The 71,072-nt window shown below is 45.1% G+C and overlaps 3 protein-coding genes across 5 annotated transcripts in view; 1 reads left to right on the top strand and 2 right to left on the bottom strand.

Annotated features, from left to right (window-relative positions):
- The window catches only part of LOC118091167 (tyrosine 3-monooxygenase-like), a 19,004-nt gene extending 8,611 nt beyond the window's left edge, over positions 1–10,393 (bottom strand). Inside the window, exons 1-7 of the mRNA XM_035127836.3 lie at positions 10,262–10,393; positions 9,065–9,239; positions 8,109–8,197; positions 6,746–6,813; positions 6,337–6,387; positions 2,568–2,713; positions 232–367 (exon numbers count right to left, since the gene is read on the bottom strand). Of these exons, the coding sequence (XP_034983727.1) occupies positions 232–367; positions 2,568–2,713; positions 6,337–6,387; positions 6,746–6,813; positions 8,109–8,197; positions 9,065–9,239; positions 10,262–10,393 (797 nt within the window). The remainder of the gene's footprint in view (positions 1–231; positions 368–2,567; positions 2,714–6,336; positions 6,388–6,745; positions 6,814–8,108; positions 8,198–9,064; positions 9,240–10,261) is intronic.
- A 5,146-nt stretch (positions 10,394–15,539) lies between these two features.
- On the bottom strand, positions 15,540–58,086 carry PAH (phenylalanine hydroxylase). Of its 3 annotated transcripts, none has more exons than XM_088676757.1 (13): positions 57,884–58,086; positions 44,375–44,482; positions 37,571–37,754; positions 31,562–31,650; positions 29,828–29,895; positions 24,719–24,915; positions 23,899–24,034; positions 23,441–23,510; positions 22,307–22,363; positions 21,599–21,694; positions 19,276–19,409; positions 18,353–18,468; positions 15,540–17,180 (listed from the first exon to the last, which is right to left on the bottom strand). In XM_088676757.1, exons 1-13 carry the CDS (start codon positions 57,926–57,928, stop codon positions 17,137–17,139), a joined length of 1,344 nt encoding a protein of 447 aa, XP_088532883.1. In that variant the 5' UTR covers positions 57,929–58,086; the 3' UTR covers positions 15,540–17,136. The 3 variants fall into 3 exon arrangements, with proteins under 3 accessions (XP_088532883.1, XP_060135886.1, XP_034983879.1); XM_060279903.2 differs by lacking the exon at positions 57,884–58,086 and adding an exon at positions 51,368–51,412; XM_035127988.3 differs by lacking the exon at positions 57,884–58,086 and adding an exon at positions 47,671–47,952.
- A 5,581-nt stretch (positions 58,087–63,667) lies between these two features.
- ASCL1 (achaete-scute family bHLH transcription factor 1) lies at positions 63,668–67,832 on the top strand. Its single transcript, XM_035127835.3, has 2 exons — positions 63,668–64,689; positions 66,505–67,832. Exon 1 carries the CDS (start codon positions 63,928–63,930, stop codon positions 64,648–64,650), a length of 723 nt encoding a protein of 240 aa, XP_034983726.3. The 5' UTR covers positions 63,668–63,927; the 3' UTR covers positions 64,651–64,689; positions 66,505–67,832.
- The last annotated feature ends 3,240 nt before the right edge of the window (positions 67,833–71,072 follow it).

Here is a 71,072-nt window from a genome sequence, read left to right as displayed (position 1 = left end):
TATGCTCATGCCAAATGGAGTGAGAATCTTGAAGACTTCCTATAACCTTTTCCTGCTCCCATTAGCTCTCTGAGAAATAGAGTCCTCACGTCCCCGTCCCCCCCAATCCTAGCAGAACAGAAATATTGTGCCGCAGTATATGGAAGCACTGGACCAGCTTATACAGAGCCACTGCTGGCCTCCCTGGCCGCGACCTGAGAATGATTACATGATCGCCCGACTCCTACTCACGGTTCTGGGGAATGCATTGGCGAAGACGAGTGCCTTATGTATTGGGTTGTCTGAAAGACACGGAATGCCAGGCTAGCAAGGAAATCCCGAGCCGACAGAAGCCCTGCAGCTGGTCTCAGCTTGAAGCCACTTCTTTCTGCAAGGAAAATTAAAGGAGGAGTAAAATTCGGAATAGGGTTGTGGTGGAAATAAGCATTTATTTATTTATTGCATCCAAATTACTTAGGGCAACCTGCCATGCACTACTCGGTTTTCATGAATGCCATCATGCCATGGAAACATGTCTTTACCTTTCTCTGCCAGGGCTCTCCACTCTAGCTCCACTCTAGCTCATGTGTTCTTCTCACTAAATGATTCTGTAACCTTCTCGGGTTAATAATTCATTGCAAGCAACTTGCAAAATTGTGTAATATAAAATTGTAATTACAACAACACTGTTGTGTTACACTGTTGAAACAACACTGTTACAACAACATACACACGACACACAGTCGCGTTCTTAAACATGGATATCTCAAGACTTGATGGGGTGGGGTAGAGGAAGGGAGAAGGATTTAGTAAGAAGAGTAACTTGTAAAAACTTTTACTTGTGATTTATGCCTCTCCAATAAAAGTTGGGCTGCAATAAAGAATAAGGGAGGTGGGCAAAGGGCTCACTTGGACTGAATGCTTAACATCTCCTGGAAACCCAAAGAGAGTTGAAAGGAAATTCATGACCAGTTGCCCTAGAGGAACTTACAGGAACAAATTTCTACTCATAGCCTCCAAATACAGCTAAATAAAATTGTTTTCCCTTTTTGGCTATAGGTTTTGGTTCCTTGGAATAAAATCATGTCTAGTATCTGGATAGATGCATTCCAGGAACACAATATTCTCTCTCTCTCTCTCTCTCTCTCTCTCTCTCTCTCTCTCTCTCTCTCTCTCTCTCTCTCTCTTATGACTTGGAAAGCCATTCTTCAGTTTTGTACCAAGGTAGTACAAAACCAGTTGCCGTATTGTCTATCGCGGCCCCGTGACCACCCTGCTCCCTAAGGTATAAATAACTAGACACCACACAGCATATTGGTTTGGGATCAAATAAGGCCACAACTTTATTGGGTACACATGTGAGGTTTGGCCATAGACATTGTGGTAAGCAACTGCACATGTCACCCACGTTCATCCGCTGGGAGTGTTTCTAAGGGTGAAGCTGGGGGCGTCCCCCAAGCGGTCCCTGTTGAAGGAGTGGTATGGCCCTAGCCTCCATCTGGACATTGGGCAGGATCCATTTAACAGGATACCCTTACCCGTGGAGGGGCAAGCGGAGGCTACAACCTCCCCTCCAACCAAGATTATGCTTAAAGGTAAAGATAAAGGGACCCCTGACCATTAGGTCCAGTCGTGACCAACTCTGGGGTTGCAGCGCTCATATCGCTTTATTGGCCGAGGGAGCCGGCGTACAGCTTCCGGGTCATGTGGCCAGCATGACAAAGCTGCTTCTGGCGAGCCACAGCAGCGCACGGAAACACCGTTTACCTTCCCGCCAGAGTGGTACCTATTTATCTACTTGCACTTTGACGTACTTTCGAACTGCTAGGTTGGCAGGAGCTGGGACTGAGCAATGGGAGCTCACCCCATCGCGGGGATTTGAACCTCTGACCTTCTGATCGGCAAGCCCTAGGCTCTGTGGTTTAACCCACAGCGCCACCCAATGCCCATCTTCCATACAAAGTTGTTATGATTGCGATGAGGTAGGCAAAAACCCAAATAGCGGTGCCAATTAGCCAAGTGGGGGAAATTCCTGCCTGACCCCTGAAAGATTAGGTGACCCACATTGTCCATAGCGAGGTCGAACCATCCATGAAAAGCCGTAATCTGAGGGATGGAGTGTGGGAGAACTGGCACAGCAAGAGAAAGGCCAAAAGGCCATGCTGGCCAGGCATTTAAACTTCCCCTGGGCGCAACACCAAGGGCTGCAATTGGTCAGTTGGTCCTGTGCCCAAGGGAACACTCCTGCCGCCATTGGCCCATTTGGCAGCAGGAATACGATCTGGCCGGTGATAGGTCAGTTTGCTAGGAAGGCCTGGGGCCCACCCACAAAGCCACCCGCCTGAAAAGGGGGCAAATGGACTTTTAGGGTGATGCATGGAAACCAGTTGCCATATTTTAGGAGGTGGAGGATGTGATAGGTGAACTCATCCTACCTCAGTTTTGGATTTGGCTCTGAAATGGGCTTGAGCCAATTCTGAACTATTGCTGGGTGTGCCCCATTACAAACCTCCCATTTCCGGACTTCACTTCTGCCACTCATAAGAACACCCTTACTTGGCAGCAGTCCTTGTGCCTTACTGCCTTACCTGTTAGAAATGCAGAGACATCTTGCAGCTGAGGGATATGGTCTGCTTGATACCCGCAGTATTTTTCCAGCTGATGAAAGGCCTCCAGATATTGGTGGCAGGCATGACTGGGATAAAGACTGCTTAGCTTTTGGTAGACTTCTCTCCTGAAAACAATAGCAGGGTTAGCTTACAATGGACCTCTTTGCAAACAGCATATTTTAAACGATACACCACACACATAAGACACGCTGTTCTCATAACAGCGACCGGGCTGCAGGGCATGTTGACATCATGTGCACATGTTGCGGGGCATGCACAAACGGTGTGGTGACATTGTGTGGTCCTGGGCCCCCTCAGCTCCAGAGGCAATGCTCCAGTGTGCCTGCCCCTTGAATGCAGGAATCTCAACTAAAGCATCCATGACAGATGGCCATCCAACCTCTGCTTAAAAAACTCCAAGGAAGGAGAGTCCACCACCTCCTGAGGGAGTCCATTCTTACTGTGAAAAAGTTCTTACTGATGTTTAGTTGGAGTCTCCTTTCTTGTACAGTGGTACCTCGGGTTACAAACGCTTCAGGTTACAAACTCCACTAACCCAGAAATAGTACCTCGGGCTAAGAACTTTGCTTCAGGATGAGAACAGAAATTGTGCTCCGGCGGCAGCAGGAGGCCCCATTAGCTAAAGTGGCGCTTCAAGTTAAGAACAGTTTCAGGTTAAGAACGGACCTCTGGAACAAATTAAGTTCTTAACCAGAGGTACCACTGTAATTTGAAGCCATTGGTTTGGGTCTTACCCTCCAGAGCAGGAGAAAACAAGATTACTCCATCTTCCTTGTGACAGCCCTTAAGATATTTGAAGATGGCTATCAAATCTCCTTTCATTCCTCTTTTCCAGGGTAAACATACCCAGCTCCCTCAACCATTCCTCATAAGGCTTGGTTTCCAGACCCTTGATCATCCTGATTGCCCTTCCTGGATCCATGGGGGCACCAAATGGACATGTACTGGACACCTGCCACTGGTATTTCACTGTGGTGAACACCAATATGTACATGGAAAATGATTTGCCATGTAAAGCAGATATGAGGAACCTGTTGCACTCCAGATATTGTTGGACTCCAACTCTAGCAGCCCCAGCGAGCAGGGCCAGCAGTCAGGGATGATTAAAGTAACTTTCTTTAAAGGGAAGAAACATGTTTAGTTGTTGGAAAGAGAACATGTAATTATCATGCAATGGCATGGAGCCTTATGGAAGTAGGTTTTTATTCAGCTCTGGGGCTCTCACACATTTGTAAACATTGTTTTATGAAAATTGAGATCATTCTTGGAAATGCTGACTAAGCCAATAACCTTTCCTGTTTGAGTATTGTATTTCTCTCTCTCTCTCTCTCTCTCTCTCTCTCTCTCTCTCTCCTGCTCGAGTGTTGCTATGAAGGGTGAAATTCAGCATCACATAATGTTTGTCTCTATTTTCAATAAATATCAAGACTAGGGTGCAGTTTACGTTAAAGAATGAGAAACAAAAGACATCTGCTTCCAATGGTGGCTATTGTTGGTACTGGTTTTTTTTAAAAAAAACCCAAAACGCTTTATGAGCATTAGACCATTTCCACAATCAGTCAGGAAAAGTTCAGGAGAGCAAGAAACCAGACTTGTGCTTCCCACGCAGCATGGTTGAATATATTTGGTCCATTATTCTGTCCTATTCCTTCTTATCCAAAGCAGGGGTGAATAATCTGTTTCAATTCAAGAGGTGCATTCGCTTGTGGGCAACCATACCAGTGGTGAGGAGAGCCAGAGGCAAAAATGGGGAAATGCCGTGCAGGGTGTAGGGTAACACAACATCATCTAATCCTCCCTGTGAGGAAATCAGAATGATTTCTGATTTTGACACATCATCAATGGTCCCTGGAGGCATCCTGTCATGGCTAGTGGTCATGAATTTCTCTAAACCAGGCATCCCCAAACTGTGGCCCGCCAGATGTTTTGGACTACAATTCCCATCTTCCCCAACTACTGGTCCTGTTAGCTAGGGATCATGGGAGTTGTAGGCCAAAAAACTGGAGGGCCCGCAGTTTGGGGATGCCTGTTAAACCTCTTTCAAAGCCATCCATGTTGGTGGCCTCATGCAAGTATTCCTGAGAGTAGTGCAGTTACATACTGCAGTAATTAGACTCCAGACTAACTGTGGTGCCTTCCTGGTGTTTTGGTGTCCTCCAGATCCTTAGACTACAGCTCTCAACAGCTCCAGCTAGCATGGCAATGGTTAGGGATGATGGGCATTGTAGTTCAAAACATCTGGAAGGCATTATATTGTCTGCAACCAGCTCTAGACTGAGGGCTCATCCTTTTGTGCTGTGTCTTTAGGCACAGGTCTGGGATTTCTGGGTGTGACCCAGGTTTTTTTCTCTGTTGCTGCTGCTGCTTTCCACAGGGGAAACTGTGTTTTACTGCCGAATCAAAGCAAACAGCAATCGGGTTTTCATTTGCTCTGATTCAGCAATAAAAAATGAGCTTTCCCAGGGAAGGCAGCAGGACAAAACAAAAACAAAAAACCCAAAAAAAGTGGACCTGGAAATTCCAGACCTGTGCAGAAAAGCAAGTGTGGATGCCTCAGCCCTGCTGCTCATTCTGTTATGCCAGGCTTCTGCCCTAAAGACCTGCTCTGATGTCTCCATTGTATGAAAGTGGTCCCTTTGAAGTGTGTAGCTAGAACAGAGACCTATTGAATTGTTTGGAAAAAAATATCAGCCACTTTGCTGAGCTACTGAGCCGGCCAAAGAGTGTGATGTCCTGGAATCTGGAATAATAATTTGTGGTTTGTTGGAATATGGGGTGAGGGTCAGTATACCCATCTCTTCTTCAAACTGTACCCAGGCACAGACTGTAAACTTGTTTTGCATTTTGGCCACCAGCCACCTAACTGCGTCAACAGTCTACAGCTGCTTAATGCACTTTGTAAATCCCACTGGTTGGTTTTACGCTAGATGTGTACATTGCACAACCAACGTCTTTTTTATTTGTCACCTAATACAGTAATACGAAATGTCTCTAGATGACTTACAGGGGTGCCAATTTGAATAAAATATTGTGGTTGGGCCCAGGTAAGCCCCACCCCACATAATCAATCAGATGTTGCATTGCGCACACACCATTTTAATGGGAATGCCCATCAACTTTGTGGAAGCCTGGCCCCCTCTAATATTTTATTGTGGGGGCTGAAGCCCCCACAGCCCCTAGGAGTTGGCTCTTTTGATGACTTACTACAATACCACCCTCCACCGAGAAATGGCAATAAGCAGGATCATCAGTGTTCTCAAAGCCACCAACATGAGTCTGACCAAACTGCGGGAGGCAGTGGAAGACAAGAGTGCCCGGTGTGTTCTGGTCCATGGGGGTCACAAAGAGTCGGACACGACTAAATGACTAAACAACAACAACAACAACAGGATCATCATATTACCTCAAAACCTTGGAATAAGAGGCATGTCCTAACCTGGGACCCAAAGGATGTTCCTGTCAGTATCGAGCAGGCAGCCTCACTGGGATAGGCATTCTATAAAAAGGGGCCACCACTCAAAAGGCCCTCTCCCTTGTATGAATCTCTCTTTGAGAGGGGCCTCCACTTCCGATGTTGGAATCAGATGTGCAGTGTTGATATGGTTCCAGGTACCACTATTATTTTCCATGCTGGAGAATGGAAAGGTGGGAAGGAGCCATTTTACATTCTCACCTTCCTCCACATGTTATACAGTTTTTGTGGGCCATTGTGACACCAGGCACTTACCATGTAGCTGTTTCCTGGGCTGTGTACTCAACTCTTGGCAATGGGTCACCCCTGTAAAAGAGCACATGTGATTAGAAGTCCCTTACATGCTACAGGTATAGGAGATACTAAGGATCTTCTAGAAAGTGTCCCTGAGGCCTATTGTGTGTTGATCAGGGACAGAGCTACCAACTTGAATACAATAGTTTAATATATGTTATTATTAATAATAATAAAATAAGCCAAAATATTCCTAAAAATAACTACAGACGTTCACTATCTTTTAAAAGTTCTCCTTTTTCTTCCTGTTTTCCAACAGAGGAGGCCACAGATGTCTGCAGAAAACTATACTACAACTGCATGAATGTGTGAGCGGTGAAGAAAAATGAAAGAATGGTTATTGCTTTTGTTTGTTTTATTGTGCACTTACTGTCTGAAATTGAAGGCCAGGTCAGCAATAAAAGCCCTTCGCTTCCTGTATTCAGCATCGCTGAATCCCTAAAAAGGGATAAGAGACAACACTTCACTGCAGTAAGCAGAATAGCCAAAATATATAATATAACAAGATCCAAATTCTTAGCGTATGAATGTAGTTCTGATAATGAGAGCCTGTCTAAATTCAATTTACTTGGCCTAGGAGGGCAAGGATCTAGCAAGACTCTGACAAACCCCAGCTACAAAGGTTGCAGTCAAACACACCACCCAGGGAATAAGCTCCAGTGAACACTGTGGAACTTCCCTCCAACTAAACATTATAGGATAGCACTGAAAGACTGCTAAGGCACCTACAATATTTTTTCACATGTTTTGATGGACATTGCTAATTGTATTTTTGTTAGCTTGCTAATGCAGATATAAAAATGTTTCTGAAATGTGTTTGATATTTTATTTATGTTTAGGACTCTGTTCATGTTGTATCTATGCTGACCATATATTTACAGTTCTGGCAAGTGCTTTGGAACACAAAGCATATAATTAAATTGGAGGAGGAGGAGGAGGAAGTGAATGTTGAAATGCAAACCTGTAGTGCAAAAATTCTGATTTAAAATTTAGGGTGGTGGCTCTCGAGCATCCTTGCAAAATGGAGTTTAATGGAGACGTGGTGAATAATCATCACAGTTCCTGGTCATATGACAAGCTGAAAATGCCCAGAGGATTGAGCAAGCGAAGTAGTTTCAATTTCAAGTTTTTGCTATATTCCTATTCCTGATTAATTAACACATGCAGACAGCATCTTCAATGTGCAGGGTGCTTTATAGAGTTGTCCTTCCTCTCAAAGTAGCTCAGGGTAATGTATAATGTATCGGGGGGGGGGAATCAATGATTAAATCAGTGATTTAAAATGATTGTATATATACATATACCTAAGTCCTTCTGTTTCCATAATACAATATCACATCTACAGTAACCATTAAGTACCCATTCCCTTTTATTCCCCAAAGCCTAAGTGTATATTCAACTGGTGCTCATATGTCAACACTGAGGGGGGGGCAATGTCAATCCATAGAATTGTAGAGTTGGAAGGGACCCCAAGAGTTATCTAGACCAACCCTCTTCAATGCAGGAATCACAGCAAAAGAAATCCCGGCAGGTCCAAGTGGAGCAAATTCCACAAATGCAATTACTTTGCTGGAAGGAACTTACAGTCTACATTTCAGCAATGGTTGAGATAATAAAGAAAGGCTTCGCAGAAGAGGACAAATGAAGTTAGCAACTGTCTTCAGTTAGATCTGCAAATCATAGCGTTTATTAACTGGGCAGCACTCAGTTACCACCAGGTCTAAATAACTCACCGGATGGTCATGATCCAGATCAGGGTCAAATTTGGTGATCAGATGATGGCAGTTGTCAAGGTCTCGTATTTTCTTTGGGAACCACAGTGCTGCAGCCGAGGGTATAAACCACAGATTGTGAGTACATGATACCTCCATCATGTGGGGGTTGAACAAGAGCTGGAGTCGCTGCAGCTCATATAATTTAGATGGAACACACCAGATACACCTGTGGAACACCCCAGATTTGCTGGCCAGGGGTGATCACTCCTGGAGGGGTGAAGGATTCCCATACCCAAGACTTCTGCAATCATAAAACAGTATTTTTGGTATTACAGCTTAGTAAATATTGCACTACTGATTTTAAAAATGTTTATATGGAAAAGTGCCTGTTGTCTTTGTCCATGGAGTTTTCTTGGCAGGGATACTGGGGTGGCTTGCCAGTTCCTTCTCCAGGTAGATCACGTTTAGTCAAAACTCTCCACTATGACCTGTCCATCTTGGGTGGCCCTGCATGGCATAGCTCATAGCTTCTCTGAGTTATTCAAGCCCCTTCGCCACGACAAGGCATTGATCCATGAAGGGGTCTGGAGGAGACTCTTGAGAGTCCCATGGACTGCAAGAAGATAAAACCTATCCATTCTGATGGAAATCAGCCCTGAGTGCTCACTGGAAGGACAGATCCTGAAGCTAAGGCTCCAATACTTTGGCCACCTCATGAGAAGAGAAGACTCCCTGGAAAAGACCCTGATGTTGGGAAAGATGGAGGGAACAAGGAGAAGGGGGCGACAGAGGACGAGATGGTTGGACAGTGTTCTCGAAGCTACCAACATGAGTTTGACCAACTTGTGGGAGGCAGTGGAAGACAGGAGTGCCTGGCATGCTCTGATCCATGGGGGTCACGAAGAGTCGGACACGACTAAACGACTAAACAACAACAATGGAAAAGTGAGGCAGAAGCCCAACAGATTGCTTACCTCTCTCTTCTTGGTTGGCTTTCACATCCTCTGCCACCTTCTTTAAGGAATTAGTGAGGCTGCTGACCTCACAGTTAGGAACTTCACATCTCACGAAAAATTCAAGGTCATCTGCAGTGTTTCTAGATACTTTAGCTGGTCTGCTTTCAAGGTGATAGATTTTAGTATCAAACACCTGTAAAAGGCAGTCCTACATAAGCATGTATTTTGTGTGTGTGTGTCCAATTGCAATGCACAGGGTTGTTCACAAAAGGAACAAGCAAATCAACAAAAGTTGCAAGCAGGTAAAAGTAATAAACTACGAATTCGACTTCCCCTCCTTCCCAGCTCAATTGACTGCCGTGAGCAATCTGGAACCAAACCTCTTGTTTAACCGGAAACTGGGCTACACAATCTTATACATCTCTACTTGGGAAGTTAAGTCACATTGTATTTGAATCAGATGGGTGCACATGGGGATTGCAGCTCTAACAAAAGCACCATTAAAAGTATGGCCACTAGCCCTAATGGCCATGTTCAGAGGCAGTAAGCCTCAGAGTACCAGTTGCAGGGACCCACCAGTGGGGCGAGGGCTGTAGCTCTCGGCTCCTGTTAGTGGGCTTCCTATAGGAACCTGGCTGGCCACTGTGTGGGTACTGGAAAAGATGGGTCCTCCTTGGCCTGATCCAGCAGGAATCTTCTTCTGATAATGAGGCTCATATGTAAATATTCCTCTACCACAATCATTGGTAAGGGTGTGTTGTTAATTATCTCCACATCTCTTCATCACCCTGCTCCAAATTAACATTTGATGCACAGTTTTGGGCAAAAATGCTGGGAGTTTACTCATAAAAAAATTAATTATGTTGGTAATGATCATTGAAAACTATTATGCTGCCCCCTACAGACATTTATTATTTTTCCATTGCTAAGATCTTAAAAACATTTTCATTGCTTTCTTTTTTTAAAAAAAAAGGAAATCACTATCAAAATAAGCCTCACAAACCTGTATATAAAGCACTTTTTTAAAAGAAAGGGGGGAATCAGAGTCTTGTAGGATGAAAAGAGGCAAGGGTTCAAATCCCCACTCAGCTATAATGGCCACCTCCTGACTTTGAGCCAATCTCAGCTTAACAGGGCAGGCTAAAAATGGGGACGAATAAAACTCTCAAGCTCCTTGGAGGAAAGGTGGCATATCAATGTGATAAAGAGATGTACCTCGAACACTTTGGCCGCCCTAGAAATGCCAGCTTTTCTCCCGTTGCGGAGGGCGAAGGTTAGGGTCAGCGTGGCTATTTTCCCAGCCTCTCTTTCCCCCGCAGAAGGTTCTTTCTTGGTCGACGGCTCCATCCTCGAGGGCAACTCCTCGTCTAGGTTCGTGCGGGTCTGCCGGAGAATATGTCCTGCGTCAGCCTTTCAGTCGAGGCAAAGCAGTTGGCTCTTCCTGAGAGGAGGCGGAGAGCACCCACCTGCGAGATGCGCCCTGCGCCTTTCAGGAATGGCAGCGGCAGCGCCTTTACGCACCTGGTTCAGCTGTTCGTGGGGAGAGGGAAATCTGCCCACGACGGCTGGGGACTTGTCCTCCAGCGCTTGGGACGTGGGCTCGGGTAACCCAGAGGGGCGAGAGATGGCGGAGTCTCTGCTCACGCGTGGCCAGTCAGTCCCACCAGGAGAATTGTAGGGGGGACCAACTTGGGAAGGTACTCCAAGCAGTGCCTTAATAATAATTATCATTCAAAGCAGGGCGAGTTCCCCCCTCGACTGGATATTTTGACCTTGCCGATGGGTGAACTTTATGCTCGCTTTAATGTTGACGGGTGTTAAATTGCTAAAATGTCTGCTAAATTGTGCATTGTTGGGGGTTCTGTTTAGTTATTGGTTCTAGATTTGTATTAGGTCTCCTTGTTGTACAACTGTTTGGGGGTTTTTTCGGTTTTAAAAAACGCCCAGAGCACAGATATATTTCCTGGGAAATGGGGGATATAAATAAATGGATTATTGACTAGTATGTATGTGTTATTAGGTATAGATTACCTATTCAGAACATAAGGACGACCAGTCGAATTATTCTTTTTTTAAAAACGACAAAGAGCCAGAAGTACCGTAGCTTGGTTATAGACTCTGGCTAGGATTTGGGTTCAAATCACAACTCATCTATGAAGCTCATTGGGTGGCCACTGGCCAGTTTGTGTCTCTCCTCCTAGTCTACTTCATAGGGCTGTTGTGAGGATTAAATGAGGAAGGAGAACCACGTGCGTCTCTTGGAGCTCCTTGAGGAAAGGTTGGCTATAGATGTAACTATATGGATTTAGGTAGTGTTTTATTGCAGTGTGTTCCGCTGATTTTATGTCATGCTTTATGTTCAAGGGACTGATAAACTGAATAGAAATTAATTAATTAATTGGTCGTTTCATGTATAAAGCAGGCGTCTGAAAACAACGGAGTCCGTTTAGCTATGATAAACTTCTGCACCTTCAAATACCTGGGCTGTCTGGCGTGGTCCACACACGCACCCTACCCTTGGTATGGATCTGTGCAATTGTGTGTTGCCTTGTGAGGAAGAAAGTCCTGCTTGGATGCCAGCTGTGTATTTGTGAAATGTTTTGCGCTGCATTGGTCGCTCACCTTGACATAGGAGAGAAGGTAAGCCGCCTTGAGCCCCTGTCAGGGAAAAAGGCGGGGTATAAATAAATATAATCAGTTCGCATCCGTCTCGGGAGACGAAGAAGAAAGATTCCCCGGCCATTGAAAAATAAAGATCTGCTCTCCAAGGTACCTCCAGGAAGGCAGAGAGTGCTTCACCTAGCGCCAAGTGCCCCCAAACAAACACCATACGTATTTAGGGAAACTGTAAATGACTTCTTCTTCTGCTGCTGCTGCTGCTGCTGCTATCGGACTTTTTAATCCTGATTTTTGGAAAATCAGTGGTTGGAACGATAAAGCTGGCTGTAAGAGAAGGAGGCTGATAGCTAAAGATGGGAGGGTTAAAAAAAATAAAAACCCGTCCTTTATTTTAAATATTCTCACTTGAAAGCCAACCACAAAGGTATCTGAAGAAGTGTGCATGCACACGAAAGCTCATACCAATGACAAACTTAGTTGGTCTCTAAGGTGCTACTGGAAGGATTTTTGTTTGTTTGTTTCCACAAAGGAAAGGTTTGCAGTGTAAAAACGGACTGAGATATATTACCTCCGTTTAACTCAATGCGTTTGGATAGAGAGCGGGGCAGCTTGTTTTGTTCTGTTTAAAAGCTGTTCATTCTGCCCTCCCAATTTCGTTCTTTCTTAACTTTGTGAAGAGATGGGCAATGCAATCTCGTGTGTGTGTGTGTGTGTGTGTGTGTGTGTGTGTGTATGTGAGAGAGAGAGAGAGAGAGAGAGAGAGAGAGAGAGAGAGAGAGAGAGAGAGAGAGAGAGAGAATCATAGAGTTGGAAGGGATGCCGAGGGTCGCCTAGCCCAACCCCCTGAAATGCAAGCATAGATATAGATAGCAATAAATGTGGATGCTTCTTCCTTAGACAATTCTTGTCCGAGGTCCTGAAACTGGCTCCTAAAAACCCAGTACAGATTCATGCCAAGCTGGTATATTCCAGCTACCCCGATGTGAGGTGATGCTAGTTTTCCTCTCATGACCGGTTGTTAACCTCCGATATCAACCAGGATGGAGTCATTCTAAAAAATATTTTTTTAAAAAATCTATTTATCTTATTTTAAAACTATATAGGCACCTACAATTAAGCTAGGGATGGGCAAATATATCACCTGCGGGATATACCGTAAATGCCTCTAACTGGGGCTGACTCAAGACAGAATGAAAGTATTGGGTTTTTTTGGTTTTTTTTAATCTGTCCTACTACTAAAAAGACAAAGAAAGAAAGGTAAATGGCGTGGGGGGGGCGTGTTAGAGGGCTGGGCTAGGATCTGAGTGACCAGGGTTCGAATTCCCACGCAGCCATGAAGCGCATAGGACGGTGATAGTCTTCAGCCTAACCTACCTTACGGCGTTGTTGTGAGGGTAAAATGGAGAGGGGGAGAAACGTGAATGCCGCATTGAGCTTCTTCGAGGAAAGGGGGGGTATAAATGTAGTGCATATATAAGAGTTAGCGGCGAGACTCCTTTAGCTGAAATGTAAGAGGGGTTTTTTAAAAAATGTTAGTTCAGCCCTACTGCTTTGATGGTGATAAAATCAGCCACTTTTAATTTAGAACTCAGGCACGATGTAGCTGGTCATTTTTAGCATAAAAGCTATGGAAAGAATCGGTGATATTTTGTTGTTGATGTTGTTTTAAAAAAGTAAGCTGAGTGTATTTTGAAAGCTAGATAGTGGGGGGAGAGACGGAGACAAAGCGAGATGCTGTTTTTAGAAGACGTCAGTTCTAAATTAAACAAGCAAACAAAAACCCCGATGGTATATTTTTATTTCTTGCAGTGGTGTGTATTATTTTATTCCTATCAAGATCTGATTCGGTGATCCTTGAGTCTGACAGTGAGGTTTTATAAGAATAAAATACAATAAAGACAGCTATCACTTTCTTCTTCTCAGTCTCATCTTCAGAGTGGGCCACTAAAATGCCTAATAGTAATTGTGGAATACAGCCATCATGGATAATGTTAGATGTTATAGCATGTGCGCCTCCGATATTTTTTTTAACGAAAGCTCATAAGGCTTAGACGTGGGGTGGGGTTAATGACATTTTTACTGTTGATTTTATTGCTTGTTGACTTTTACTTGGATATTGTCTATCTTTTTTATTATGGTGTGAACTGCTTTGGTATTCCTTTTGTAAGCGAAAAGTGATATAAAAATCGTTTAAACTAAATGGATGAAATAAGAGGCATCCAGGAAAAGCCCAGCATTGGGAAGGTGATCTCCGCAATGAAATCGGTACGCATGTCATCGATCAAAAGACCGAGGAAGGATCTTCTATCACAGAATCTTAAATTCCATGCCTGTCCTAGCGGAACTCCAGACCCTGCGGTTTGGGGGAAAGTGGCCATTTCCACCAGAGACGAGAGTTGGTCCAGGAAATCAAGTAAACTGTAGTCCGGAGGTGCGAATTATCGCGTCTCCCAAACCATCTAATGAACTAAGCGTTTCTTTGAATCCGAGGTCCTCCCAGACTTCTACTGTACTTTAATTTTGCTGCAATAGCATTGCCCACCGAGATATAATATAGCTGATCTTTTCGGATATCCCCAAGCTTTCGCTCAAATCAAGACTTCCTCAATGTCTTTTTTGTCTTCCGCACTACAGCTTTGCACACCAGGGGCGCGGATCAGCCCAAGTTCAGCACCACCATGTTCCAGGAATTTCCGTGGATCTTAGTAAGTGGGCTGCAGCTCAACAGGACCCTGTCTACTTAGAGGTCAGCCCCATTGAGTTCAGTAGGGCTTACTCCCAGGCAGGCACCCATAGGCTGCTCTCCTTCTCTTTAAAGCCTTTGATTTAGATTGGATCCTGCCCAGTGAAATCTGTTCCATTTCCACGCGCGCGCGCACACACCCCTTGGCTTTTAGTCCCCTCGATAGCTACGATTACTCACTGCAAATGTATTATGCAAATAGGGGAAAATATTTTCCAGCAGCATCCAGACTTCAAAGCGTTGCCTTCCCCTCAGTTGTGGAATCGTCATAATACTCCCCTATGCTCAGTTTTTAGCTCCCAAGAGGCCGTTTAAAAGAACTACAGTACTGGAAACTGGTTTTAGGCGCAGAGGCTCTTCCTCTGCCCTCCTGAACGTTGGTGGCTGTTCAGGACAGACCTGCTCTCCCCACTAGGCTCAGATCTCTTTGGCTTCCACTGTGATTTCCTGTCTAGGGAGAATCCAAGGGAAGCAGCTGCCCCAGGGAGTGATATGTGCAGGGTTATACAGAATCATAGAATTGTAGACCTGGAAGGGACCACGAAGGTCATCTAGTCCAACCCCCTGTAAGATAAGATAAGATATCTTTATTGTCATTGTCCCCTTGAGGGAACAGCGAAATTACTTGGTTGCTACAACCACTCAGATAAAGCATTCTGCATAATCCAAAATTACAAAACCTAATTAAAAACAGTAAATATAATACAAAATAAGCCATGAGACTAACACAGGAATCTTGGATGCAGGGGTGCAGCCAGGATTTATGTTGGGGGGCAGGCTTCATGTTGGGGGGGGGCAGAACCTCAGTTGTTGTTGTTGTTTAGTCGTGTCCGACTCTTCGTGACCCCATGGACCATAGCACGCCAGGCACTCCTGTCTTCCAGTTAAGTATTTTTCTTGATTTACTTGATTTATGGCATCTGCGCTATGCCCAGGCTTTGATGCTTCTTCATCTCCAACAACTCATTCATGGAGAGAAACTATTTGCACCGCTCCTCTGGGAGGATCCTGGCATTCAATGAAATGCTGGCATGTGGGGTGGGGGTGGGGTGGGAGTGTTAATGTAGGAAGGTCCGAGACAGCACTAACAGGAACTTAACAGGAAGAGCAAACCATCTCTAATGCTTCATGGGTTTTTAAAAATTGTAATTTATTGATTGTTCAAAACCATATAATCAGCTTTAGCATATCATTGCAAACAGCTTTAAACGACGATATAAACAAACAAACAAGAACGCAAAGTAATTTAAAAAAGTAAAAGCTGAGAGAAATAAAAGTTGCAGGTGAGGCTATAGCTGTGTATTACCTAGCAATTTATTGATTGTCATTTCGAAGAAGAAAAATAAACTGTATGAAGCTGCAAACAGGTTAAGGACCCAAGAAGAACCTGCTGGATCAGGACAGGAGCCCATTTAGTCCAGCATTCTGCTCTCACTGTGGTTGAGCAGATGCCCTTAGAAAGCCCACAGACAGGGCATGAGCACAACAGTGCTCTGCCCACATGCCATTCCCAGTCACTGGCCTTCACAGGCATCCTGGCTCTGAAAGTGGATGGCGGAAAATAAATTAGGAGAACACCCCCTGCCATGCTTTGTGTGTGAACTCCTGGATGGAGGTGGGCGGCACCTTAAACAACAAAACAAAGGACTTTGGGCAGGATATGTCTGGGCCTTCACTGCCAAAAGATCCACTTGCATTCCCAGCTGTGTTTCTTCCCAAGACTTTAATGTATAAATCAGATCGGTTCACAGGGAAGGCACAAGTTATAAGATGCAGTAGGTACATAAGAGGTATAGCATGACTAAGTGCATGCTAAGATGGCTGATCCAACAAGCAACATGCCCTCTGCAACTTCCTTTTGAAGAGCAGAGTGGATTCAGCTCTGAGTGTGGCAAGTGGCCAGAGTCCTGGGAATAGGGAAGCAAACAGGCTTTCCTTCCAATTGGTTGGGTCTGCAAAGTTTGTCCGTGCCACCTCAACATCTGATCTACTCTCAGTTGCCTCCCCAGGTGCAGGGGGATCCTCACTCCTAGGAGGAGGCACCTGGGGGTGGCCCCACAGCAGAAGATACCACTCTTGGAGGCAGCAATCCTTCTGAAAACCAGTCACTGGAGACCACAGGAGGGGAGAGTGCTCTTTTCCTTGAATTCTAGTTCCAGGCTTCCCAAAGGCATCTGGTTGGTTACTGTGAGAACAGGATGCTCTTATATTCTTATGTACTAGGGGTGTCCAATAGCACAGGGTGGAAGATTCTTCTGTTAACCCACTCGGCCCCTGGAGCCAGCTCTCCATTCCCTAGGCCACTGGCCCCCTTCCCAGGCTCAGACACTTCTTAGGGTCCCAGTTTCACCTCCCCCATCCTGCTAGGATCCTCTCCTAGGTTGTCCCACTCTATCTCGGAGCTCTTCCCATTTCTCTTCAGGAGCCAACCCCTCCCCCCCCCATGAAACCTCCCATGAGATTCATGGATGTGGATTTTTGTGGGGGAACTTGCTGAGACCTTTTGCACGTGCCATATGATATAAATCTAGATTACAGACATCTAAACTGTCACCTGCCTTTATTATAACTGTGATGACAAGCACATTAAATATGTATCACATTTCTACATGCTATTAATTATTGGCAGACTTTCTTCATTTGTTTTTTAAAAGTTTGATATTTGTTTCACTGTCCAGTCCCGTCCCCCGTGGCTCTTGGAGCCATCAAAAGGCATCTGAGAGCATCTTCACTTGATCTTCTGGAGAGCGTTGCAAAGAAGTCCCAACTCATCTGCAAAGAAATTAAGGAAGTCAGTCTTCTGTTTTGCTCTTTCTTTTACTACAGCTTTATATCCAACCCTTCATCCGTAGAGCACAATAGCACAATGTGTACATGGAATCATTCCCATTTTATCACCTCAATGGCACTAGGTAGACTCAGTGACACAGGTGGCTGTGCATAGATTTGAATCCTGGTCTCCTCAGTCCAAATCCTGCACTCTGCAGAAGCCAGCCTCTGATGAACAGAAGGAGCCAAGAGGGCACAAACTGAATCCACTGGCACCCAAGAAGTCTTAAAACAATGAATGTTGTTGATAATGTGATATAGGATGAAGAAGAACATTGCATTTACAAGGAGGGAGAACGCCATCATCAGGCATGACCGCAGCCTACTATTTGCTGCATTTATGTCCTGCCCTTCCTCCCCAATGAGCCCTATCTGGAATCTAGCAGAAGTCTAGCCCTCATTTCACTGTTGAAAATCCATTTGTAAGCCCATTCAACTCGGATGATTACAGAAATTTGGCACTGAATGAAATTTGTAGTGGTACGGATTTGTGGCCATATCCCAGCATACAGATATATGGCAAGGTTTGAACCAGGGAGTGGCGTTGCAGGCAACCAGATTCTGGCGAAATATTAGTTGAAACTCCCCAAGACACTTTTTGGACTGTGGAACAGATTTCCCTAGGAGTTAGCTCCTTCCACTTCTCTGACATGAAAATCTGCTGAAAAGGCAATACCTTACATGCCACAGAATTAAGCTTTTACTGATGCTGTGTTTCCAACATGTATATATTGGTGCATGGAGAAAAATCATGCAAATGATACAGCCGTCTCAGCTGTTTATTCCCCATTTTTCATTCCCACCTCTGAGTTTCAACACTTTATGAAATTCTTCAGACCACATCCATACACAACGCTCTTTCCACTGCACCTTACTATGTTTTGTTCAGAGAGGCAGATTTGTCCCCTGCAATGAGATGACCTGTTTTGACTCCCAGTCCCTGAACCACAGTAAATCTCTTAGTGTGCAGTAGGATCTGTAGGCTCCATTAAAACTAATGGGGCAAAAAGAGATGTGCAAGAGTTCTCTGCGGACACTGAGTCAGACCCATAAAGAACTCAGGGTTTGGGTATTTTCACAGGAAAATCGTTTTATATTAAAATACAGTTACTTACTGCTGATGGCATCAGCTAAATTCTTGAGCTGTTTTGTGTTGTCCAGAACTTCAATCCGTTCAGTGTACGGGTTGTAACGGACGGAGAACGGACGGGAAATTGTTGAGGCATATTTCCTAAAGGAGAAAACAGAAACTTTGTTGCATTGTTTATGGATTAATATATTGACTGAGTGAAGAATTTGCATCCTGCTCTTCAGCTAAGCAAGCCCCTTGTAGCAACACATGTCTTGAGAAGGGATCAAGGCCCCTCCCTTATTTGAGATGGAAGATTAAGACTGCAATCCTATCTAGAGTTGCCATATTTCAAAAATTAAAAACCAGGACACGTCAAAAGTTGTTGAGTTTTTTTTTCTTTCTTCTTTTTTTGTTTAGTAAAAGCTACAATTATTTGAGTTTAGGAGCTTTTAAAGATATTTTCAGCACAATTTTAGCCCCTGTTACCAGTTTTCCAGGACACATGCCCGATTTCCAAAAAATAATCCAGGACACCATTTTCGGAGGTGAATTCCAGGACATGTCCTGGAAAATCAGGATAAATGGCAGCCCTATTCTATACCCAGTTTCCTGAGCATAAGCAACACTGAACTTAGGTCTCACCTCTGAGTACACATGCATATGATTGCATTGTATATTTTCATCTCATTTTGCTATTCTACCTTCTGCCCATAGCTTTGCATTTCTAGCCCCCATCAACATGTTCTTTCTCCACCATTCCAGGTGGCATTTTCTATCAAACACCAGTTTAGATTAACTACAGATTAATGTTGATTTATTCATTTCATACAAAAGTTTTAAATTCCCAGGGTGGCCGGCAGGTGAGTTTCAAGATGTAGCACTGACCTCTGTGATATTTCTGTATTATGGACACATGGAGGGACACTGAATCATCCAAGCAAATCCTAACGGAGGTAAAATTATTACCTTAACTTTTGCTTTGCATCTTTGAAACTTTCAGCAACATAGTAAATGGGTTGGAATTCGGTGACAGGATATTTTTGAACTGCTGTCCTTTCCAAATTGAGAGGTTCAACGGCAGGCTTATTTGATAAGCAATACTAAAGAGAAAAAAGCAGATAGGTGTTACACACACACACACACACACTCCCTCATGTGGTAAAACCTTGAAGCAGTTGACATTGAAAACAAAAATCACCAATATATTATAAATATTAGTATCCTTATTATTACTGTCATACAACAGGAGGACAAGCTTTTTAATTCTAATTATTATTTCTAGCAGCAAACTCCTTGTGGTAACAAAATAAAAAAAAATCCTTCAGTAGCACCTTAAAGACCGAGTAAGGTTTTATTTTGGTATGAGCTTTCGTGTGCATGCACACTTCGTCAGATACCACACGAAAGCTCATACCAAAATAAAAACTTAGTTGGTCTTTAAGGTGCTACTGAAGGAATTTTTTTTATTTTGTTTCGACTCAGACCAACACGGCTACCTACCTCCTTGTGGTAAGTGCCACAAGTATGGTAACCAAATGGGAGGGAAATATCAGCAGGCCTGAGGTTCACAGAAGTTCAAGATATCAGAACAAAACAAAACAAAAGAAAAGAAAACAACAAAACAAAACAAAACAAGGACCAGTCTTTATAAAAATCTTCATAAAAAACAAGGACCAGTCCACCTAGGACTGAGCAGCCTTCATTCTACTTCTGCTGATAGAGGCATTGTGCCTCTGAATACCAGCTGCTGAGAATTGCAGCCGACCCACACCCAGCATGAAGGTTTCTCACAGGCATCTTGTGTGAGAACAGGCAGACAAGATGCTGGACTAGACGGGCCCTTGGTCTGATTCAGCAAGGCGCTTCTTGGGTTCTTGTGTTCAGAGACATGGAATGTAGAGAAGGGAAAAACAGGAGAGGGGGCCCCTGGTTGCCATGTTCTACTGCCACTGCTGGAGATAATATACTTTTGAATTCCAGGGGCTGGAAATCGTAGGAGGAGAGAGAGAGAGCTGTTGTGCTCAAATCCTGTTTATGTAGGCCAGGGGTTCCCAACAAAATTTTCTCGAGGACCCCTCATCGAGCCGCTATTGTGACAAGGACCCCCATTAATTCCTAATCCTAAAATTAAAAAGTGAGAGCCAAATTAAGAGTCTTTTTATATTTTATATGCATACGTTTTTTACAGTTACAACAGAGTACTCCATCAGTATACAGTTTGTTTTAATTTTCAGTTCTTAATGAGATGAACCACATTTTAACCAACGGTCCATTTTTAACTACGCGAACTGTAGCTTCCGCGAAAAACAACGCTTTGTTTACAAACACTACTGTTTTGCAAAGAGGCAGCGCGCGCCAGGGAGGAGGGAGGGGAATGGAGAAGACAGGGTACCGGCGCAGTAGCGCACAAATGAAGCCGACGCGCGCAAAGCATCTTGGGGAAGTGAGCGTTAGTAGAATGCGCGCGCTGCCTCTTTGCAAAACAGTAGTGTTTGTAAAGCGCCACCTAACGGCATACAGCAGAACTACTGCCTCTATCTAATTCTAGTTTTGCGCTAGACTCTGCTCATGCAGGAAGCGGCCAAAACAAAAAATCTGTTATCATACGAAATATATTTAATATATTTTTTATTCTAATAGCATCTTGAGGACCCCTCTGGCATAGCTCGCGGACCCCTGGGGGTCCCCGGACCACCTGTTGGGAACCACTGATGTAGGCAATCTGGTTGGCCACTGTGAGAACAGGATGCTTGACTAGATGTGTGCCCCCTGGTGGCCTCATCCAGCAAGCTCTTCTGATGTTCTCACTGCAATGTTTAGTTGCAGGCCCTGCTTACTCTTTCCACTAACAAGGGTTATATTCTCTTTCTTACTGATACCCCTTAACGCCGGAAGCAGGACAGGGTCCCTATTATATGCTATACACACAGGTCCTAATCTAGCTCCATTCACATGCAACTAGCATGGAACACACTCAAAGGGCCCAACTTATTTGCTGAGTGGGTGCAGGGCTGCTTGCCCATTTCTGGAAGATTATAAGACTTAGAATCATGATCTTGGAGTTGGAAAGGACTTGGGTTTGGAAAGGACTTTGGCCCATCCCCTGCCATTTAGGGATCTTTTTGACCAATGTGGGGGTTCAAAACCACAACCCTGAGATTAAGAGTCTCATGCTTTACTGACCAAGATACATACAAAGCAGACCTACATAAGTACCTTTATACGTATTTTTAATTTTTTTAAAAAAATAGAAGATTTGATTTGCAGAAATAGGACTGTGGATTCGTACCTGTAATTCTCCAAATGACGACAGAAGCCCTGCTCCGTATGCCTTTATCTCATTGCCTTCTTTACACAGTCCAAATTCCACAGTAAACCAATAAACCTGGCATAAAGGAAAGTGCAAAGATTATATTTCTTGTGCACGAACTCCCAGATGATCCCATTAATGTGGCTATGAGCTAAATAAAGGGGGGGGGGAGGTACCATGATGGAAAACTACAGGGGTGGCCACATTTAAGCCAGGGCTGGCATAACCAATATGGTGCTCTGCAGAAGTTGCTGGACTACAACTCTTATCTTTGGCCATCGACCATGCTAGCTAGGGCTAATGGCATTTGTAGTTTAGCAACATCTGGAAGTTGCCACATTGACTAACGGGAGATGGAAGAGAGAGGCCACACAGCAGCAACAGAGCACATGCTCTACATCTGGCCAAAGGACCCAGGTCTTGGGTTCTGATCTGCATGCAGAAGGGTTCAGAGTTCAAATGCTTGGCATTTTCTGTTTGTATAAGATTTTGGCCTTAAACTGGATCAATATAATAGTCCATATTTTAAACATTTTCTCTAAATGAAACTAATATTTTACAGGGGGATTTCAAGAGCATTCTTCATCCACTGAGCCTGGAGCTGTCATTCTGAATCTGGTGCTGCTGGATCAAACTGGGAGGCGGGGGGCGGGGGGGAGGCAGATGGCACCTGAATTCTAGAGTTACCGTAGCAAGTTTCTCAATGTATTCATCTGGAGCACCCAGGGAAGCCAATCCGATTTCCTGTAAAAATGAAAGATGGTTGTTTTCGGTTGTTCTTTTTTCTAAAAAGCATTCCCCACCCCCAGTTTTCTTTTCTTTTCTTTTCTTTTCTGTTGTGTGTGAAGCACAAGAGCTAAAATTAATTTGGGCAAAAAATTTAAGGAAACTTTCTTCCTTACTTAGTTATTAATGAATAATTCCACCACTCCCCTCCTGATTATGAATCGTTATGAGTTCATATAGGTAGGTGGGTTTTAGGAAGAAGAAAACTCAAAGTGTAAAAGTATGTAGTTTTCATACCTGATGGCATTACGACCAATTTCAAGGTGTTAGTACTAACATATAAGGTCCTATACAGCTCGCGACCAGGTTATCTGAGAGACTGCCTTACCCCTTCTGAGAGTTTCTCCTATTGACGGGGCTTGTGTTTTTAACTGTTTCAATGTACATTGCCTTGAGATGGTTGTATAGCAGGTGGTTAATAAATCAGTGACAATGATGATGATAACAACAACATAACATTAATGAGGCAACTTTTAAAGATCGAGCAAAAATTCAAATTAAAAAAAATCTAAATTCTGAAAAGTTACTGAATCTCAAAGTCATGCAAAATGTGATTTTAGGTCTAAGTGACACAATCAAAGAAGATCGTTTGAGTCTCTATTCAGGAGCATACCCACCACAAAAAACAGTAGTGAACATAGTGTGCCAAGTTCATTAAGGCACAATCCACAAACAGAACATTTCATTTCAGAAGCAAATGAAAAGTTATTTTGCTGTGTGTCCCCCTGGGGGAAGTGTGTACTATATTGGATTTCAGTCTTAATCAAGGCTTTTTTTTCATCCAGAACTCAGTTCCAGCACCTCTCAGGTGGGCACCATTGGCATTATAAGAAAACAAGGCAGGTGTTCATGGTGAGTTCCAGCACCTCTTTTTCTAGAAAAACAGCACTGGTTTTAATCCTAGAAACTCAATCCTTTGGCAGCCATATCTGGAGTGTTTGTGCTTAATCTCGATCCTGTATGATGCTTTTTGATTATTTTCTGAAAGGTGTTGTCTGTCAGTTGACATCTCTCTTTTTTAAGGGTTTTACTTACTTGAGAAAACTGAGCAAAGCTGGGGTCAGCAAACAGAGGGACATGTCCTAGGAGTTCGTGGCAAACATCACTAGAAGAGAAGCAGTATGAATAAACCTAGAGTGTGAAAAGCACACTGCTCACACTTTGAACACAAGGAGGACAGGCAGGGGGTCAATCACAGCCAATCACAGACTGCAGATCGAGCAGGTATACAGCTCACCTATCCCCAGCCTTTCCCACTACTGTGAGATGGGTTGTGCTTCTATTTCAATCACAGCCATTCTTTCTAAACCTGCATCTCTACATAAAAATTAGCACATGTAAATGTTACGCAAACCAGCACCTTCTTTTGTACCCGATATAGTTCTTCCTTTACTGACCCACCCTGATTTCATAAGGTGCTTTGCACATTTTAAAAAACCAAACAAACCACAAAACCAAAACTTGGCCTTTCACTTCATTGGCCAAATACTTACGGTTCTGGCGTGTACATTGGCCGCGATGAATGGCGGATGTATTGAGTAGAGTGAAACACCCTGAAAGCCAAGCCAGCCAAAAAATCCCGAGAAGACAGCAGGCCAGCTACAGGGCGCAGGCGGAATCCAGTGCAGCCTTTAAAGAAGAGCGGAGCTCTGCGTTACAAACTGGTTGGGTGGCCATCTGTCATGGATGCATTAGCTGAGATTCCTGCATTGCAGGAGGTTCGACTAGATGACTCTACAGTTCTTCGGTTCTGTGGTTGAAATCACTTTTGCACTTGTACAAAATGCAAGAAGCTGCCTTTTACTGAGTCTTAGCATTAGTCCATCTAGCTCACACCAGGGGAAGACAATGTAGTGCCCTCCAAATGTTGGTGGACTACAAATCCCATCATCCCTGGGCACTGGTGGTGTTGGCTGAGGCTGATGGGAGTTGTAGTCCAATAACATCTGAAGGGGAATCACATGGGCTACCTCTGGTCTACACCAATTGGCAGTGGTTTTCCAGGATTTCAGACAGAGGTCTGTCTCTCCAAGGCCCTTCCTGGAGATGCTAAGGATTGAATCTGAGGCCTTTTGGGTGCAAACCACATGCTCTACCACTGAGCTAAAGCCCTTTTCATTTATGGATCATTTATGCAATAAAATCCTATGCATGTTTACACAGAAGTTAAGTCCCATTGAGATTCCAGAACTGTGGGAATCGTTGGATTTAATGTGGATAGGATTGCAGCCTTAGTACATTCAAATATTAGGAACACAGTTATAGCAATTGTGTTGACAATGTCGTATCTTGGATCTTCACACCTTTACTTACTTTTCAAGAAGTTTGAGACATCTTCCAGCTGCGGGATGTTGTCTTCCTCATAGCCACAGTATTTCTCCAGGAGAGGGAAGACATGATTGTGTTCATAACAAGCGTGGGTGGGATACAGGGTCTTCAGCTCCCTGAAGACTGTGCCCCATGTTCTCTTCTCTTCCTCAGTGTATGTCACTCTGGGAATTGGCTGCCCACTAGAAAAAAAGAGGAAAAGGCAGCTAGCTTAAAGCTACTGCATGAATGCACCCCATTCCTGTTAACACCACCACCAAATAAGGTGCCTTTAATCACTGTATAGAAGAGGGGATTTCCTCCAAAGCCCTCAAGGAAACGTATCTGACTCCCTTGGATCAGCACAACAACTCAGTGAGGGAGGTGCCAGTGTGCTCACTGATACTTCCTATAGTGCCCACAAAAGGTCTCAGCAAATATACATTTCGTGATATGCCTCGCCTCCACAGCAGCCATTTTGTGTTTAGCCACATCCCGGTGGCAGCCATTTTGTGCATGGCACCCACAACGCTTCCTCAAAATTCCAAATGTGACTCAAAAAGATGGGCCACCTCAACCATGAGGTAACTCTTTCTTGTAGAAAACAGCACTGACTTTATGCACAAATAAACAAGCAAGCATAGCTTGGAGTCAAGTAATAGTGAGGCAAGGTGACACACAGGGGGCAGCAGATCAGACTTCCAAGAAATGCTCCCGCTGCTACGTCGTGCTCCTTTGAGGTAAGTTCTGCTGCCTCCTTAGCAACCCCCCACCCCGATAGCAGCCTCTCAGGGAAGAAGAGGTGCTGCTGGTGTCCTTCCACCCCTATGAAGGAAATGGCAATGGCTGTCCTCGGTGGTCTCCTCAGGATTGCACCCACCTGGTGTGATTCAGAGTGGTCCCCTTTCCCTTCACAACAGAGGCATTGTGGGAAATTCTAATGGCAGCTGGATTTGGCTACCTGTTGCTGCCTGGAGTTGCCAAGCTGGGGAAATACATTTAAAGGGGGGGGGCTGGGTGGACCTTAAAAGGCTGCTGGGCCCCTGGCCAGTATTGTGGGTGCTGATGCCAAGCGTGGCCCCACCCTGGCTTCCGGTCAAGCAATAACAGTATCCCTCAAAAGACAGCTTGTTACCAGCAGAGAAAGTGTGCACAACACAGACATGGACACAGCCAACTCCAAGAGGCCGAGATCCCTCCGAGGCCCCCAATAACAGATGTGAGGGGGCTGCCCTCCCCTGAAAAGCTGGTAGCCATTGCATGGTGTGTCTTGTGACTGAATATGTGGGGTGGGGTTTACCTGCCCCCCATATTTTGGCTCTCCTGAGCATTGACCCTTCTTACCAAGCACATTCAGCTCCGAAAACCACAGCGACATGCACCCCCATCTCCCGCCTCATTTTTCTTTCTACAGGCAGAAAGGCTGGGCCTTTTGCCCTGTTCTCGCTCCACACAGCTCTCGTAATCTGGATAAGCGCTGGTCTCATGTATATAAGCCACACTACAGCCACAGAGGACTGGCCATAGGATAACTCTCCCCTCAGATCTCCCCTGGCCCTAAAATTCTGCGGCCCTCTGAGTCAGCTGAGGTAATGGCTCAGCAGGAACAGCAAATCTGTCTCTGCCCTCCATGCAGTTCGCGCGCTGTCAGTCTGGCTCTGCCTTGAACGAGAAGGGAGTCCTTTGGCCTGCTTCACTTTATTGCCTTGACATTAAAACAGAGGGAGGCTGATTCTTCAGAAAATAATTTCAAAAATGGACAGGCAGCTCTCTCCCCACCCCCGCGCGCGGGGGGGGGGGAGAGTTCACCACCCCCCTCCCCAAATCAAAGAGTCTTTTCCAGCAATTTAATAGGGTTTTGTGGCACTGCTGGGATAATGCGAGGGATTTCTAGAGCCCCAGGCTCTTTGTCGAAATACAAGCGATACCCCACCATCCCCCACCCCCTTCGTTTTAGCCGGGGCCTGATGGCAGCCCCCCAATAATTGTGCAATTTTCTGTGTCTCTGCACCAGTCCTCCTTGATCTCTGGAGCTTTAAACGTGATTGTGAATTAGAGGGAGGGGGAACCGGGACCACTGTGGTTTCTATAGCATTGACCTTTTCTAATTAATCCTTAGGCCACCTTCATGGGCCCAGAGAATAGAGTAGAGGCTTAAGGCACTGCCAGACACCAATTCGAAAGCTGCCAAGATCAATAGACTAGTGCTCAGGGTGGCAGGTGAGGTGGGGAAGGGGAAGGGGGGAAACTGGGATGCAAGAGGGGAGGAGATAAGCATGAATGCCTGAGGGTGGTGGGGGAAAATGGGGCTTGCACAGCACCACCCTAAATTGCCCATCCTTTTCTGTGTGGGCCTTGGGAATGCTACCATTTCACTTTCACAACTTCTACCATATCTTGCTTTAATCTATCCTATCTTATCTATCTATCTAGAGATATCTATGCTGCTTTTCGCCACAAATGGTCCACTGGGGCAATTTACAGCAAAATAAGGCAGTATAAAACATAATAACATAATAAACAAGCACACTATGAATGATTCTCATAATATACATTCCTTGGTTGTGCAGAGATAAATTTTCAAAAGGAGGGGGGAAGCAGGGTAGGGTTGAAGGGGGGAAATCATTCCTGCCCATGTTAATTGCTACCTGATCTGCTGCCTCTTTTAAGGCTCAACGAGAAAACATGGTGTATCAGCTGGGGCTCATGGCAGCTATAGTCACAGCCATGCTATACATTTAAAGCACACTGAAAACACACATGACTTCCCCCAAAGAATCCTGGGAACTGTAGCTTACCCCTTCACAAAGTACTCAGCTCAGTCAGTAGAACAGGAGACTCTTAATTTCAAGGTTGTAGGTTCAAGCCCCATGTTGGGCAAAAAGATTCCTGCATTGCAGGCAGTCAAACTATATGACCCTTGTGGTCCCTTCCAACTCCACAATTCTATAGTTCTACAGTTCCCAGAATTCCTTGAGGGAGGCCATCTGCTTTAAATGTATGCTGTCCGTGTGGCCTTAGTCCAAACCACCTGGGGGGGCATCCAGTTGGTGAAGGCAGGTGTAGATGTATCCCGCTCTAGAGTTTGCAAGGTCCATTCGCATCGCCCTTCACAATGGTCAGAGGAGTTGGGTATCGGTGAGGAACTCACACACATCCGCCACTCTCAAGGGGCTTGGAATCAGCAACAGACTCGCACAGGTAGGTCACTGGGCCCTGGCATTTACCTGCCTTGGCCGATTTCTTAGGTGTGGTCCTGGAGTCCTGCTCTTGGGAGCAGCCAAGGGATGGGGCAGAACCAGTGTGCCTGTTGGCTTCCACATCTGATGAGAAAGGTGGCTGGAGGGCATCTTTACGAATAAAATCCTAACCTAAGGAAACCTGCAAACCAGGACAGGAGTGCCTGTGGCTCTCATGAACAGCAGAGAAGGGTAAAGGGATGGTGGAAGCAGGACAGAGGTTTGCAAGGACCCCTTAGAGAGGTGTTGCGTAAAATCAGTTCTAGATGAATATGGCCTCTTCAGCCCCGCCCCCCAATACCATGCAAAACAGTGGAGGGGAAGCAAGCCATTAAAAAATTCACAATGCAGCTGGGCCAGGAATGACAGTCACAGAGTATGAGATCAAGACCACGAGTGATGAATTATTCCAATGCTGTTTACAGCTTCTACTTTAATGTACATTGTGCGCATTCCCCATCTCTCCCCTGTTTAATGGCAGGAGCATAAGAGGCGCTGCTTCATTTGGCACTCGATGCTTTGTAGTTGCCTCTGATGTGCCATTAAATAACAAAGCTTTGCGAGGCCAGAGCTTGGTCCTCATCTGAATCCAATTGATTTCCGGTAAGATGCAATTTTAGGATAAATGCAGTCAAAGGAGGATTTAAGCACAGAGAGGAAAGGAAAGCCAGCAAGGGAAAATAAACACTTTGGGGGAAAGAATTGGTTTGATGAAAAGGTCCCTGGCCAGTTTTATCTGGACTGTCAGGCAGTTCAGATTTGGTGCTGTGACTGAGCCCTGAGTCCACATGGCAGTGCTCCAGTTTCCCCATCTCACTTTTAATTTAGCAGCAAACCATTCACCTAGGTCCTAAGAACATTGCAGGTTTGATCCCTGTATGGGGCAGCTGCATATTCCTGTATTGCAGGGGGTTGGACTAGATGATCCTCAAGGTCTCTTCCAGCTCTACCATTCTATGATTCTGTGTGTTCAAGTAGGTTGCCTTCAACCTCTTATATATGCTACCAGTAGAAAATAAGTTGCCTTTCTACTCGAAGACAGCCAGCGAGTGATGGCACAGGTTAAACAGAGTCATTTTATCCATCACGGTCCTTCTTTGGATAGTTCACAAAGTACATTAAAGTTAGCATATAGTTATGAAACACACTTGAACAGGGGTGTGAATCTCTGCCTGTGCACCCACCAAACAGATGGCTAACTATGCTTATTTGTTGTTCATTTGGAAGTGAGTTGGGAAATGCTTTATATATATATCATGAACACAGGGCTCATCTATGAGGCATCAAGCCACACTTTGGTGTTCAGAGAATTACAGAAATGTAGAAATGTTGGAAGGGAGCCCAAGGGTCACCTGGCAATGCAGGAATCCCAACTAAAGCATCCATGACAGATGGCCACCCAACTTTTGCTGAGGGAGTCCGTTCCACTATCAAACAACTCTTACGGTCAGAAAGTTCTTGCTGACATTTATCTGGTATCTCCTTTCTGGCAACTTGAAGCCATTGGTTTGGGCCCTACCCTTCAGAGCAGGAGAAAACAAGCATGCCCCATCCTCCGTGTGACAGCCCTTTAGATATTTGAAGATGGCTATCACATCTCCTTTCAGTCTCCTCTTCCCCAGGCTAAACATTACTCTCTACGCAGCCATTTCCTCTCCATCTTCTTCCCCTTCCTTCCTGGTCCTCAGCCTTTAAGCTTCCCTTGAGGACAGGGTCAGATGCCTGTCCCCCTCATTCGCACCCAAGCCCCAATATAACTTTTGTACTCATCCCATGAGAACTGGAGAAGAACCAGCAGGAACTCAAGGACTATGCAACACTCTCATTCACCATTTCTAGGATACATTTTGTCCCTTGCTGTCTTTTGCACACTTACTGTCTATAGTTGTAAGCTATATCAGCAAACTCCTTTCTTCTGGCGCGGTAAACAGGATCTTTGAAACCCTGGGGGGGGGGAGAGAATAATAAAAAGCACTGGTTTGTGAGTGTCAAAACAGAAACACAGTTTTAACAAGAAGTGCAGAAGCAACAAAGAGTCTTGTGCGCATTTTAAAAATGAAGGAAAGCGTAACTTTTTGTGGACTAGAATCTATTTCATCAAATGCATGAAGATTATCCTAAACTGACAGGTCCACATGGAGTGAGGGAGAGAGGAAGAAATGTTGGCAGTGAGGTCGGAGGGAAATAATATACAAGAAATATAGATGGTACCCATTGTGCTAAACCATAAATGCATGTAGAATAATGGCAGTGATACTTCACAACGCTTTGTTGATGGTAACACAGCCTATAGCATTGGGGAAGTTACAGGTGCCCAGTGAGGAAGAGGAAGAGCTTTGGCCCATAAGCCTGTGGGTTTTCTCCACTGCAGTCACCCCAGACAATGTAATGTTTCCAGATTCGCTTGCTTCTTCACATCCTAAATTACCTAATTGCAGCTTGGTTCCCCACCCCCCAAAAAATCCCGGAGGAAAGTCTCATTATCTAATTAATACTAGCTCATGCATGCAGGATACAGCTTTCATGTCAGTGCACTGAGGTTTTGTTTTGCTGATGATTTTGTCCTGCTTTCAACTACTGCGCCGTTTTTTTTATCCTGACCGAAGCTCTGAGAGGATTCTTTGATTCACTCATTCAGAGCAATTGAGTCTCCATTCACCCTGCTTTTCTTCTAGGACTCTGCCAAATATTTGTGTGCCAAGTGACTGTACAGAATACATAGCTCATTTCGGATTAAACTACATCTAGTGAAAGACAAATCACACTGCCCCAATTAATGTAATAGCTGCAATTTTATTTTATTTTTTAAAAAATTGCTGCATTGCGTGTAATTTATTTGCAAGTATCCTGCATTTGTTGAATTAATAGCAGTAAATCCTGGCTGCTGAGCTTCGTCTCCTGACATCAGAACAAGGTGCTATTAGCCTGAAAGGATAAGGCAAGTTGTTTACTTGCTTTGGGGTTGTGTGTTTCATTCTTTTTTCAAAAAAAAATTACCTGCCAGAGAGTCACATCCATAGGCTTAGAGTAAATTATAGCCTTTGGAGTGGCTCCAAGTTGTTGTTTTATAAATTGTACGAATTTGGGATTGTACCATTTCAGACTACTGGGGGGGGCATGTATTTGAACGGCTCCCACACATTACCCACACATTACCAAACGCTGAATTATTTCCTATAAGTAAATCCAAACAAGTGACCTATACATCATGGGTTCGTTTTGAAAATATTTGTCCCAAGTTTTTAGGAACATAGGAAGTTGCCTTAAACCAAATCATACCATTGGTGCATCTAATTCACTGTTGTCTGCACTGGCTGGTAGAAGCTCTATAGGGTTTTTGAATAGAGCTGTAATCATCATCAACAAAAGAAAACCTCAACAGTATCCAAGATAAAAAGATTCAGAATCCATAGCAGGGCATTACCTTTATTAGGCCAAGAAAAAATGTCACAAAACAGTGAAGTAGCTTTCAAGTTCTTCAGAATTCTCCATTAGGCTGAATGCTAAGCAAAGGCAGGGAGGGGGAGAAAAGGGTTCTCTGTGCTCATGAGGACTAGAAACATCATTTTTTAAAAAGTATGTAAACAGAAAGACTTTTTTTTTGCCTTACGGGGTGGTCGGCATCCAGTTCTGCTCCGTAGCTGAGAATTTGATTGGCAAATCTATCCAGTTCTTTAATAGTTCTTGGGAACCATGGAACTAGACAGTGGGAAAGAAAACATGAATAGTGTTTAGCTTCTTGTTGCTGGCTCCCTTCAGTGACTTTCTGTCACTGAGCTACGGTCTTTGCCATCTTCGCCAAATATAAATCAGCGAAGTGTTAGCCCTTATTTAATGTTAATGCTAGGTAATAATAATACTTGCATTCAAAGCATTGACAATACCAAGTCTTATGGCATTTAAGAACTAGCATATTTATTGATGGCACAAGGAATCAGTTAGTGTTTATGGAGTCACAAGGCTACTTTTTTTGATGTAACAGTCTAACTTACAGCTGTGCTGACTGTGACTGATACTTGTAGCCAAAAATATCTGGAGGGCACCAGTTTGATGAAAGCTGCCTAGGATGACATTTTTTGAATTTAGCATTTACATGGCATATAAGAAAAGCTTTGTGCGCTGAATTTCTGTCTCTTACATAGCCTCTGTCCATTAAAACACGACACTTCATATACAGCAATAAAGCAAGAAGGATATTAAAACGTGTTTCCCCTAAAAGCTAAGAAATATTATGAATTGTACCACTAGAGGGCAGCAGAAGCAAAATATTACTGCCTCAATCACACACCCTTTCTCTTAGAGTTCTGTTTACTAAAGCAGTGTTTCTCAACCACTGTTCCGCGGCACACTAGAGATGTTGCCTGGTGTGCCGTGGGAGAATTACTTTATATATAGTCAATATAGGCACAGAGTTAATTTTTTTAACATTTTCTAATGGTGGTGTGCCTTGTGATTTTTTTCATGAAACAAGTGTGCCTTTGCCCAAAAAAGGTTGAGAAACACTGTACTAAAGACATTTAACAACAAGCTTGTCCACACACTACAAAGAACACAGACACAAGCTGGCTTGACACGCATACAAGTGTTTGCATGAAAGAGCCAATTATTTGTTGGTTTGAACAGCTCGGCGTACACAAGCACACAGATTGCACACCCCTTAAATGCAATGGGTGGATACCTCTAACATAATAAGCACAACCAACTCAGATTTCCACCTGTGCAAGGAGATTTATGGGTGGAAAAATTAAAAAGAGCAAACTTTCTCTCCTGCTGTTAATAATAGCATTGTGGAGGAGTGTGATTGTGTTGCTAACCAGCTCGCCAACATGCCCAATCCTCATGCACGGCTCAGAGGTACATCCCACAGAGTGGTCTGAACGCACAGGCCAGACAGGTCTGGGTCTGGGCAGTGACTGGATGGGAGGCCACCTGCAAACCCCACAGAGCACATTTCAGTGATGGAAGGAAGCTGGAAGACTACGGTTTGAAATAAATAGGTGCCTTGTGTGCAAGCCACTTTTAGCCACATTGCACACATTCTAGCACATGGAGGCTGGATGCGAAGAGGGATTCCCACAGTTCCAGGGACTACATTCCTAGAACCATAGAATTGTAGACCCTGAGGATCATCTAGGCCAGTGGTTCCCAACAGGTGGTCCGCGGACCCCCAGGGGTCCGCGAGCTATGCCAGAGGGGTCCGCAAGATGCTATTAGAATAAAAAATATATTAAATATATTTCGTATGATAACAGATTTTTTTGTTTTGGCCGCTTCCTGCATGAGCAGAGTCTAGCGCAAAACTAGAATTAGATAGAGGCAGTAGTTCTGCTGTATGCCGTTAGGTGGCGCTTTACAAACACTACTGTTTTGCAAAGAGGCGGCGCGGGCATTCTACTAACGCTCACCTCCCCAAGATGCTTTGCGCGCGCCGGCTTCATTTGTGCGCTACTGCACAGGTACCCTGTCTTCTCCATTCCCCTCCCTCCTCCCTGGCGCGCGCTGCCTCTTTGCAAAACAGTAGTGTTTGTAAACAAAGCGTTGTTTTTCGTGGAAGCTACAGTTCACGTAGTTAAAAATGGACCGTTGGTTAAAAAGTGGTTCGTTAAAACAACAAAGGCCTACAGATGAAGAGGAAGATAATGCATTTGATGTTCAAGCAAGTAAGTCAGTGACTCTCGAACCGATCTTGTCAGTGTCCATTGAACCTAAATCGTCGGCGTCCCTTGAACCTAACCCTTCCAAGATCAGTGTTAGGCTTACTGGAAAAATTAGATTAGGAATTAGGAATTAGATTTAGGATTAGGAATTAATGGGGGTCCTTGTCACAATAGCAGCTTGATGAGGGGTCCTCGAGAAAATTTTGTTGGGAACCCCTGATCTAGACCAACCCCCTGCGATGCAGAGAGATGCAGCTGACAAATACAGGGATCGAACCTGCAACCTTGGCATCATCAGCACCACGCTCTAACCAACTGAGCTATCCACTTCGAAAGAATGAACTTCTGGAGTTCTTTTATGTGCTTCTGTCAGTGCTGAGGCATAGAACCGTTGGTTTGTCCTGCCCAGATGGACAAATGGGCTCTTGATAAAGCAGAGATGCTAAGGACTGAATCTGCTCGAGACATTCTGCATGCAATGCATCTGCTCTGCCCTTGAGCTAGGAGACCTCTCTTTATTGGATGCAATAATACTGCAATCACAGTAAGGTAAAAGGAAAAGGACCCCTGGATAGTTAAATCCAGCCAAAGGTGACTATGGGGTTGCAGCACTCATCTTGCTTTTAGGCCAAGTTTGTCTGCAGACAGATTTCCAGGTCATGTGGCCAGCATGACCAAGCCGCTACTGGTGCAACAGGACACCGTGACAGAAGCCAGCGTGCATGGAAATGCCATTTACCTTCCCGCTGCAGTGATACCTATATATCTACTTGCACTGATGTGCTTTCAAACTGCTAGGTTGGCAGGAGCTGGGACAGAGCAACAGGAGCTCACCCCGTCACGGGGATTCGAACCATTGACCTTCTGATTGGCAAGCCCAAGAGGCTCATTGGATGGCCATTGATTTTTTCCAAGAATGTCTTAAGGGCCATGGGGTCTTCAACCCCGGTCCACTTAAAATTAAGTGGGGGCTTACAGTCAGGTAAGAAGGTACAGGATTGCAAACTAAGGCTGTGCTTGAAAAGCCTTCCCTATTCTCATGTCCTCCAAATGTTGCTGGATTGCAGTTCCCATTAGCTCCAGCCAGCATGACCAATGGGGTGATGGGAGTTGGAGTCCAACCACATCTGGGGGGCACTAGGTTCCCCACCCCAGGACTAGGTGGGGCTTTGGGCAAATAAATTGTTACAAGGGCTAATTTGGGCTCAACTGCCCAGCTTATGCCAGAACCATTGGCCACAAAGAGCAAACAACAACAGCATTCCAAGAGATCCTTTTTAAAAATAGAAAATCACATTATCCGCTTGCTGAGATGTTCTTTGGCCCATTCGATGGGCCCTCTCCTCCTGCCCCAGTTAGCCAGACATGTTGTCTCTTCCTGCTGCCATTAATGAATGGCCAGAGCAAGCTGTTGCAACACTGACCCTCTGTGAAGCTCTGCAGAGCAAATGCAGGCTGATCAGTAATAAATATTGATTTGTCTGCAGGAGAAACAGCAGAGTTTTATGGTCCTGCGGTGAACACCCAAGTAGTGACCAATTTAACATGGGGTCAGATGCTTAATAGGATGCTAATCAGCTATTTATATGAAGGGGCAACAAAACCGCTTCAGAGGTTCTGTGGAACTCTGCCCATTCTGGGGAGGGGTCAGAGACAGGGCTTTAAAATTTATTGTCGGTCCTAGGCACAGGTTGGAGCCTTTTAAAACATAGCCAACTGCTCAGCTCAGCCCCAGGGTCCTAACAAACAAGGCTTCTACAGACTCTAAGCCTCTAGCTTGTCTCCGGACAGCAAAGCATTGTCTTTACTCACCCCCACCCCCCCAAACTCCCACTGAAACAGAATCATATTTAATTCTTAGATTCAAGGCTACTGGGGGGGCGGTGTTCTAAACTTTTTGCCCATATTAAAAAGGCTTGTGAACAAATGGCACCATGGCTTAGTTGGACAATAACAAATCCTGAGTACAGCTCATGGCTAGTCTTTTCCCTCTAGACTGGAAGAGCTCCATTTTTAAAATGGCACACAGATTGGAGACAGGGAAGTGGTGACATCCTGTTTGAAAGCTGCTCCTCAAAGCACCTTTGTCTGCATTGCTTCATGGGAAGGTTGGCTGCTTATGATAACTTTGCAATATACAAGATTGCTGTGTAAATCAGCTTTCTGTAAACCCCAATCCTAACTGCATCGACTTGAAACTAAGACCCAACAGCTTCAATGGGTCTTACGTTTAAGGGAACATGCCATAAGATGCTAAAAAATGACAGAGAAGTAGAACCCTCTTCTCTTTCTTTTTTGGGCCAAATTATAATTAAGAAAGATGAAGCAAGATAACCTCCCCCCCCACACACACACACAGTCCCCAAAGTAATTAAACCTTCACTTTTAAGTGATTGTGATTCCCTGCCAAGCCATAACATTTTGCCCCTTTCCTGAATGGAGGGCTCCAAATATTTTCCTTTTTCTCAATGCAATGTCATGGACAGGACACAAAGGGAAGGGTAAGGAGATTATAAGGATTTATTCCAGGAAGATATTACTACCCTTTCATGTTGCTCCCGGGAAGGAAGAAGAGGCAGCAGACCTAAAGCATTTTAAGCCAGCCTTAACTGAAATCCTATTAAGATCACATCTGCTGCTTGAGAAGCCAGGAGGGCATTAAGATTTGGATACGTGTACATGTGTATGAGACATAGAGAAGGGTCTCTATGTGGACACTCATGGAATACTGCACTGGTCATTGAAAAGATACCTCCAGGTGACTGTCTTACTCCTGTGTGGTGGGGTCTGCATATTTATTTCTATATACTGTAATGGATAAGGAATCCATAAGTGACGAATTCTGAATGCAAACAGGCACCATGATGGGACTCATGTTCTGATTGTGGGATTCTCTGAGTGCCTACTCTTGGGAACAGGAATTTTGACTACATGGTCCTCTGGTCTGATTAGGTTATGTCTTTGTGAATATCACACATAGCTGAACCATTTGGCACAGTGATTGTGGGGAAATGTTCGCCACTTAATTTGTAGACTCTGCACCCCCCTCTATACCTTTAATTTCCCTATTTCTCCTTATATTTTGAAGCAATGTTTCTAATGTCAAAATGAACAACAATGGAGATAAGGGGCAGCCCTGTCTAGTAGCTTTTCTTATTTGCCATTTGTCAGAGAGAATATTGTTTATTAGTATATTATTAGTATATTTGCAGATTGATCAGTATAACTTACCTTAATTCCCGCTTAGAAAGAATTATAGAAAGAATTATACCTATCTCCATCTTCTCTAACACCTTGCTCATAAATGACCAAGAGATCTTATCAAAAGCTTTCTCAGCATCTAAGAAAATTAAAGCTGCTTGTTTTTCATTTCTTATTTCCAGGTACTCAATTAAATTAATTATATTTCTTATGATGTCTTTCATTTGTTGACCTGGTAGAAAACCTGCTTGATCCCTATGGACACATTTAAAACTTTTTTTTCAACCTGTTAAGGCTAAAATTGCAACAAATAATTTATAGTCACAGTTAAGTAGTGAAATTGGTCTGTAATTTTTAGTCTTTGTTAAGTCACAGTTTTGTTTAGGAATCAGGGTAATAAATGCATCTTTCCAGGAAGCCGGAACCACTCCAGTTGCTAAAATTCTATTCATAGTGTCTTTAAGTGGTTCGATCAAAGCCTCCAGATGTCTTCTAAAGGTTATATAGTTACTCATCTCCTTGACATCTGATGGGAGGGTGTTCCACAGGGTGGGTGCTACCACTGAGAAGGCCCTCTGCCTGGTTCCTTGTAGCATCACTTCTCACAGTGAGGGAACTGCCAGAAAGCCCTTAGAGTTGGACCTCAGTGTCCGGGTTGAACAATGGGGGTAGAGATGCTCTTTCAGGTATACAATAGGGCTGGCAGTTAACATCTTTGCTGTAGGGAAGGAATGTTGTTATTCTGAACAATATCTCCTTACCAGCATCCTTCCTCTTTTCACGCGAAAGCTCGTGGACATTTGCTCCAATGTCGTCTCTCAGTGTATGGATGATTCCCTCAAGAGCTGGGATGTTCTTGCTTTCCAGATTGATGAAAAATTCGTACTCATCTTTGTTCAGCCGGGAAGGTCTGGATTCAATGTGGATCAGGTTTATCCCCTTCTCCTGGAACAAAGATGGTAACACAGTGAAGAATGAAGCACGATTTTGGCTGGTGGCCTAGAAAGTGGCTGGGGTCACTGGGTAGTTCACGGTGCATTAAAAAAAAATCAAACTATGTTTATGAAGACTGAGCAGGCACACAAGTCCCCTGGTGTCTTCCCCACTATGGCAATATGCATCATATTTTCTAAATATGAATCCTATTTTCATCAACGAAAGTAATAGTACCACTCTATTCTGCCGTGGTCAGATACCACACCACCAGGAATACCATGTCCAGTTCTGGGCACCGCAATTTAAGAAGGTTGTTGACAAGCTGGAATGTGTGCAGAGGAGGGCAACTAAGATGATCAAGGGTCTGGAACCTAAGCCTTATGAGGAATGGTTGAAAAAGCTGGGTATGTTTAGCCTGGAAAAGAGGAGACTGAGAGGAGATATGATAGCCATCTTCAAATATCTTAAGGGCTATCACATGGAGGAGGGACCATCCTTGTTTTCTCCTGCTCTGGAGGGTAGGACCCGAACCAATGGCTTCAAGTTGCAAGAAAAGAGATTCCAGCTAAACATTCAGGAAAGTTTTCTGACAGCAAGAGCTGTTCAGCAGTGGAACAGACTCCGACAAGAGGTGGCGGACTCTCCTTCCTTGGAAGTTTTAAAACAGTGGTTGGATGGTCATTTGTCATGGATGCTTTAGCTGATATTCCTGCATTGCAGGGGGTTGGACTAGATGACCCTTGGGTCCCTTCCAACTCTATGATTCAAAGCGATGGACTGGATATGGATAGGACACCCTTATTTTCATTTTTGGAAATGTTGGAGGATATGTTTGCCTAAATTACCATATGCAACTTTTATGCCCATTCTCTCCTTGTTGTCATGCAAATCCTCTTTTTCGGTAATGCCTAGCTGGCCACCTGAGCAACTTCTTCTTTCTATCAAGTGACTATTGTAAGCAATTAAATGGACCGGTATCCTCACCGCATGCCAGAAGCACAAATTCTTTTCTTTCTTTGTTAAAAGAAAGAGGACTGCTTGGTCTGTGTTGAAAACACTGCTATGGTCATTATAGAAAACAGTCACCTCCAAGAATAGTCATGATAAATGCTGGGGTGTGTTTTTTTTTGGTACTTTAACCTTAAATAAATTCAAGAGCAGACCTCTGAAGTGGCTCCCCACCATCGCTTGCCATGAGCATTGCTGTATGTGCCTTTCTCTGAGTTCTTAGCAGATGAACTTAAATTGTTTGACCAGATACCAACACAATAAGTTGAAAAGGTCAGAAGTGCATTCAAATCCTGCAGCTCAGGAAAGATGTTCTCCTAATTGAGCTGGTCTCCATGCAAATAATGCATTTAACTAGGCTGGTCCCCGAGGTCAAGTTGTTTTAGTTCTCTAAAGGTCTGTATCACACACAGACAATGCTTTGTGTTTGCTATTTAATTAGGCGCTCGCAAATCATTAGAGGGCTCCAGCAGTAGGAAAACTTAAAATTACTCCCAGCAAGATTGATTATGATTGAGACCAGGCTCAAAAAGTCACAGCCTGCTCTCAGAAAGGAACCTTCCTTGGATCATCTTTGATATTAAGGCTTTATATCGGAGATGTATTTGTCTTCACTGCAAAAGGGCTATGGAGCATCGCACTCAGTTGTATCGCATCTTAAGAGCCACAGCAGCCAGAAATGTTACAGCATCTCCACCACTTAGGGTTTGGTGCCAGAGTAAAGTTTCAGCACCCATCACCAAGGAGGCCAAAGTAGAGGGCAGAATGAAACTCTTTTTGACCCTTCTTATGTGAGAGTCCCTGGACTCGCTGCAGAGCAGAATGAATGACTGCAGGGCGCCAGGAAGGGACAGATGGCTGAAGCTGTGGAAATAGAGAGATTAAAGGAGTGCCTATTACTGTTCTAAAAGCCACAAGGCCACACAAGGAGGAGGTTGCAAAGGGTGCTGAGAGTTGTTGGGAGAACAACACTCTCTTCCCCTTCCCATAGCTACAATTCCCAGATTTCCCTGTGATGAGGGACAGAATGTCAAAACCACTCTGAAAATTGCACCACCAGAGTCCCCTATCAACTCTTAACAACTTTAGCAAACTACAACTCTCAGAATTCTTTGCGGGAAGCCATGACTCTTCAAAGTGGTATCATAGTCATTTAAATGTAGGGCATAAATGTGGCCGTAGTCACAACTAATTTGCTGGTCTGTATCCATTATGTGTTGCTTTGGGCTCATCCAGATTTTCTTTTGTGCTGTGTTTCTTCTAGGCACAGGTCCTAGAAAGTGTCTGAGCATGGGTGGACATTTCCCTGCAGAAACCCGATCTTTGCCAGTGAATCAGAGCAAAAAGCAATTCGTGGAAAACCTGAATTTGTTTGTTCTGATTCAGAATTAAAGAGTGGGTTTTCGAAGGGAAAGTGCCAGGGCTAATAATAATAATATCACTAGAACATGGTACTTTAAAGCACAGTCTTGTGCCTAGAAAGCATGGGGCAAAAGCTAAGTGTGATAAGCCCTTTGAGGTTCGCTCAAAGATTCACTGGGCAACCCCATACTTCTTATGCAGATATAAACCCCATCAACTTCAGTGGCAGTTACTCCAAGGTAAGTGCACTAACTCCAAGTTAAGTGTGTACAGGATTGCAGTCTAAGGATGTAATGCAGTACTCACTCATGAGTCCCACTGAACACACTGGAATTAATTCCAAGTAGACATGTACAGAACTGAGCTACAAAAATGGTTTTGGGGCTTCCTTAACAACATTTAGTAACATTCAATTAAATCCGCAGGGTTGTTATAATTCTGTGGTTATTCTGTGAGCCATCCTGAGATTTTATGATGAAGGGTAGTATATAAATTTAATAAACAAACAAATAAACGTGATCTTTCTGTTACTAGTAATTGGTTTAATTCAAAATATTTATAGCTGTTTAGAGCTAGATAAATTTTTGAAATCCTAATAGCATTTCAGTACTCATACTCCACCTAGTGCCTACTGCGAAACTTGCAACTAATTGTATATAAATTCATTTCAAAGTGCTTACAATTATAAAATAAAAGAGAGTGTTTTCCATTATAAAATAAAAGAGAGTGTTTTCCATTATAAAATAGTGTTTATAGTGTTTACTCCAGGGTTCTTTGGATGCATTATTCTGTAAACCAAGTAAAAGAAGCAGAAGGAGTCATACAGGCCTGTTGAACCACTGCACTATTTTTACCTATTTTTTTCTTTAAAAAGCCTAGGTGACCTATTTATGGAGCATTCATCCCAATTTGTTTGCACATTTTCAGGGTGGTTAGACAATGTCGACTATTTACAGAGAATCCATTCTCATTTGTTTATGGGGAAGTTATACAATATTGCATCAAGCAATTGTTACCCCATACTTCTTCCCAGTGCATTTCCCTAACCTTTTCTTTATTGTGGGGGGGGGGGAGAGAATGATGGGGAGAGAGGAGCAAGTTGTGCAAGTGCTCCATTATCAGCTTTAACTGAACTCAAATTTGCTAGCATGTTATTGAATCCAACTTGGAAATACTGAGAGTCTAGAAGCACCCTGAATCTATGTTCACCAGCTAAAGTAAAACAGACATGAAGTTGAGAATTGTCCCCTCCCATACCCTGTACAACAATATGTCAATGAACAAAGCTCTCTCCCCCCCCCAACATTATATTAGCACCAACATCTGTTTCCAGGATGCTCTGGAAAGTGGGTGAATTTCCTGAGTCAACACTTTCTCTCGTCTGGAATGACCCTGATTCCCAGCTAGTGAAATGGAAGGGGACGAGCTATAAAACCCATCTGTAGCTCCTTCGCTATTAAAATGTCTTCTTTCACATCCATCATGGTAAACCTCTTCAAGGTTTTCTCAAGGAATGGTAACCAAGTGTAGTGCTGAGCAGAGTTGTCTCTGTGTCCTTAATGATAGTGATATTAAGCACCGTTGTTTGAACCTTTTGCCACCTCATAAGAGCATAGGAAACTGCCTCATGCTGAACATTGGTCCATGTAGCTCAGCACTGACTGACAGCAGCTCTCCAGAGATTCAGGCAGGGATCATTCCCAGCCCTACCTGGAGATGCCAGGAATTGTACCTGGGACCTTCTGCATGTAGAGCAGATGCTCTGCCTATGAGCTATGGCTCTTTTGCAATTATAAAACACATTCATCTTCTACTGAAGACAACGAAAAGACTGCCCTCAAAACCATTGGTTCCTCCCCATTTACTTATAGCACCTGAGGCCCTACACAATTCCATAACTGAATTTTTAGCAATAGGTACTCCACCCATCTGTTTCCATCCCTGATGAAAATGCATCACTTTTAACAATGAGTTTATTCCCGCATTCCCCTCATCAGAGTAATGGATGGGTTAATTTTTATCTGGGCTGAACAGATCTCCTGCAGCAAATGGCTATTCCAGTTGCATCAATACACAAACACCACTCCCCTCCGAAAATGATGTGACCATCCACTCGGTTGCCAAATGTGCAGACGTGACTCTTTCAAGGTAGCTAGGATAGTTTCACTGACCAAAGTAAATATTGCTTTTTATAAGCACATCCAAAATACTGAGAAAGATAACTGTTTTAAAGTTCTGTTTGCTCAGCAGAAGGGAGAGACGGCAGAGAAATCTTTGTTAAGAGTTACATATCTGACGACTCTATACGTACATTTTGCCCATCGCATATAGCAGGTGTGGGGAACCTTTGGTCCTCCAGATGCTGCTGAACTACAACTCCCATCATCCCTGACCATTGGTCAAGCTTGCTGGAGTGGATGGGAGTTGTAGTTCAATTAACATCTGGAGGTTCCCCAATGCAGTTTGGGCAATTGCTCATTGCCTAGCACTAAAGGAGCTGGCAAAAATTCAGTTTTTCAACTCAGAACCAACTGCATCTTCTTTCTGGGATGCTTGATGGACAGGTGAGTTCTGAGTAAGCTGCATCAACTGTGGGGGAACCAGTTCTGGAATAATTACACACACAAACTTTTACTTTGCTAGATAGGGATTTATGGTTCCCATTCTTCTGGGTAATCCTTATTTTTTCCCTGGGTTAACAAACAGAAGTGGTCTTGGGACATATAACTTTTTCTACTTGTATTTCCCCTCCATATTTCCCTTTCACTGGCTAGGTAATTTAATTTCCCCCCAGACACAAAACAAGTTGCCAGTAGTTTATTACACAACAGTTTCTCTTTTCAGAACTGTTCTTCTCAAATGAGCTGCTTTTAAGAGGAGACTCGATGTTCTTTAAAGGAAACAAATGAAACCACAGAGGCTGGGCTTTTAACATGAGATGCTCACCCCAGTGAGTCATGCCTGGCTCGCCAGCATTGGCATCTTTTTGGCATCAGGTTAATACTTTCCTCTTCTCTTAAGCATCAGATAAAATATGATCCAGCTGTGCCAAGGCTTTGTTAGTGCTCTCTCTGGGTTGTTGATAGGTCTTTTCCTCCTCGCCTGCCCCTGCGTAGGCTGGTTTTATGCTTTTATGCCTTGTGTGTTCAATTTTGATGGTGATTTTTGTACGTTTTAAAACAATTTTGTCTATTTTAAAACTTGATTGTAAGTCGCCTAGAGACTGCCCTGTGTCACGTTACCAGCAATTCAAAAAGAGCTGTTAATAAAGGCTCGATAACGCCCTCTGTTTTGTGAACAATCTGACTTCCATAAATAGTGCTTCCCCCAAGAAAAATTATTTGGGGACACTCCCACCACATGTGCCAGAACTGTATGCAGTATCCCAAGGGCGGTCATTCAATGTACGAAAGCATTATAGTATTGGCAGTTTTATTTTCTGATGATCTCTAACATGAAATTTGACTCCTTAAAAAAAAAAAGAAATAAGTTGCCTCCCACAGGAGTAACCTTTTTATCAAGCTATCCACCGCAACCCTGTGATTGCTGTAGTGGTCAGTCGCTGCCAATTCCTCTGGTGTAAGTGTGGTGTTAGGTCTGTGTTTACTCAAATAAATAACAATTAAATACTAGAAATTGTCTCCAGCAACACAAGGATAATGAAGTCATTGATTCCTCCATTGATAGGGGGTTGCACAAGATGACCCATCGGGTCCCTTCCAACTCTCTAATTCTATGATTCTGCTGTCACCTGCATGGTTTTTTTAAAAACACATACAAATTCGATATCAGCAAAGTTTTATACATGATCCTCTGTACTTGGAAATACGCCCCATATTGAAGAAGTTCCTTTCTTCCCAAAGAGATGGGAAATGGACGGGACCCATGGACATGGCAGCAAGGGCATGGCTGTTACTAAAAACAGCAGCTTTGCATCTAGTTCCAGCATCTGCAATATCTAGTAGAATTTGCCTTGTGCTGTGGTGACGTCACGGCATTCCACTTTTCTCAGCCAATGATATAAATTGGGAGTGGGGAAATGAAGAATGATATGATGGCATAATGCAAGAGCTTTCCCCAGAGGTTTTTAACATGCATGCAATGAATACATGGGGTGTGGGTTGCAGAGGTGGTGTTGCAGTAGCGCTGGACTCAGCAGCTAAGGATAATGCATCAGGATTGCAGTTTTGACAGCCAGATGTTGGTTCTGAAATTTCAGTCGTGTTTCTCTTGCCATACAGGCTTAGCAAAGCACATACCTCAAATATGCGTAGCACTTTAGCCAAAGCTCCAACTTCTTCTTTGAGGGAGAAAATCAAGGAGATTGCATCGTTCTGGGCCTTGCTTTCTTCAATGTAGCTGGATTCCTGCATGATACATAACGCAAATGTTGACCATAAGTCTTTTCTCATAAACATGTGTTACAAGAGAGAAAAAATGGGACAAACTCAAACCATCTGGGCCAAAGTCTACATTCTGGAAAGTCTGCTGTGTGGTCAAGAAATCTTGGAGGCAGGGGTTTCTTGTGTCTTGGCACAAGAAGCTATAAAAGCCATTCACTACGAACAATCTTGCTAATGAGGAAATGGTGAAGACAAAGAGATCCAAAGACTGCTGGTAGGTTGCACAATTTTATGAGGAAAATCTTGAATAGATCCATGATAGTGTTGTTTGCAAATCTAAGCAACCCATGAGGATTTGATTTAAAAACAAAACAAAACAAAACACCAGTTAATTTTATCCCTAGAAGAGCCAGGAATCCATCACTCAGAAGATGCTTTTAACTTCAGCACATCAATTTAGTCCACAAGGGCGAGGGAAGCTGCTCCTCAAAATAGGCCACAGCTAAACAAAAGAGAGGGGGACGCAGGTGGTGCTGTGAGTTAAACCACAGAGCCTAGGGCTTGCTGATCTGAAGGTCGGTGGTTTGAATCCCTGCGACAGGGTGAGCTTCCGTTGCTCGGTCCCAGCTCCTGCCAACCTAGCAGTTCAAAAGCACGTCAAAGTGCAAGTAGATAAATAGGTACCGCTCCAAGCAGGAAAGTAAATGGCATTTCCGTGTGCTGCTCTAGTTCGCCAGAAGCGGCTTTGTCATGCTGGCCACATGACCTGGAAGCTGTACGCTGGCTCCCTCGGCCAATAATGCGAGATGAGCCCCGCAACCCCAGAGTCAGTCACGACTGGACCTAATGGTCAGGGGTCCCTTTGCCTTTTTAAACAAAAGAGAACTTCACCTGTAGAAGTCTGTTTGGACATTTAAAATGTTTGAAGAACAGAAACTACTCAGGGCAAATTTATATGTATTACAAATTTATATTCAGAAGTCCCCCAATGTTGGATTGTCTCAAACAAACCTGACCTACTCCCTCCTGATTTAAGGAAGGGGAATGGTCTTAACCAATGTCATGCTGAGCTCCAGGACAGCTTAGAACCAGGGACGACTCACTGCTTCAACAGGTATGACTGAAGGGAAGAGCATCCAGCTTTTATCCAAAGTTCCACATCCAGGACAGGGTTCTGCACCCAGGACTCATCCCTCTAGCCTCACTGACCTTCAGAAGTCTCGCTGCTTTCAAGTGCATCCAGCAGGCATTAGGCCAAGGCAAGCACTGGGGCCAGATTAAAGGAAACCTGGAGAGTGTGTTTGTGGAACCCGGCTTACATGCAAAATCTGGCATGTAAGTAGGAAAAGAAACACCTTGATTTGAATTCTGACTTTTGTGACTCTAGAGCACTTGATTTTGTTGCCGGGGTGGGGGTGGGGGTGTCACAACAGATAATAACTGAATATTATTTACTTTGCTTGTATGTGGCTCTCATGATGTCTCCATAGTCTCCCCCTCCCGGCCTTCAGGCCTGGACTGCAGGCTGGGGGTACCATTTTTGAAGTCTTCCCATTGTTAAAAAAAAACAAAAAACTGCACACAACTAAGATGGCAACTAACGCATTAGGAAGAAATGTGCTAGCTTGTCTTGCCAACTGAGAGGCAAAAAGTTTAAAAATATATATTATGATTATTACTATTATTTTTGGAGCAGTCCAGAAATTTGTCACCCACCTGCAGTCTGAGGTGATACCACCTCATTCTGCTGCACCTTCATTCCATGACAAAATTACAGATTCAGCTGATTTGGAGCAGTATAATAGAATCAGCTCCTCCCAGCCTTGATATCTAAAGTATGAGCAATTTTGAGGGTATTCCTCCTCAAGGAAAATGCCTAGGGAATTCAGAGGACTCCTGAAGCTGAGGCTCCAATACTTTGGCCACCTCGTGAGAAGAGAAGACTCCCTGCAAAAGACCCTCATGTTGGGAAAGATGGAGGGCACAAGGAGAAGGGGACGACAGAGGACGAGATGGTTGGACAGTGTTCTTGAAGCTACGAACATGAGTTTGACCAAACTGCGGGAGGCAGTGGAAGACAGGAGTGCCTGGCGTGCTCTGGTCCATGGGGTCACGAAGAGTCGGATACGACTAAACGACTAAACAACAACAACAAAATTACTCAGGAGAATTTCACCCACCCCTTCCTTCTACTATTCCTTCTAACTATTATAGTGAATTAATTCTTTCCTCATTGAAGCTATTTACTAAAATAATTCTGTGAGACTGGCTAACTTTGGCCAGCTCCACAGGAACAAGTGTATGGACTACAGTCAGCTATAGACATCTGGACTCCTGCAGGAAATAATTGATCCTACGCCTACATTTGCTCACAGCAAATGTATGACATGGATGTCATACACAAGCAAAAATTGCATCTTTAAACACTAGTGCATAAGCATTTCACCTATATATGCACCTATATATGGGTAGCAACCACACAGTGGTGCTATCAGGGCAAGATTTTGAGGCAGAAATCCAGGACCCCCACTCAACTGAAGGAGCACGAGGATCCCAAAAAAAACAAGGCAGACTAAGCACATTTTAAAGTGATGTAATACAACCCAAAGGGGTGAAGAACCCTTAAGACCAAGAAGTCTAGAGTCTAAAATTACCCTGCTGCATAACTGCACCCACACATTATGTGTTCACCCAAATCTTTCCACTGCAGTCCCAAAGTATATAACTCCTCCACCCAGTGCTTTTTTTTCTTTAGAAAAATGTTTAGGGGTACTCTCATTTTCCTACTCATATTGAAATACTGCCCTTCAACTTAGATTCACAAAATGTTTAGGGATATGCGTACCCCTGCGTACCTACCCCCAGGGGGAAAAAGCACCGCCTCTACCAATTCAGACTACTAATACCAAGAACCTGTGGCACTGCATATTTGAAATGGGGAAGTGCTGTGCTCATGAGCTCTGCTCCCCAGTCCCATTAAAGTCCACAGAACTGGGCAGCGCTTCCAACTTTCCAACCAGCTTCTGGAACTCTGCATTTAACCAGAGTTTCATAGGCGAAAATTAGCAGGTAAAGCGCCGGACAGAGAAAAAGGCTGTTGCCTGTGAATTTCTGCAAAGGTCAAGCCATTGTTGAAGTCATATTGAAGCTGGTCGGAAAGTGGCCAGTCCTAAAATCAGAAACTAGTAAAGTGCTTATTATAATGGACTTACCTGAGAGGGATCTCCGTTCATATGGTTAAAGAATTTATTATCCATTTCCACCCTCCAGCACTAGTGATCAGGAAGTTTCTTACAGAGAGGAAAGATGGGTGACCTTACTGTGTTTGCAGGAACGTCCGAGTATAATGTGCACAGATATTTCACGTTTAGTTTATAATTGAAGGGTCAGCCCTCTTCCTTTGATCCTTCCCTTCTCTGGGGTAGGCGGGGCGCTCTGCACCACCACCCCCTGCGCCACCTCCTTCAGGCTCAAGAGGCACACACTGTTTACCCACGTCCAACGAAAGCCACAAAGCTGGAACACCTTTTAGCTTTGCCATGTGGCTTCTGTGTGGACGGATGGAAAGAATCAAGAGTCTTCTCATGCGGTTTCGTACTGTCTGCTGTGTTTAAATTCCACCTCTGAAAAGCTTCTTCTTTTGCCACCCATGTGAGGAGAAAACAATAACAGAATTTCAGCATCTGACAACATGCAGTGCTCCCATCTATGCTTAACTTATTTGCCTGTGTAAGGAAGACTGGCGGGAAAGTGACATAGTTCTCTCATCTGTTGCCTCATTATAATTTTGTATCGCTGTGGACAGAGGTTGCCCATGTAGATATAGGACTGTTGTGTCTAACGGGAGTTTTAATGGGTTGCATCTGTTTAACAAATGTTTAAGGGAAAGGCAACTTAAGGAGGCAGAAAAGGGCATTTTAAATAAAAAACCACTAAGGGCAATGTATTTAGTGGGAAGGCCAAAACTCATCTACTTTGCATGCAGAAAGTCATTGGTTCAATCCTTGGCGTCTCTAGATATTCCTGGGAGTGAGTCCTGTCTGAAACCCATGTGAAATATTGTGGGATCTTAAAATGATCACTAATCTTACCCATCCACAGCACTGCTTTTAGTCTTGGGTCAGAAGAAGTATTTTAATGCAGGGCTCAGGCCCCAGGAGCTACCAGTAGATGCCAGAGGTTGATGCCAGCCTGACATTTTCATAGTGGTGCCCCTACCACTGGATTCCTTTTGGTGCCAGCTGAGCCCTTTTAGCAAATAAATAAATAAATAAATTTACTAAAACTTTTTATTTCTGGTTTTATTTTTATTTTTTCCCTGTCCTGGCATTTGTCGTCTGCGGTGCTCACCTGTGATGTAAACCACTCTGCAGACCCTACTGGATTGAAGAGGCAAGGTATTAAAGTCTAAGGGAATTGCAGCCTCTCCTTCTGCTTCATCCTCCCCCCGCAGAGCACTCTCTGTGAACTGCCTCCAAGGACTTTTATCATCTCAGTCGCATGTAGAGGGAGGCACAGATTTGCTTCAAGGCATGGGGTGTGTGGCTGGGGGGTTTGTATGCCCAATTCCCTGCATTCACAGAAGTGAGAGTGAAGGACAGCCGGGCTCTGTTGTCACCAACCCTGGAACAGAGGGCTGAGCCAGGATATTTTTCTGCCTCCGATGGAATAGCAAATGGCCTGCTGCTGAAAGTTTTCTCTTTCCTTCGAGCAGTAAATATTTTTTTGTTAAATAAATAAATACTCCCTCCCTCAATTCAAGGCACAGAGCACCCCAGGCTGACCAAATCATTTTGACGCCTGAGGCAGAAAGTTCCACAAACCCACTCACCCCTTTATGTTGCAGGAAGGTGCTCCTCCTGCCCTCCGTGATTCCAGTGTTGGAGGCCCCCGCCTTCCATCCCACTTCCTAGGCAGCAAAGGATGTTCCTGGAATGAGCTTGCTGCCCAAGAAGTGGATTCAGCCTGCTTTCACAACTGGCCAATCACGAGCAGGCTTGGGGCCAGACCCAGCTGGGCCTGTTGGCTTTTTTCGGGTCTGCTCCCAAGGGATTTAAAGAGGGCCCATGGCTGGCCTTGGCAGCCACTGTCGCTTGATCACACATCCGCCCTCTCGGTTTTTCAGATGTGGGTTGCATTGAACAGCCTTGCTATGGACCTTGTCGGTCGCCATATTCAGGACCAGGCTGGAATATTCCCGTATGGCTAACTGGCTCCTCCCATCTGATTTTCACCATCCTCCTAGCAATCATCACAACTTTGGCAGTTTGGGCATTGGGTAGGCGTAGTCTTGGACAGAGGGGAGGTTGTAGCCTCTGCCTGCCTCTCCTGAAAATGGCGTATCCTATTAAAGGGATCCAGGGGAGATGCTTCTGTCGGGATGCCCAGGTAGGGCCTAGGACCACAGCACTCCCCAAGTGCAACCTAGAGGGGGAGCTACTCTTTGATGTAGGTCAAGAACTCCCTCTCTTCCGGCTGACCCCATATTAAATATTTCCAGCAAGTGGGCCAGAAGGGATGTGGTCTACACAATGTCTATGCCAAACCTCTTACATCTGTAGTCAATAAAATTGTCTACCAAAATAAACGGCTGTTTATGTATGCAACGATGGCAGCAAGGATGCTTCTGGCCCAGAGATGGAAAGAAGGAGAAGTACCGGCCAGAGAAGAGTGGCAGACCAAGCTGATGGAATACGCAGAAATGGCGAGACTGACAGCAAAAATCAGAAACCAGGAAGACCAAGTATTTTTAAAAGACTGGAGTAACTTTTTAATATATTTGAAAGACCACTGTGGACAGCTGAAATCATTGGCAGGAACACAACGACACATGTAAAGTAACACGAACTTTGGTTACCATGATTATGTAATAGACGGATTACAGTAAAAGATGCAGGAATAACATTTAGAAATGGAATTCATGGAGAGAGGGAAGGAGGTCTGAAGGTTTGAAAGAACCTCTTTTTATTTTTTGGAACGGTTATTTTTGCTGCATTATGTAAAACTACAGAAATTATATATATATAAGAAAAGTTGTGGCCTGGCCCAAATTTGAACTTGCCATGTCTCATTATTTTGACAGTCCGTTGGGCAGGGGACGCCATCGCCTAGGCATGCAAGTGCCTTTCCCTGAGAGTACAAAATCCACAATAATAAATTAAATAACTAACCATTTGCTGCCCTTACATAACACTCCAAAGGCAATGCCTCACTCTGCCTAATGGGAGGGCCAGTGCTGACTTCTGGGAGATCACACACACCCCACCCTCCCAGGAAGAACACCAGTGAGGGTTTGGGCTTTTTTTTATTGGTAGTATTGAATAAACTTGCATTTTGTTTTTCAAGAAAAATTAAATTATTTACAGAGCGTATTATTAACTGCATATCAAACGTACAATGAAATACAATTCAAGACCATATGAAGCACCAACAAATGAATTTAATACATTCAAAACACTATTTCCAGATGTTATTGGAAGCCAAGAGGACCAACACAAATCCAGAATTGAAATGATCAAAACCAGGCAAAAATTGGAGTGTTCTGAATCTCAGATCAAACTAGTTACTAAAGAGTAAAGAGGTGGGTCTTTAAGGCCTGTTTGAAACCCACAGTAAACGAGACACATTTGTGATGGTTTAGTGGAACTGCATCCCACACTTGTGGGTTACTCCACTGCCCGGGAGCAGGGAGCCAACTCCCGCACTACCCTTCAGAATGAACTCTGCTGCAAAGGTCAATTGCCCTAGAGGGCAATAACTAGCTTGGACGTGTGCCTTCTTTAAAAGGAAATTTCAATTTCTTTTCGTTTTTTTCCAAAAAAGTTTTGAAACATTAAATAATGTGTAACCTTCCCAGACCCTTTAGGATGAAGCAAGATATCAAGCAAGCAAAACATTTTAGCTACTCACCATACTGGTTCAAACACTCCCTTTCCCCCCAGAAATTTTATGGCTGATGTTAGACAACCTGATGCAATAGGCACACAAGGCATTCACTTTGTGAGAGGCTCTGATTGGCAGCAGCAGGGGGACTGGCTTTCAGCGACGTTGCCAGCAGTGTAAACAGAACTGTTAGCACATCAAGCATTAACTCTCCTGTGGGGAAAGTCTGCCCCGTGAAATTTTCATCCTTTTTTATCATCTACAAGCACAAACTCCAAAGCATATTAGTCACCATATTGAATGAGGTCCATGTAGAACAGCCACAGTACAAAATAGGCCCTACATGTTATGACAAGCAACATTTTTTTTAAAGCATGCTCACAATGACTGATTTTATTTTGAAGAAATGCCATGGGCTCCCAATCCTAACTCAGTGGTAGAGCATCTGCTTTACATACAGAAGTTCCTACGTTCAATTCCAAGTAGGGCTGGGAGAGATTCCTATCTGAAAGCCAAGAGAGCTGCTGCCAGTCAGTGCAGGCAGAACTAAGCTAGATGGACCACTGGTCTGACTTGGTGTAACTCTATGAATAAATTCTCCATTGAGGACTGAGACCTCCTGATGACTGAAGATCCAGATGAATAGGTAGAGCCCCCTGACACCATCACTGAAGATGCTCCCTAGGTCTGCCTTCAGGAAGGACCCTTGGGGTGGGCTCCTGGCAGTGGAGCAGGGGAGCCCCTGACCAAGCCACCCCTGTTTCTCCCTTAAGAGCATCAGCATCAGCATTAGAAGATTCAATGATGGTGTGCACACTTGGGAGGCCATTATTACCATGCCTGACTCCGTCGTCGTCATCATCATCATCATGTGGGTAAGCCTAACCTTACAGTGGATTCTGTTGAGAGGGAGGGAGGGAGAAAGTGGGGCAGTTAACACAGAGAGGGAGGGAGCTTTATACTGCAAATTCCGCCTATGTTTGGCTCTGGCTTCACTTAACATTGGCTCCAATTGGAGATAGAGGAGCAAGTCAATTCAGTTTGCATTTAAAGCTGATTTTTTCAAATTTGCGTTTCGGGGGGGGGGGGGAATATGCAAATCTAAACACAGCTATCCTTCAAAATTCACACTTATCTGAATTTTGCCATGCAGTTCTCCAACCAACGCTTACATGTATATATTTGGGAAAGTGTGCATATAAATGAAGATATTGGTGAAAATAACATACAAAACTGCATTGCATTAGGGGAAATTGCTTGCAAAAATTGTACATTAGTTAAAACCGCATATAAAAAGTTTATTGGGAGAAATTCTCACTAAAACGCTGGTATATTTTCATGAGGGTTTAGATTTTTATTTTTATTTAATTGCAAATTGTCGCAAAATATGGAGGGCTGAATATAAGACTGGAAAAAGGAGAAACTGGGAGAACCAAAACTGACAGAACCTTCCATCCCTAGAGCCTGCCCTCAGTTGAATGTTCCAATGGCCAACAGCCCTTCATGGGGGGGGACCCCATATATGTTTTAGGTGGCTGTTTGAAAGACAGGGACTTAATGCTGCTGTTGGGTCATTCACATATCAAAAGGATTAATGGTAACTGGTATCTCAAACTTATCAGGTTTTCCATGGAAAGAATAAAGCTAGATTAAATTGGGGGGGGGGAGAGGTAGACGGGTTGGCATTTTTATGACATACACGACACTGTATGGGCAGGCACCACAAAAAACTTGGGTGCAAGAGGCACACAAACTCCACAATAACCACCCATCTGGAAGCATCCTCAGAAACCTCTCAAGTTGTGATGGGTTAATTGCGACATCCATGCACTTCTCCCATCTGTGACGGATGCTCTGTAAGGCTGAGAACACTTTTGGGGTGAGGCAGAGATTGATGCTTCATCCCCAACTGTTATTGCTTCCCACCAGAGAAAATATCATGTCTCCTCCACCCCCCAACTTCCAAATCAGGAAGCCCATGGAAACACTGATCTCCCATGTAACGTGCAATTTGAGTCTGAGATAGTGGGCTTAGAGCAGGGGTTGGCAAACTTTTTCAGCAGGGGGCCGGTCCACTGTCCCTCAGACCTTGTGGGGTGCCGGACAATATTTTTGGGGAAAAAATATGAACGAATTCCTATGCCCTGCAAATAACCCAGAGATGCATTTTAAATAAAAGCACACATTCTACACATGTAAAAACACGCTGATTCCCAGACTGTCCGCGGGCCGGATTCAGAAGGCGATTGGGCTGGATCCGGCCCCCGGGCCTTAGTTTGCCTACCCATGGCTTAAAGCCTGTGACGGGAGACAGTTTGTGTTCCACTTCCAAATATGATCACTGGCCAGTAGGTGGTGATCTTTCCACATGAGATTATGGACTTCCTGTTTCTGTCCGTCCTCGTCCCCGTCCCCGTTCCCCCCCCCCCGTCGCCCTTTGCTTCTTAACGCACATCAGTAAAAGGGAGAAAGGGTAGGTCCAACTTAATTAAGGTAAGGCAGTTTCTGCAAAGAACCCCATCTCCTGTGCACCTGAATCGGCACCTGCCCCTCGTTTCACTCCAGTTAATTGAGTCAGTAAGCGGAGATACTGTTTCCTAGCAACCTCCAAGTGTTGCCACTCCCCAGGAATTTTGGTCGACGCACAAACGATTTTGCCTTCTTTTTACCACTTCGCCAAACTTTTGTTCAAAGGAGTATAATCACATTATAAAACACTGAGCCAAAATGAGCAACCTTTTCTTTATGAACCTCTTCCACTTCTGCAGGATAAAAAAGGGGGGGGGGGCCGCTAACGCACACTGTTGACATTTTTGGACAAAGCGGTTAAGTGTTCACAATGGGGCGTTTGCAACGGGGCAAATGTTGGGAAGGAGAGGGAGCATGCACCCACATGTGGATGGGAGTCAATCTGCACCACACTACCGTATCAGCAGAAGGTGCATTTGGTTGCACATCCTCATTGACACACAACTAGGGACACAGGAAACTGCCTTAAACTGATCCAGACCATTCGTCCATCAAGTTAGTACTGTTTATGCTAGTAGCAAACGTCTTTCTCAGTCCTCCATTAAGATGCTAGGGATTAGATTGAAGAGGTTTTGCCTGCTAAGCATGTGCTCTACCACCGGGCTATGACACCACTCCAATGTACTCATGACTGAAGCTGTATCAGGATTATTTAAACAAAAAACCTTGCATGCAGTGTTGGTGGGCGGGCAATGATATTTCCACACTGAGACTCTGAGTCAGGCAAATAAGAAAGCAAAATTTAAAGAAAACGCATGCTCGATAGGAAAGGTCTTAGTTCTAACTTAGGCAGAGGTAGGTACAAAGAGCCATGCTTCTTAGCAAAAGAGATGAACAAAGATGTCTTGTTTCCCAAGGAAATACGAAAAGTGGTCAGCAACCCAGAGTATCAGTCCAGCACAGGTTAAAGGACAGTATGGGAAGCTTGGATGTTTCTCCACCTACTCTTTCCCATCAGCCTCCCATGCAAACTGAGTAGCACCCCAACACTTCCATGTTCCCCCTTTTCTCCCCAAATGACCAGAAGCACACTTGACTCCATTTTCTCCTATGAAAGCATTTGATCAGAAATTAGTTGCAACTCAAGTCCTTTCAGTAAAGTGAATAGAAAGTTCTTTGTTTTGGTTTTTTAGTTGTTTTTATTAAAGGGTTTTCATAGTTAACAAGCGTACATACGGCGTCTCTGTTTTCAATTTATGGGGTCCTTTATTACAGGTCAGTTACATTCGGTGTGACACTCTGCTGTCACAGACATTGTGAGGTTGTAGGGGAGAGAAAGAAGGGGGTAGTGATTTTTCATTCTTTTGCTTAGTGTATGTGCAGAGTTTCTGAGTCAGCGTTGCCAGTATAGGTTCCTTATTTATCTGTTTGTTTGTTTTTGTTTTGTTGAGAGCCATCCAAGACAGGATCCTGAGCGCCGTCTACTTCACCTCCCTTGTAAGACCAGCATTGGCTGGTGTTGCCAAGTAGACACAATTTTTTAATCAACAGTCTGCCTGTTTAACAGAGTTTTACAGTAGGTGGCTATTTCCTGGGCATGGGAGCTAAATCTTATCACCTGCTAACTGCTGCAGATCAAATTGCAGCTCAGGAGATAGTAACAAGGCCAGATCAAAAACAGACCAACTCATTTTACATTTTTTAATCGAAAGCTGTGGTGTCACTGCCAACGGCCACCTGTGCTGAGAATGTCAGTAAGGAAGTTTAAAATCTGACATGAGGGAGAGTTGCTTTTCCATTTTCCTGCCTCACCTTAACTAAGAAATAGAAGCCTCAAACTTGAATGTAGATGTATCAGTAGTCTGCTGTGTGCTGGCTTACAGCCTATGGGAATATCAGTGTTTCTTCACTAATGTCATAGGCCACCTGATATGACCAAGCTGACATGGACAGTTTGTCACCAGCAGGCCGGCTATTTCCCAGCATGGCTTTTTTCTCCATAGCTTCTCCTAAGAACATTTAAAGAGCCCTGCAGGACCGGACCAAAGGCTTATCCAGCCTCGCATTTGCTTCCCACAGTGACCAAGCAGGTGCTTCGGGGAGCCCTCAAGCAGGACATGAACATGGCAGTCCTCTCCCACTGTTCCCCGGAAACTGGTGTTACGCTGATGATGATCCAACAAGAAGCATCTACAATTCTATGATCATGGCAGGAGGCCCCCTTTCGTGATGCTTAATTCTTGGGGATTTGGAAGGGAATGCAGGGCTCCACTCCTTCCTCTCCTCCTCCTTTCAAACATAAAGGCCAGATCAAGGCAGGGATTGAGAACCTCAAGGATGGGGAACCATCTACCTGTCCTCAGGACACACCTATTTCCTAGGCCACACCCCTACTGTGTCCTTGAACACTTGCCTGGGTGGGGAGTAGAAAGGGATGCAAAAAGCAGCCTGGTGCATGAAGTCAGGATCCACATTTGTTGACTCTGGCCCCATCCGTCACTGCCATATGGCCCCCAGAAGGCTATTCAAAAGCCTTTGGGCTCTCAGATTTTGTCAGTACAACACTAAAATTTGGTGCCCCCTGCCTCTTGTGCTGTGTTCTACAGCATTGTTTTGCCCCCCCCTTGCAGGACAGCACCAGTCGCGCTACCCTAAAACCGCCCCTGCTCTTGCTCACAGAGACCAGTCAGAAGCCTATGGGAAACACACAGTGAGGGCCTCCACCCCAATGTCTGCCAGTGACTGGTGTTCACAGGTATGGGCTGCATTCAAAAAAAGCATATGTGGATGTTCCGTCAGTACAACGATTTCAGCTTGCACAACACAATGTCACACACACCCTTCCTCCCATGCACTCCCATGTTCTCCAGAGCAGGGGGCAGGGGGCACACATTGGGGAAGGAAGGGGGGAGTTCCATTGAGAAACAGTAAATCTGTGCACTAATGGAACAAGTGCATTTGATCCTGCCCTATCTTGCCTCTAACCGTGGAGATCGCACACAGCCACCCTGACCAGTACTCATAGCATGAAGTTCTCTACTCCCATTTTAAAGCCATCTAAATTGGGCCATTACCCCCAAATTGGACAACCAAATTACGCTGTTTATCTGTGCGTTGTGTGAATAAGTACTTCTTGCTGTGTGTATCCTGGAATTCACTTTTGTTAGATGATTCCAGGTTCTGGTACTATCAAGGAGGGGGGGTGGAATCACTCTTTTATCAACTGTCCCCAGACTGTGCGTAGATTTATACAAGTTGCCAAGTCCGTCTTTCCTTGACTCCACCCCAGTGATAGACCACATGCTGCGCGTGCAAAAGGTCCCAGATCAGGCTCAATCGCCCTGTGCCTCCAGGTAGGACAGGGAATCACAGAAAACCATAGAATCATAGAGTGGGGAGGTTCCCTAAGGCTACCTCAAGTCCAACCCCCTGCAATGCAACCATGCCCAAAACTCTGGAAAACTGCTGCCAGTAAGTGTTGGCAATACTGGTCAGACATGGTATAAAAACAACTTTCCATGTTCCAAAACCAAAGGAGAGGAACCTGTGACCATCTCAATATAGTTAGATCTACAATTCCCATCTTCCTTGACCATTGCCCACACATGTTGAGGCTGATGGTGGCTGGGAGCCCAAACCTCTTCAGTTTCTCACCTGTTCCTAACTTTTAAGGAAGTCTGATCTGGAAAAAGCCTGCCAATGCTAATAGAGAGGGTGAGCTTTGAACCTCGGGATGGAGACATTTAAGGAACCAGCACCCTTGCGTGCCAGGTGCAATGCAAGGAAGAAAGCTCCCAAACTCTGCAGATCAATTTATCCTATTTAGACTAATATTGCAGCATCACAGTGCAAGTCACACTTTGCCTGCATTGAAGGGAAGCAAGCAACACAGCTGCGGACGATGCATGGGCACAACTTGATTTCTTATTATATTTGACTTATTGGTCCACAGGAAATTGCACACGTCTGAATAGAGGGGAAAGTCTGCTTCTTAGAGTCTGTGAATACTGGACAGATAATGTGCTTTTTGCCCAGTGGATCTGCACGCCCAACCATCCGATTTCCCTAGCAAACCTGGCTGGGAATCCTTCGACTTGATTCCTCGGGCCGAGCTCCCATCGCCGTCCGTGCAGCAAGGAGCCTCGCCGCCTTGGCCGCTGATGGACGCGGGACACGTGGCCGCACAATGGGGACACACGACTGACCTCAGCCAAGTCGGCAAACTGCCCCCGACCTGATCCCGGCGTCCTTTGCGCGGGGAAGGTTCCTCTGGGGGGGGGAGTAGAAAGGGGAGGGGCGAGTTTTCAGAGACAACACCCCCCAAAAAAATATTCCACCCATGTTCCAAGACGTGGGCTGCATCTGCGACGCAGTCTCGAAACGGCTGTTCAATTTAGAGTTGCGATAGTGGCAGCAGCCGAGGAATGCGGTTTGATCCAGAAGTCGACGTTTGCAAACGGCTCTCTGCAGCGTGTTCACCCCACTTCTCAACTCATATGTTGCAAAAAAGAGTGAGGGATGGGAGCTTTGAATATCTCTATCTCGCTCTCCTCCTGTTAAATGCAACAAACCTGTCACTTCGGGTTAGTTTGAGACCCGAGGCCGCTGATTAGCATGAGCTGTAGCTAATATGCTTAAGGCTCCCTAATTATTTATTATGCCCTTAATGGCTGGGGGGGGAGCATCGTAACTACGTTCTTTTCAATTAATTTTTTTTAAAAAGAATCATGGTAAATTAATAAAAAGAGTCTCGAAAACAACGGCGACGATTGATTTAGGGCTGGCCCACGGGGGGGGGGGTGATTGTCCATCGTGGCCGGACGGAGGTCAATGTCACGGTCATCCGATTTGGAAAGTGAAAACTCGGAAAGAGTGAAATACTGACCTCGCTGAAGTCCCGTGTTTGTGTGTGTGTGTGTGTGTTGGTGGGGAGGGAGGGAGGGAGGGAGGCGGGAGGTCCGACTGGCCATCGTTTCCTCGAAAGATCGCCTCCCCTCCTTCCGCCGCGCGCCCCCCCCCAAAAGACGGAGTTTCAGCCCTGAAGGGAAACTTTGAATCAGAAAAAACAAACGCAATACTCCCATTTAGAATTACTGGTGTGTGGTTTGTTTGTTTGGGCATTCCTTGCCACGAAGGAAGCTTTCTGCAGAAGTTCCGCGTCTCTTCCCATTTTGGAGGAAATCTCAAACAATTTCCCCCTCTTTCCCCTTAATTCACAACATTTCAGGATCCAGAGTTATAGTCAGAAAACCGTTTTTTAAGTTAACTTCTCTGTGCTCTCCCCCTTTCCCTCCCCCTTCTCCCTTTTCAAACTCCTTTTCTCTCTCCAGCTCGCTTTATCTTCCTGCGGGTTGTGCCAACTATTTATTTATCTTTATTATTCCTTCTCCTTTCTTTTCTTTGCATTCCTTCTTTTCTCCCTCTCTCTCTCTCCCTGCGCCTGGACAGTGTGATCCTTAGCTTGTTACCACCCACTGCACGCTCCCTCTCTCTGCTGTTGCCGAGGTGTTTCTATACAAACTTCAGCGTCCAGTTGTCATATTAATTATTACACGGAGTAATGACTGAAATCGTCAAAATAAGAGGGAGACTTGAGCAGAGTCCTCCCCACCCCACCCCCTCCGCCTCCTCTTTCTCCTCCTCCTCCTTTTTTCCTGCCTCCTCAAAGATTCAGCAAAAGACCCTTTGCAGCACAAAGCGCTAATTGGGCTCCAGCAAATACCCTGACAAGGCATGGAAGATAGGGTTCATAAAGCCCCACAATTGTGAAGGGGGGAAAGATCCCTGAATAGACCCCACGCTTCTTTTCTAAACTCTCTTGCTGAGCAAAAAATGGACTGATTCTTGAATACTGGACTGATCTTGAATGCTATACCCAGCAGAGAGAGAGAGAGGAGATGGAAATTGTAAGGGTGCCCCCTCCTCCTCTTTCCCCCGCCCTCCCAGCTATTCATGTCTTCTATGCCGAGAATAAGCTGGTTTTTTGTTTTGTTTTTTTGTTTACTATGAAAGACCTTTTACTTTATTTTCGCTCTTAGAGATGGAAGGTTTGGGGAGGGGGAGGCAGAGACATGTGCCTAAGACCCTAAGCTAGCTTGCCTACTGTAACAAAACAGAGTGTAACAAATCGGACCCTCCTTCCCCCCCCAAAAAAAAGTTCCAAATGTATTGGGTCTTTTGAAGAACTAGGTAGAATTAATGACTTTCGTTATGCTTCTCCAAAGGACGGGCATTTTATCATCGCGCACGCCGGGGAAAGCTTTAAAGCAATATTGGTTTTTTTTAAGCAGAGGGAAGTTTTTAAAAAGAAAAATGGAGAGGGGAGTGGGAGGAACGTCAAAAGACCCCGGGCCTGTGGCTGCCTGCAGTTCACAACCAGAAAACAAGGGCAAAATAATGACGGGAGTTTCTTGAAGGGGAGCAGAAAAGGAATATTTATTATTATGGGGAAATTGAGGACTCTTAACTGCAGGTGCAGATCTAGTGAAAGGAGGCTGTGTGTGAGAGAGAAATCACATTGGGTACCTATAACTCTTCACTTCAATAGCTATTTTACTCCGATCAGTAATTTGAGAAGAAAGCCTGATAACAAAACTAATTCATAAGCTCTGTGTGTGTGTGTGTGTGTGTGTGTGTGAGAGAGAGAGAGAGAGAGAGAGAGAGAGAGAGAGAGAAGGTGTATCATTAAAATGTATCATTAAGCAAAGCCTACAAGAGATCCGGAGCAATGTAGAAGTTTAGAAACCTCACCTGGCTGATAAAACTAATGTTGCATTTTCTCCAGGAACAAAGCATCCCTGGGTAGACCTGCCTCCGTTATGGTCATGCAGGGGAGGCATGGACCTACTGGGTCCCATGTACCAATGGCTTGCTGTTTCTTGCCCTTTTTTAGACACTTTCATTTGTGGCAGGGGCAGAAACCTGAAGCTCCCCAGCTGTTATTGGATTCCAGCTCCTCTCAACTAGCATGGCCAATGGGCCAAGGATGATGATAGTCTAGGAACCCAGAAAGCTACCATTTTGAGTTAAACTGTTGATCCATCTCACTCAGTATTGTCTACACTTATTGGCAGTGGTTCTCAGAGGCGGATTTAGGGGAGCACAACTGGTTCGGTCACACTGGGCACTGAGCGGCACAGGGGGCGCTGCAACTATGATTTAGAACAGAGCGTGGGGGGGGGGGCAAGGACAGGCACTATTCTCCTCCCTGTTGAGTTCTACCAGGGCTGAGTTCCTAGTTTTCAGACTATGGAAAAGAAAGAAGCTTAACAGCCAGTGCCACACACACACAGCTGGCCTGGACTAAGTAAGAAGGCAGGTGGGTGGCTGGGTGGTTGAGGATAGAAAGAGTTTCATGGGGCCTTCACCAATCAAGCATCACATGGCCCAGGTTGCCTTAAACCTCTAGCTGTCCCTGCCATGAAAAGCTGGGCTTGAAACACCTTCTCAATCAGAGATGACCATTCTGGGCAAGACAGGTGCGTTGTAAGAGGCTTTGTTTCCAAATATTTGGGAAATAACAGCCCCCTCCCCACCTAATCAAAAGAGCACACATGCAATTATGGGGCATATTTATAAAGTTGTCTGCCTATGGTTGAGTAGGTTGTGGGAATCTCTCATCAGTTGCTTCCATTGAGCAGAGGCTAGCCGCTATCAACAGGCATGCCATGGACTAAGTGGACTTTTCTACAAACTCATTGCTGTATACAAATATACCAAGGTGAGTCATTGTAATGCACTTTGGGGTTTATTTCATTGCACATCTAAGTCTGGAATATATATTGGGGATTATTGGGCCTTAGAGCCACACGACATGTGGACACAAGAGGCCTCTGATTGAATCTCCCAACTTCTTTGCTTTGACTTAAATTTCCTTGATGGGCTTTACCAATTTGCTCAAGATGCAGTGAAGTGAGCTGGATGCTATGGCCCTCTGTGCTGTTTTCTTGATCTAAAATTGCCCCCTGAAACTGATGGTAGGCCTGGGCAGGGGGGCATAAAAACGCAGCACCTGTCTAAGTGCTTTCAGCAGCATCAATATTCTTATGTTAAAAATAAGAGCTAGAGAAAGCCAAGATGTCTTGTTGAAGAGGCTTCTAGAAGTATAATGCTGGTACCCAGGACTGTTGACATTTAACAGGGATGGAGCATCTTTTTTGGTCCAAAGGCTGCAGACCCTCATAGGAAACCTTCCAGGGGCTGCATGCCATTGATTGGTGGGGCAAGCATAGGGGCTGACTTTGCTAATCTTTCGTTATATGGAGCCCTGTGAGAGGCCAAAATTTGGCACTCCCAAAGAAACTTCTCGGTTATGGATCTTCTCAATTTTGTGTCCCCTCAGCTTGGAGCCCTTTGCAGGGGAACTGCCTGCATCACCCTAAATCCAGCACTGGAGTCGGAGCAAAAAGGGTCTAGGAAAAGAGGCTTCACATTTCTCCATCCAGGAAAGGAAGAAGCATTATTACAAAAGTCCTTGAGGAGGCACTAGGCAAAAGCACTTGAAAGGAGCACGACCAGGGCTGGTGAGGGGCATGGCCTGGCATTCAGGACCAGGCAGATCCCCGGAGGGCTGCATTTTAAACAGCCATATGCAGGGCTAGCACTTAAATCTTGCCACTACATCCCGGCACGTCTTTTTATGAACCTTACATTATGTTTGCAGATCTGACCAGAGCTCTTCCTTATAAAAAAGCTATGCACTCATGAATATTTGGTGGGGTATGCAAAGTGAAGCATCTTCATATGCCTGAATTGGTTTCAGATTTGTGGTTGCTGCTCCTGAGGGGCATTTCACACTTGTCACAGTAGCAAATCCAAGTTTGCCATCAGCTGCACACATGGCAGGGAACTGGAGCAATCCCAGCTCCCTGGCAAGTGGGATACGACTAGGCGTGCATTTGGCAGGTCTTGTTTGTTGTATTCATGTACTACGGAAGCCCCCCTTCGTTCGGAAGCCCGCCGCCTGACAGCATTCTCCAAGCGGTCGCTACGTCCTCTCCGTCTCGCAGGAAGGACTGGTGCTTCTCGATTCTCCGCTGCCCCCGCCCCGCTCACTCGTGGTGGCCATGCCGTTGTCACCTCGCTGCTCCTCGCAGGGGTCTCCCAAGAAGCGCCCCCAGCCATGACCCTCCACCCAACTCGCCGCCTCAGAAAGCGGCTCCTGAGAGGAAAGCTCGCGGTAGGCGCTGCGCCCCCCCCCGCTTCTGTGAGGAGCCCGGGGAACCCCTCCCCCTCGCCCTTTCTCGACAGCCCCCCTCCCTCTTTCATTACCGCCTCGGCTTCAACTCAGCCAATCAGCGCTCGCTTTGCCGCCTGGGCCCCCTCCCTCCTTCCCCCCACATGCGGTGGCCCAGCCCAATTGTTTATTCAGCGGCTGGGCCAACGGCACGCGCCGGGCGCACGCACTTGCAACAACAAACCTTGCAAGCGGAGCGGGGGGGGGGAGCGGGAGAGGAGGCGGAGTTGGGTCCAGCGCGCGTGCACGCGTGTGTGCGGGGGTTTGCTCGTGTGTGTGTGCGCGCGCGCGCGCCCCTGTGTGTTGTGCTTTTTTTCCCATCTAATTCTTACACACCAACACCAATTCCGGTCATGAAAAGACGGGCAGCACTTCCACGACTCGCGGCCACTCATTGCAAAGTCGGGGAGTGTGGAAGGCGCAAGGTGCACAGAGCGAGCGTGCGAGCGTGTGTGTGTGTGTGTAGAGGCAGCGATAGGAGGCGGCGCGAGCGAGCGAGCGCGCGGGGGTGGGGGGAGGGTGTGAAGAGAAAAGGCGGCGGCCGTGGGGCGAGCGGGGGGGGGCGCAACAGCGAGCCCAGCTCCGGCCGCCCCTTATAAGAGACACAATCTCTGGACGTTTTTGGCAAAAGAGGTTTGGCGAAGCGGGCTGAGCACACGCGAGCGCCACGAGCCTCCCTCGGTTCCAAAGAAAGGGGAGGAGGCAAAGCCAGCGGTGCCATCTGAGCTCGTTCGCGCTCTCTACACCCGCAAGCCTTTTCCCCCTTCTTTTTCTTTTCCCTTTCTTTTCTTTCTTTTTTTTAAAAAAAAAGAAACCAAATTCTCCTTCCCGCGCCTCAAGCCAGCAAAAGCCTCGCGCCTTTCCTCGTCCCTGCGGCCGCCCAATGGCCAGCGCCAGCCCCACCAAGATGGACAGCATCGCCAGCCAGCCGCCGCCTACCGCGCCTTTCCTGCAGCCCGCCTGCTTCTTCGCGGCGGCCGCAGCGGCGGCTGCAGTTGCGGCTTCACAGAGCGTGCAGCAGCAGCAGCAGCAGCAGCAGCAGCAGCAGCAGCTCAGCCCGGCGTCGGCGGGCCACCCGCAGCACCAGTCCTCTCCCGGCGGCGTCAAAGCGCCTGTTGCGGCTGCGCCGAAGCCCCTGTCGCAGCCGCAGGTGAAGCGCCCTCGCTCGTCGTCGCCGGAGTTGATGCGCTGCAAGCGGCGCCTCAACTTCAGCGGCTTCGGCTACAGCCTCCCTCAGCAGCAGCCGGCGGCGGTGGCGCGGCGAAACGAGCGCGAGAGGAACCGCGTGAAGCTGGTCAACCTGGGCTTCGCCACGCTGCGCGAGCACGTCCCCAACGGCGCCGCCAACAAGAAGATGAGCAAAGTGGAGACGCTGCGCTCGGCCGTCGAGTATATCCGGGCCCTGCAGCAGCTGCTCGACGAGCACGACGCCGTCAGCGCCGCCTTCCAGGCGGGCGTCCTCTCGCCCACCATCTCCCCCAATTACCCCAACGACATGAACTCCATGGCGGGCTCGCCCGTCTCCTCCTACTCCTCGGACGAAGGGTCCTACGATCCCCTCAGCCCCGAAGAGCAGGAGCTCCTAGACTTCACCAACTGGTTCTGAGAGGCCCCGGAGGCCCTCTTGGCGCTGGCTTGGCAGCAGGTGGGTTTGGCTGAAGCAGCTTCTCCGGGGGGGGGGAGTGGGGAGGGGGTCGTGGCGGGGCTCCGTTGCTGGCAGGTTGTAAAGGAAGAAGGGTTTGTTCTTTTCTAGAACCTTAGAGCTGGACGAGACCCCAAGGGTCATTAGTGCAACCCCCTGCATAGAACCATAGAGTTGGAAGGGGGACCCAGAGGGTCATCTAGCCCAACCCGCCTCTGCACTGCAGGGATCGTTTTGCCCAAGGTGGGACTTGAACCCACAATCCTGTGATTAAGAGCCTCATGCTTTATACTGACTATTTTTCCATTACAATCAGTGCACGTGGCACTCGTCGGAGTGAGGAAAGGCAAGGCCGCTGCCCCAAGGAGGTTACAATCAAAACAAATTTGACAGGGGAAGGACAAGCATGTGCAAATGCACCTAACAAGAGCTTAGGAGTGGAGGACACAGTCTCATTAAAATTGATGGGAGTTGAGTGACCTGTGTCCCACTGAGCTCAGTGGCTTATCTCCAGAGTGGTAGGTTGCAGTCCATGGACCACTTGCCCTACTTGGGCACCAGGTGAAAAAAGAGCCCTCTTGGTCCATGGCAAATGGAGTGTAGGGTGCCTATGCTTCTCTTTTCTTTTTCTCTCTTTATTCAATGTTCAATACTGAGATACATTCTGAGTGCCCTATTGGGGGGTGGGGAGGTGGAATCTACTTTGGACTGGCCCTATTTACGGTAATTACAAAACTGCAAATAACCAAGTGCTCCAGAAGTACTTCTGGAAGTCAGTGTAGTGGTCAACTTTAGTAGGATCTGCCAGTGAGACAACACTGGCCTAAGTGGCTTGTGTATTACATAGTCTGATTCCAAGTTTGGGCTTCTGTAGTCAACAAAATGCCTAATATGCAGTAGGCCTGGAAAACGGTTTGTAGCCTTCAACTGGGATCTCACTGAGCAGCTAGGTCAATACTGCCCTTAACTTTTATTTATTTATTTATTTCCCATTCACCATCTGATGTATATCACAATGATATTTTGTCTATATGAATCAAAACACTAAAGAGCAGCAACAAAACCATGATAAACCGTAAGCCAGCACACTTGGATTGCTGCCAATTGGTACTCAAAATAATAATAGCTCAGAAGAATATTCCATTGGTTTAACTTCCTGCTATGTCCCATGAGAGGGCCAATAGACCTATATTATGATATAAAACTCTTAATGGGGCTTCATTCCAAATATGTCTGGATGCCAGTTCTGTGGAAGCTAACAGGACTAGGACTGTGGTCAAGGGACACTGTGTGAGATCACCTAGATCCCATGTCTAGCCAGTGCCTGGATGGGAGACTGCTTGGGCAGTACTATGTACACTGCCTTGAGGTCCATCACGCCAGTGTGACTGTGATTACTAAATCTTAAATGCAGTCCAGTCTAGTGGGATCTGTGCCACTGTTCAGTGGGACTTTCTCTCTAGTAAGATTTAGGACTGAAGCCTTACGCACACTTTCTGGGGAAGAAGCCCCATTTATCATAATGGGACTTTTTGTGAGTTAATATGCACTACTGTAAGCGTGTTCAGGACTTGGGAATTGTACCCATTGAAGTCACTGGGATCTACACTGCAGTCCCGAATAATTTACTCAGAAGCATCTTTGAGTTAAATCCAAATAATTCAACGTAACAGAATTGTAGGCCTTGCTGTGAAGCGGGTGTGCCTTTCTGAGCAGAATGATCACTTAATGGAGCTGGCATGCCAAAAGCAATTGTGTCCTTGTCACAAACTTGGATTAAGCCTTAATGCTGACCTCTCTCTCCTTATGTTGTTACAGGACTTGCTGGAAAACGGTTGCATCTGTTTTCTTCCCATTATGGAAAGGAAGAAAAGTCAAGACAGTGAAGCACAGAATGAGTTTGACTGCATTTGCAAGAAACCGGAAGCACTCCCTGATTCTGCCTTTGCACTCCAGGCTGTTTTGAAGAGACATGCAGCCCAATTCTATGTATGTTTACTTGGAAGTTAGCCCCATTTAACAGAATGGGACTCAACTACTCCCAGATAAGCGTGCAGCCTTAGTGACATTCACATGCATAGGATCAGGCTGCACAATGGGCTTGGTAGCAACAGGAGGCCCAAGAGCAACAATCTGCCTATTCAGTACCCCCAAAGTTAAACAACACTGCCTATATACATCATATACATCTTCAACAGAGCAATGAGCTTCCCGTTTTGTTGAAATAATACAGTATTGCTTCTTTTGGAAAGACTGTTTCACTTGCAGCTTTCTGGATACAAAACACAGTGCAATCCTAGCATACTTACTCAGAAGGAAGCCCCACAGCATTCAGTGGGACTTCTTCCCAAGTATATGGCTTTAGGACTGCAGCTGTTCAGACGAATCCTGTGTATGCTTACTAGATTCAGTGGGACTTGCTCTTAAATAAGTATGCAAAGGACACTCCTGTTGCCTAGTACTTGTGGAGATTTTGAAAATCAAAACTATGCTGTATTCAAAGAATCCTCTGACGTCTCTCTCTCCTTCATCCACTTCCTTCCTACCATCCCCATCATAAGATGCTTCCAATTTTTTCTTGTGAACTTTTTATTATATAAAAAAATATCTATTTGTATCAATCCTAACCAGTTTTGGGGATATATTAAGCTATTTTTGTATATAAGAGACAGAGAAATTTATAGACTTTTTTGTACAAATGGTTTAAAATGTGTATATCTTGATAACTTTTTAAAGGATATGTAATGCTTATTACCTCTTCATATCTAAATGCGTAGTCAAAATGACCTTACAACTGCCATGTTTTTGTCATGTGGTTTTGTAAAGGACTTGGAAATGCCTCCGGATGTACTTTAGCACCGACGTGTCTTACTTTTTTATAGAAACTTCGCTAATGTATTAATAATGTTATTAAACAATTGTTCAAAGTGAACAAAGTTTATGCAGCTATTGTCCAAACGCAAAAGGGTAGCTATTTATTTTACAAGCTGCTGCCTTTTGAAGAAAAAGAAAACTTTTACTACTGCCTTTTCACATTGTTTTATTACAAACTTACAAAAATCATGTATAACTGTGTTTTATACAAACTAGTTTGGTAATAAAACTTTTTGTTTCAATTAAAGCAACGTCTTCCTGGTTCTACTGCATATCTTGATTTTCTTTTCTGCTCTATGCTTTCCATGTATAAGAAGAGTCAGGTGTTCACAGAGGGGGATATTACACTTCTGGGGGTCAATCTGTGTGTATATATAGATGCATGTAAGGATTCAAAATAAGCAGGCCTACAAGGATATTGCAGCAGTTGCTCTTCTGCTGCTGGGTTTTCCAAATGTGTATTAAATAGGGAGAGGTCTGCCTGCTTAGTTTCCCTTTCTGCATCTACACAAATCATACCCCACCAAAGAATGAATCCTAGCAGGGAGGGAGCTCTTTTTAAAAATCTGACATCTCTGTTCTTCACTTTCTAATACTATATAACAGGGTGTACACAAGAAAATCAAAGAGGGTTTAGAGGGCTGGTGGAAAAGGGGACACAACAGCTTAATTGCCATATAGATAGATAAATAGATAGATAGATGAATGGATAGATAGATAGTCTGTGTTTATCAGGCAATAAACCTTGAAATCATGTTAGAGAAGCGCTGGCTTATGGAAAACATGAAATGGGATGGCGGGCAGCAAAGCCACAGAAAGTGCGCGCCTGAGATTCAATACGCAGATCTAGATGGCCTGTTTTTTACGTTCCCCCAACAGCGTGATCTGCGTGTAAAAGTGCCCAATTACCAAGATTCAAAAAGAAATTGGGTCTCTTCCCCCCTCCCCGCTTTTTTTTCTTTTTGGCTAGTCTCCTTGTTGTCAGTTAGCAAAGACGTGACTAGAATCCGCCTCGGGTTCATTCTCTCACCCTCGTCCCTTTCCACCTCCCCGTTTCTTGCTTAGCTCCTCCCGCCTTGCTTGCAAATTCAGTTTGCGTGCGCCAAGCCAAGCGGAAAGCCAAGCGCAAAACGCATCTAATAAAATAAAAAAGGAGGTAGCAAAATGTTTCAAAAAATAAATAAATCTATCCTGCTTTTTAAAAAAAAACGGAAGAAAGAGAGATAGAGAGAAACAATGCTACGCGAATAAATGAATACAGAAAGTATTCAAGCACTGGACTATAACGGAATTTTATTTAATTTGGCAGCATTGCATTGCCATACATGCGGCCTCCTTCCCCTCCTCCCCTCGTCCATTAATATGCTGCGGGAGGGGGAGGCAGGAGTAAAGAAACCATTGGATTGCCCATTCAGTACAAGCACTCGTTGTTTTAACCGATCTTGCAACTTTTGTTTGATTAGGAAAATAATAACGGTTACATTCTCTTCTGCCGCTTTTTTATGTTATTTAAAAGGTGGCTCCGTTTTTCGTTTGTTTACCCACCTTTACAAGGCTGTAGAGATAAGGTATGCAAATGAAGTTTAGCAAGTAATTTATGGCTGTGTGTATCCCATTACAATGTCTCATTCTGATACTCCAAGACCAAATTTTCTGTTCCTTATGGAGACAGGTGTTTTCTTTTTTTCCCTCCCTCTCTCTTCCCCCACCCCCGCCCTTTTCTTCTTCTCTGAATAGTCAATATCCAGACTCGTGAAATCAAGAGGCAAAGTTACGGCGCTCCTTGTAACGAAGTCAGAAGCGGGCAGGAACACAAACCTTTCGCCCCCCGCCCCCCCAAAGACCCACACCATTTCGCTGGAGATAGGAAAGCGCAGGGCAGGCTGGAGCGAAATCTCATTACATCTGCTCTAATCGCTTAGCAACACAAAGCCTTTTCTTGTGCTGGGAGGCAAAGCTATTCAGGGGCTCTGACAAGACGGATTCAGCCTTAGTAAACTCCATAAATCAGGGAGCATCTATTTTATGGTACTCTCAAGTTTTCAAGCTACTCAGCTAGCGCTATATGGAGGGAAAGGGGGGGCGGAGGGCGCGTTAGGGGCGAAACCAACCAGAGATACCGGCGGAAATTGTTAGGCATTGTTAGAAGAATGGGATTCGTAGAAATCGAGCCTTATCTGCCAATTACACCTCAACCACTTTTCCATGTTCTTTCCCAAAGTCGAATAACTGCGCGAACGAAACGGGGCGATTCAATAAACGCTCTTTAGAAAGCAGGGTGAGCACACGCTGCTGGGCAGGTTGGTTCGTTAGGTTGAAGTCGCTGGCATTATAGGCAAAAAGACCCGCCGACCCAACCGGAGTAGTCGCGCGTTGCATGTGGGAGAGAGAAAAAGAGAAACCACCCAATTTGTTATGTCTGTGCAGCCAACATTGTTTTGGCGAGTGTGTGTGTTGGGACACAATGAAGGGAGGTAACAGAAATTGTGCGCAGAGATAGATGCGCGTGCACCATCTCGCAGAAGGCGGCAAGGTGATCGATACCGTTCCGGGTGCCCAGAAAAAGAAAGAAAGAGAGTTCGATTCAGTTTTTCTGTGGATCCTGCTTTAATGGCCTTTTACCTCCACCGCCTTTTTTTTTTTTAAAGCTACCGTAAATCAGGACAGAACGGAGCTCGGTGCCAGCAAGATGACCATCACGTTAAGAAAAGAAAACTCCCAGTGACCAAAGCTCGCCCCCTCGACTCTTCTTCAACTGATCGGGAAGAAGTTGGCGCATCGATTCCCATATTGCATGCGGACTTCATGTAACACCCAGCCGAAGCGTTTAAAGGCCTAGGCCTCACTCTTTCGCCATCTACTGACAGCCGTCGATCAATATCCAAGGTGCGGGCGTAATATACGTCACGCCCACCATCAGGGAATTAGCTTTCGCTTCCATTGAGCAAGGGCCCGAGGAGGAAGAAATAATGCTATCAATTTAAACTTTTAATGCAGGCATCCCCAAACTCGGTCCTCCAGATGTTTTGAGACTACAGTACAACTCCCATCATCCCTAGCTAACAGGACCAGTGGTCAGGGATGATGGGAATGGTAGTCCAAAAACATCTGGAGGGCCGAGTTTAGGGGTGCCTGCTTTAATGCTAAACTTACAACGCTTACTGACAGGGGTGCCAACTTGAATAAAATATTGAGGGCGGAGCCAGATAAGCCCCGCCCCACACAATCGATCACAAGATGTAGAGCGCGCACACTATTGGAATGGCAATGCCCATCAACTGGGAAGAGGGTGCCCCCCCTCAAATATCTTATTGAGGGACCAAGGGACCTCGCCTGGCCACCTAGGCCACCCTGAATCAAAAATGGTGTTTGATTCAGGGTTGAATATATATATTCAACCCTGAATCAAACACCATTTTTGTCGCGTTTTCAGCAAACCGTCGCAACCCTGAATCAAACACCATTTTTGTCGTGTTTTCAGCAAACCGTCGCTGTTATCCCGCGCAGATAGC

Source organism: Zootoca vivipara, chromosome 9 (genome assembly GCF_965207765.1).
Source record: "Zootoca vivipara chromosome 9, rZooViv2.hap1.1, whole genome shotgun sequence".
NCBI classification, from domain to species: Eukaryota; Metazoa; Chordata; class Lepidosauria; order Squamata; family Lacertidae; genus Zootoca; species Zootoca vivipara.
This window is presented reverse-complemented; position numbering and strand designations above follow the sequence as displayed.

Bases quoted from the DNA above. Each gene is read 5' to 3' on its own strand.
- ASCL1 (XM_035127835.3), top strand. From the start codon at position 63,928: ATGGCCAGCGCCAGCCCCACCAAGATGGACAGCATCGCCAGCCAGCCG.
- PAH (XM_088676757.1), bottom strand. From the start codon at position 57,928: ATGGGAGCTCGGCCCGAGGAATCAAGTCGAAGGATTCCCAGCCAG. The intron at 37,755-44,374 runs GTATGTGCTTTG...TCTTTGTTCCAG, and splicing joins AAGTGCTACGCATATTTGAG to GAGAAGGGGATAAACCTGAT. The intron at 17,181-18,352 runs GTAAGTAACTGT...ATTTCTTTGCAG, and splicing joins TTTAGCTGATGCCATCAGCA to ATGAGTTGGGACTTCTTTGC.